The 72089-nt window shown below is 42.6% G+C and overlaps 1 protein-coding gene and 1 long non-coding RNA gene across 6 annotated transcripts; one reads left to right on the forward strand and one right to left on the reverse strand.

Moving 5' to 3' along the window:
- The first annotated feature begins 23262 nt into the window (after window positions 1-23262).
- Window positions 23263-49644, forward strand: H6PD (hexose-6-phosphate dehydrogenase/glucose 1-dehydrogenase). Of its 5 annotated transcripts, none has more exons than XM_089684330.1 (6): window positions 23263-23377; window positions 23769-23871; window positions 34110-34752; window positions 38195-38312; window positions 41022-41291; window positions 44369-49644. In XM_089684330.1, the coding sequence occupies exons 3-6, from the start codon at window positions 34126-34128 to the stop codon at window positions 45721-45723; spliced, it is 2370 nt and encodes a 789-aa protein (XP_089540456.1). In that variant the 5' UTR covers window positions 23263-23377; window positions 23769-23871; window positions 34110-34125; the 3' UTR covers window positions 45724-49644. The 5 variants fall into 5 exon arrangements, with proteins under 5 accessions (XP_089540456.1, XP_089540453.1, XP_089540452.1 ...); XM_089684326.1 differs by lacking the exon at window positions 23263-23377 and adding an exon at window positions 23405-23419; XM_089684325.1 differs by lacking the exon at window positions 23263-23377 and adding an exon at window positions 23439-23521.
- A 12568-nt stretch (window positions 49645-62212) lies between these two features.
- Window positions 62213-62955, reverse strand: LOC149456870 (uncharacterized). Its single transcript, XR_016313788.1, has 3 exons — window positions 62735-62955; window positions 62548-62643; window positions 62213-62442 (listed from the first exon to the last, which is right to left on the reverse strand). It is a non-coding gene; the product is annotated as an uncharacterized LOC149456870 (long non-coding RNA).
- Between the last annotated feature and the right edge of the window lie 9134 nt (window positions 62956-72089).

The following is a 72089-nucleotide window of genomic DNA, read 5'->3' on the forward strand; positions in this document are numbered from 1 at the left end:
CCCCTTCCTGCCCAGTGTCATTAGTACAATGTCAGTGCTTTTCATTAGCCCTGATCACTGTATTGGTGTCACTGGGGATGTCAGTGACAGTCAGTTCCCCCCCAGTGTCAGAATGCCCACCGCAGTCCCGCTATAAATCTCTGATCACCACCATTACTAGTATATATATATATAAAAAAAATAATTCTAGTATACAGTATATACTGCCATTTGTAGACGCTATAACTTTAATGTAAAACTATTTATTTGCACGTATTGGCATTTTTTTTTTAGCAAAGACATGTAGCAAAATACATTTTGGCCTAAATTTATGATTAAATTTGATTTTTTTGATTTTTTTATTGGACATATTTATTAGCAAAAATTCAGAAATATTGTTTTTTTCTCAAAATTGTTGAGCTTTTTTTGTTTATAGCACAAAAAATAAAAACTGTAGATACGATCAAATACCACTGAAATAAATCTCTATTTATGGGAAAAAAGGACATATGATTCACTTGGGTGCAGCGTTGCATGACCGCGCAATTGTCAGTTAAAATAACATAAAGCCATAACGTAAAAAATGGCCTGGTCAGGAAGGGGGGTAAATCCTCGGAGGGCAAGTGGTTAATAAACACGAAAACGACTGGAGCGCCTCTTTAAGTTTAAATATCCTTTAATTGCCAGTTTTTTCTTTTAAGGGGAATGACCCATGAATTGACTTATACATAAGAAGATAATACATGAACAGCCCTACACAGACCATGTCATCTGCCCACATCCATAGTATGTCCATTAAAAAATCTTTTTTTTCTGACATGCCTCAGGATCCAAATTATTGACATTTCTTAGAAGGTTGGTGATAGTGTTTCACAGAAGCAGACGTCAGCACCTTCACAGAGGACCGACTTAAATCAATTCACTGCGGTACTTTGAAAGGAACGGGTATGAATTCCACAGAACTTCCTGCACATTGAAAAAAGATTAGCTCATTTAAATAGCTTCACTTACATAGGGACAAGTGTGGAGGTGATCAGGGATACTAGGACTGGTGTGGCGGTGATCAGGAACATTGTAACTGGTGTGGTGGTGATCAGGGACATTGTAACTGGTATGGAGGTGATCAGGGACACTGTAACTGGTGTGGTGGTGATTATGGACAATATGACAAGTGTGGAGGTGATCAGGGACACTGTAACTGGTGTGGTGGTGATTATGGACAATATGACAAGTGTGGAGGTGATCAGGGACACTGTAACTGGTGTGGTGGTGATTATGAACAATATGAGTAGTGTGGAGGTGATTATGTAGGGACACACTGATTTAGAGTTCCTTATCCTGCCACACAGGCATCTCTTTATCTGATACTGTCCTAACTTATGTAAAACTTCACAAGTCCTTGCAACTACATATTCAACCCCAAAGACACGCGTCTCTACCCTGGTTCTTCATCTTCTAATTCTAGCTCTTAGAATCCAGCACTGTTAGTTTTGGTATTAAGAAGCAATAAAAGTATCTGTCCCAAAGTCCCTATCTATCTCTTAGTGTTAAGAATCTCTTAACACCTATCTACTCTGTTAGCCAGGCCCTGACTCACTGTCAGCAATGGTCATACTGGCCAAGGGCACCTCCCACCGTCCTCCTGCTACAGGAATGAGATGGGGTATCATACATCTGTAGTTTGGAGGAACTCTGCATTCTTGATTATTACTCACATGTTCCTGGCCTGATGCCCACCTCCGGAAAGAATGAATGTCCACACAATCAGCCTTGTTAATGATTTACTGTATCTGGAACAGATGTACAGTTCTTTTCCATAAATAAGCACACCTCCCCATTCTTTTACCAGTCAAACGTATAGCTGCACAGTCCTGATTCACAAAACCATGCTATCCAGTTCCTCCATATTCCTCTGTTGTGGGTCCTCTTATCTGGGTAGTCTTGAAGGAGAGTGCATACCAGGCCTACCTCAAAGGACACACTCCAGAGCTATAACCTACATAGTTGTGTCTTGTAGGCTTTTCCTTGCCATCAACCTCTGCCCTTAAGATTTTTGGCCCAGATTATAAAGGGCTTAACTAATCCCACCCATAGCGCATACCCAGGGGAAGGTGTGCACTGTGGGTGGAACTAGATTAACCCTTTATATATAAGGCTTAAGCTATTTTTATATAAGTTCTGTGCTACATGTTACAGCCCTGTTTAGGGTGTAACATGTAACATCAGTATGCACCCCCTCTCCAAGCTCCCTTTGACAGCCACTGGGGGAATGTCTTCCCGCACCTACTGCCTAAATATGAAAACACTAAGGCAGTGTGGGGCTTGTCCACATGGCTGCATCATTCATTCACAGTTTCCTGTGAATCAATAGACTACAAGTACCATCAGCCATTGCAGCTGACAACTTGTAGTTTGCAATGAACTACAAGGGCGCTGGTGAGCGCTCTCATAGTTCATTGATCTTCCTGCTCTCAAGTAACTGCCTGCCCATACGGGATGTAAGGGCAGACAGAAATCCTGAGAGTCTGCAGGAGTCTGACATTACACCCATGCTGTGCTGATTGCTGGTGCAATGCTCTGCAGGCTCCTTAGAAAAAAAAATGCACATACCTGCAAAAATGTGCATTTATTATTATTTTCAAAGGGTGAAATCAGCCTTTAACCACTTGCCCTCCAGAGTATTTACCCCCCCTTCCTGACCTGACCATTTTTTGCGTTATGGCTCTGCGTTACTTTAACTGACAGTTGAACGGTCATGCAACGCTGCACGCAAATGAAATTTAGGTCCTTTTTTTCCCCACAAATGGAGCTCTCTTTTAGTGGCATTTGATCACCTGTGTGAGTTTTAATTTTTTGCACTATATACGAAAAAAGATTTTGTATATCATTTTGAAAAAAAAACCTATATTTTTTACTTTTTGCAATAAAACATATCCAGTAAAATAATTTAAAAAATCAAATTTCATCATAAATTTAGGCCCAAATGTATTTTGCTACATTAATTGGTTTACGTGAAAGTTATAGCATCTACAAATGGCGGTATATATACTGGATTTTTTTTTTGTTAATACTAGTAATGGCAACGATCAGCAATTTATAGTGGGACTGCGGGACTGCAGCGGGCATTTTGACACTGAGGGTGGAACTGACTAACTGCCACTAACATCCCCAGTGACACTAATACAGTGATCAGTGCTAATAAAAAGAACTGACACTATACTAATGACACTGGGCAGAAAGGGGTTAACATCTGGGACAATCAAAGGGTCAACTGTATGTGTTTCACATTATGTGCTGTTTTACTGTGTAAGCATGCTGCTTTGTATTGCTCTGTTATGCAGAGCAATACAAAGCAGCATGCTGGTGCTGACAGGGGAGAGACTGTATTGTTTACAGACAGACCTCTCCCCTGTCAGTGTTCTTCGGTAATTGTTGGGTGCTGGCAGCGAATCTCCGGCTGGGACCTGGTGATTGACAGCTGTAGCTGCCAATGGCAGCACCGGTAGGGCGGCATGCGTGCTCCCTACCCGGAAGTACAAAATCACATATATACACATGATTTTGCACCGCCCTGTAGCAGTAGTTCTGCTATAGGGTGGTTTTGGGAAGTTGTTAAAGACCCAGTAAGTACAAGACAAAAATCCGATTTACCTGGCAGAAAAGTAATTAGCATTTTTGTGAACTGAGTGGTGTCAGCCATGCTCAGTGTTTTTTGCCAAACTACTTACACTCCCACTATCAGATCTCTACAATATTAAGGCTAATTGTTACAAGGGAGGAAACAGAACAGCTCTGAATTTCTGAGATGAACATTTTATTTCTTTGCACTTGTCAAACCAAGATAAGAAAACATTTCAGAAGATAGGTCAAACATACCAAAAAAGGGATGTTAATTGTTAAATGTTAATCCTTACCCGTTTTACCCTTAAATCTAATTTAACCTGCAATGAATCCCTAACAGTAAAGTAGCCAATGCATTCAACTAAAAAAAAAACGAATTCCTCCATCCACACACTTCAGAATACAATGCCTTCCCCAGAATGCAACTTCATAATAACATGGTTGGTTGTAGCCTATTTTGTAGTCCTCCAGCATGGGGCATCTACTGAAGCCAAGGGCCAATCGCCTCATTTGGGGAGAGGGGTTAAGGCAGAGACCCAGGCTAGAACCAAAATCCCTCACAAGTTATACCAGGGTCAATAACCTTCCCTAGGTACATGTAGCATCCTAGCCACTGGCAGGATATTATGCAGAACGATATTCTGAACGTGCAGTCATCACATATGACATATCTGGCTGTGCCGGTTAAGGAGATATCGCTTTCTGCTCTCGGGTAGACGTAATCTAGGGGTGTAAGGTATCAGGTGACTTGTATTAAAATGACCTCTCTGAATATATGTATTGTTACATGGTATGTATTACCTACGAGAAATTACGAAATTGTATGAAAAAGTGTTTTCACATGGGATGCAGGTTTTACTGCTATTTCGGAATGTGTCTGAAGTCCAGTGACTGACGGGTTTATAGCTTTATGATCAGCTTCAGAGCAAGAGTTTGCCAGACACACTGGAATCAGCTAATTGGGTTTACAACCATGAAGGATATCCAGCTGTGCCCTGTGCACTCCTGAACCCAGCACTCACGGACCACATGTCACTCAACAGAGAGGGAGGGCGGAGCTGATTTGGAATGAGAAATGATACAAGATGGAGGGTCTTTACCAAAATGGATGTTGTACATCCATATTGGTACGTACAATTGCTACACTGTGGTATGGGGGAATCAATCCATTCAGTTTACTCATAGTCCATTGCAGTGCATAATTGTAGATTAATCTAACCCATTGTTACACATATTGCATGTATACATTTTTGAAGTATTGTGATTTCATATTTACTATTTCTAGCCAGCAGGTGCAGCTCTTTGATCATTTTCATATGTGATGGGCTAATCTTAAAGTGTATCAAAATCAGAGTCGTACCTACACTACATGCTGCAGGGGGCCTGTGCAACCCCCCCCCCGCCAGAATTCCTGGATAGGAAGAAAAGTGGGGGCAGCTGCTCATCCTGAAGCTGCTGAATGCCTGTGGGAGGGAAAGAAGGGGAAGCAGGCATTCAGCATTTACCTGTCATTCCTCCTATCCAGCTTCTTTCTACTCCCCCTACATTGCTCTCCAGCTCATCTGTGTGCTCTTTCCCGCCCTCCCCCTTGTTCTCTCCGGCCCCTCGTGTGCTGTCAAGCCCCCCCCCGCCTCGTCCCCCACAACTTCCCCCTCCCCTCTCCTGCTGGCTGGTGCAGGGGGTCTGTCAATATGGAGAGCGGGGAAGGGGCCTGCAAATATATCATTTACTGGCCCCTTCTTTGTCTATATGGACAGTCAGTGATTGGTACCGATCACTGACTCTATCCATTCATAACTGAAACATAGTAAACTGTGTTTACTATGCTTCAGTTTATGAATGAATGGGAAGCTCTATGCAGAGCCTTTCCTGTCCATTCAATCATTGCAGGTGAGGCTGCAGAGAAGGAGATTGAGGTCTGTGTCCTCAATCTCCTTTCTCTGTCCCAAAGATGAAACATCAGAGGTCTGTTTAGACGCCTTATATCTCACCAAACCCAATGGGGCTCCTAAAAAATTGTAAAAAAAAAAATGGTAAAAAAAAAAACAAAAAAAAACAAACTACTGACACCAGTGGCGGAACTACCAGGGTCACAAAGGTCGCATTTGCCATGGTTTCCTGGGCCCTGAAGATTCTAGTTGTGCCACTGTCTGAAATGAAAACATTTAGACTTGTATAGAAAAAAAAAATGCTTTTTATTGGCTTCTGTCTCCCTTCTGAGGAGATCCACCCTATTTGTCCTAATAACCTTTTCCACCGGGGCAATTAATGATATATGGTTGTCACAGGAACAGGAGCTGAGGACAGATTTCCTCTTACTTTGGAAAGATTACCTCGCACTTCCTGTTGTGTTTCCTGGGACAGGAACTGAAGGGACATCTCTTCACTGGGACACGAACAATAAAATAAAAGATGACAGGGCTTTAACCATTCATTACCATATCAAGAAGCAAAAAGTTTAAAGCGGTTGTAAAAGTTAATTTTTCCTTTCTAAAGCATTTTATACTTTCCTGCTCTGTAGAATGATATTGCACAGAGCAGCCCTGAACCTCCTCTTCTAGGGTCTCTTGTTGGCAATCTCTGCTCTTCCCCTTCTCTGTGTGCCACCATAGCAAGCCGCTTGCTATGGTGCCACACCTGAGGGCTCGCTGCCGAGCTGGGCTGTGTGCATCCACAGACACACACAGAGTGGTTCAGCTCCGCCCCCACTAACTCCTCATGGGATTTGATTGACAGCAGCAGGAGTCAATGGCTTCCATGCTGCCATTGTGTCCTGTGCGGAGAGGAAAAGAGAGCACTGGAACGATATAGGACTCAGGTTAGTATTTATGGAGTTGGGGGGGGGGGGATATCCAAATACTGGGACATATTTTCCCTAAATGCAAAGAAAACAAACAGAGGGCGCACCGGCCTAGTGCATTACCTAAATAAATGTATTGATAAAAGTAACAGATGGTGATATACTCACAAATGACAATGGTAAAAAAGCTCATCGTGAAACACAACAATGTCCAGTCCGCCTGTTACGGTGATCCCCACAGGAACACTGGACCTCTAATAGGCTAACGCGTTTCTGGGACTTGCCCCTTCCTCAAAGCCTAAAGCAGGGAATGCAATAAGGTAAAACATTTTCTGCCTTTAGAACCACCTTTAGCTTTTAAGATGCTCATTTACAGTTGTGCTCAAAAGGTTGCATATCCTGGCAGAAATTGTGAAATTTTGGCATTGATATTGAAAATATGACTGATCATGCCAAAAAATGATCTTTTATTGAAGGATGATGATCATATGAAGCCATTTATTATCAAATAGTTGTTTGACTCCTTTTTAAATCATAATAACAGAAATCACCCAAATGGCCATGATCAAAAGTTTACATTCCCTGGAATGTTTGGCCTTGGTACAGACACACAAGGTGACACACACGGGTAAAAATGCCAATTAGAGGTTAATGTCCCACATCTGTGGCTTTTTAAATTGCAATTAGTGTCAGTGTATAAATAGTCAATGAGTTTGTTTAGCTCTTACCTGGAAGCACTGACTACGCTAGATACTGAGCCATGGGGATCAGAAAAGAACTGTCAAATGTCATGCATAAAAAGGGAAGGGAACTTTATAAAGATGGAAAAGGGCATAAAAAGATGTCTAAAGCCTTGAATATGCCAATCAGTAATGTTAAATCACATATTAAGACGTGGGAATTCGGGGATCTCTTGATACCAAGCCAAGATCAGGTAGACCAAGAAAGATTGCAGCCACAACTGCCAAAAGAATTGTTCAGGATACAAAGGGAAACCCATAGGTAACCACAAGAAAAATACAGGCTGCTCTGGAAAAAGACAGTGTAGTTGTTTTGAAGGAGCATAATATGATGACACTTGAACAAAAATGAGCTGCATGGTCGAGGTGCCAAAAAGAAGCCTTTACTGCATCAATGAAAGCAACAGCGGGAATAATTCGTACACCACTATCTGCTGCCTATGCTCATCCCTATCCACTGCTTTTGCAGTTTATGGGGAAGCAGTTGGGGGGCAGTAAAAATAGCTGCTCAAATGCATGTTTTTGCCACCCCAACCGCCAGTGGAAACAAGATCTAACAGCCTTGCAGAAATAGAAGCCTGTTGATTCCTGAGCTGGACGATCAAAGGGGTGACTCACCTTCCTCCCTTGTTTTCAGCTGTATAGCTCTGGGCAGGTTTTCAATTAGAGTGAAAGAATCTAAAAAAAGAACATCCACAAAAGAAAAAAAAAATTACTCAATTACTCAAAGTGATTCAGGAGTCCCTTCCTTTAAATAGTATGTAAACCCTAACAATGACCATCTCTTATCTGGTCTATTGGTCTGCATTTAAAAGCATGTGGTTATATCTGTTCAATAACTGCAAAAAATACCTATTGATCTTGCCAGACATGCTGGCAGCTGATAACTTCCTATGCTCTCTGAATATGCTGCAAGTTTATTGGTTACTTTTTTATATTTATCTTTTTATCAAGAAGACTTTCATACAGACATGTGAGGTATCAAGTATTAATAATATGCATGACAGATATCCATACAAAAATCATCATGAGATCTTTATCAATAAGAGGGGTGGTACAGACATCCATGTAATAAATATGTGCAAAAAGAGTTCAACATCTATCATTTTGGGAATGAAAAAAAAAACGGCGTAAAAGTTAGAGAAGACACATAAGATAATAGAGAACAAGGAAGTGATTGTGAGTAGTATCTCTTAAAAGTATCATCAAACTTATTTATTTTGAGGTATACAGAAGGATAAAAGAATTTATACAAGACCCATGAGCCTATGACTTTGATATATGAGTTTGGAATAGAATCAAGCTCTAGGCTGCATTCAGTTCTCTTAAAGTGTTACTAAACCCACAACAATAAAATCAGTCTGTATATGCAGTAAAGCATGCTTGTTATACTCGCTGTAGAACCTAAGGGGTTAATCCTCTGCATTGTGTAAAAATGCTGTTTGATCCTGACTTCTCTGATCCTCCCCTTCTTCCAGTGTCCCCCTCTTATCTCCTGATAAGACATATTGTGTGGAGTCCCTCTGCACATGCTCAGTTTGGTGTGTATGGCTAGAGAGGGTTTTTTTTTCCTTGGGAGGGTGCATGTGACCAGCACAGGGTCAATCAGCACTATCCAGACAGAAGTCAAGGGTCCTGCATCTTCCTAGAGCAGAATGAAAACTCCTCCTACAAGCTTTAACCAGTGCTCTGCTGGACACTGATAGAAGTCACAAGACTGCTCTAACTGCTGATAAGAAAAGGTATTTAGCAGTTTATAGTTACTAAAATAATTGCATTTCTATGCTGTGTACTGTGGGAGACCAGATATAGTGAATGCAGGGTCCTGGGTTTAGTAACACTTTAAGCCTAGTACAAATGATCAGAAAATTGTATGAAAAATGCTGCTTTCAAGGTGATCGTACGATAATCTGATCGTTAGTACACAGCTTTTGTCCAAAATTATTTGAAGGGAAATGAAAATTTTTCCAATATTCTCATTGCGTGTATCGGGCTTTAGACTGTTATCTCTAACAAGCAGAGCCCTCTGATTGCTCCTGTATTGAATTGTATTGGAACTGCACTGTCTGCCCTTATGTTGTAAAGAGCTGCACAAACTGTTGGTGCGTGCTGCATTTTACCACATTTGCAGTGCGATTTGGAATCACAGGCACATTCTGGCCGCAAATTTAAAATCACAAAGTGTGCATGCACGCATGATGGTAGAAAAACCTTCTATGTGCACCCCTGCCCCCCCCACTTCCCAATACTTACCTTGTTCCCCATTGCAATCCAGCAATGTGCACAAGAGCCTCGGCTCTCCATGGACTCTCCCTCCTCATTGGCTGAGACAGCAGCGGAAGCCATTAGAACCCGCTGCTGTCAATCACAGCCAGTGAACCCATAAGGAGAGAAAGGGGGCAGGGCTGAGCCACGGCTCTGTGTGAATGGACATGCAGAGCAGCGGCCCGGGAGAAAGCCTGCTTGGGTGCTCCCATAGCAAGCTGCTTTGTCTGGGGGTACTCTACAAGAGTGCGCCGGCGGGGGGAACTTGCGTTTAATAACACTTTAAATTCCAGTCAACAGGCCCATGTGCTAAAAATGTAAAATGAGTCATTTCCTCCATGAGTTGCAATTTATCTACCTTTAGCAGCCAGTCTTTTGTAGAAGGAACAATCCTGGATCTCCAATATATGGGGATTGAAGATTTAGCAGCATTAGGATGTATTTTCCACTTTTGTAGTCTAATTTGAGAAAACCGCACTGTTTTCATGTGTTTGTTATGTATTCCCTTCTTACTCCTAAAAATCCTTTTTAGAAAAAGGTTCAACATTTAAAAAAAAAATTATGAGATATCTCCCTTCAGACAGGATTAATTATGTTTTTTATGGACAGGATTCATTATGGGGAGCTTCTCAGCCCCCCCCCCTCAAAACAAAGAACTAAGAAGAATTTTTCCTTGTTAGAAGTTCCCGGAAAGAGCATCTAAAAAGGCAAGCTGCAATTTTATAATATTTTATATTTGGCTTTGCTAGCTATGTGAATAAGGGCATGTAACAATTAAAAGTATTACCCCAATTTGGCTATAAAAGTAGAAATACCCTTTAAGAAGAAAGGGGTTCAGGGTGTGTTTATAGATCTTGATTAAGGAGCATGTATTATGAAACAAGCAAGTCCAAAGATCTGCGGGGACTGAAGTACCATATAGCTTGGTAGAGATATCTATGACTGACCATCGTAAGAACCACAAATGGACAACGGTGCCTAATTCCCCACAGTCCCTGCATCAGTTGGGTAAAGCCTAGTTCACACTAGTGCAATTTCAGATGCCACTTGAGTTGCACAGAATCCCAGGGCAAGGGAAATCTCTTTGTTTTCAATGGTGTCAGTTCATTTCAATGAGACTCAGCACAGTGCGATTTTGGAAAAGGTTACTGTACTACTTTTGTGCGATTCCAGTGTGATTTTGGCCCAATAGAATATCCCTTCAACCTCTGAAAAATTTACCCCCTTCATGATCAGGCCATTTTTTGCTATATGGCGCTGTGCTACCTTAACTGAAAATTGAGCAGTCATGCAGCACTGTAGACAAATTAAATTTATATAATTTTTTTCACACAAATAGAGCTTTCTGTTGATGGTATTTGATCACCGCTGTTTTTATTTTTATTTTTTGCGCTATAAATGACAAAAGACTGAAATTTGTGAAAAAAATATTTTTTCCTTTTTGCTATAAAACATATCCCATAAAAATAAAATTTCTTCATAAATTTAGGCAAAATGTATTCTGCTACGTCTTTGGTAAAAAAAAAAATCCCAACATGTGTATATTAATTGGTTTGCGTGAAAATTATAGTGTCTACAAATGGCAGTATATATACTGGAATTTTTATTTTTTTTTAAACTAGTAATGGTGGTAAAAAAATCAACAAAACCTTATATACTACGAAATGAATATTGTGTGGCAATTATAACTTCTAACCGGACTAGGCCAACTGAATAAAATATAACCTTTATTAGTAATTAGCGTAAAATGGTATGTTTTTGACTGTAAATGTATTTATATATATATATATATATATATATATATATATATATATATATATATACATAGGGTTAGGAAAGCACACTTTATTGTGAGAGCAATAATGGCCCCCATTCAGCATATAATTGTGCTTTCCTTTTCCTTACCTTATGAGAATATATCTATCTATCTATCTATCTATCTATCTATCTATCTATCTATCTATATATACAGTATATATATACCCATAAGGTAAGGAAAGCACAAATATGTGCTGAATGGAGACCATTCATGTTCTTACAATAAAGTGTGCTTACTTTATGGGTATATATAGTAAAAAACATACCATTTTATGCTAATTCCTAATAAAGGTTATAATTTATTCAGTTGGCCTTTGGTGCATAGGAACAAGCAGCCTGGGTTGGATAGTAGTAATGGCGGCAATCAGCGACTTATAGCGGGACTATGATAGTATGGCCAGTATTCTGACACTGGCTAACACTGACATCACCCGTGACACTAATACAGTGATCAGTGCTAAAAAATGCACTGTCACTGCACTAATGACACTGGTTGGAAGGGGTTAACATCTGGGGCGATCAAAGGGTAAACTGTGTGCTTAGAGAGTGTAATGTAACTGCACTGTGTACTGTTTTACTAAGGGATGTGTCGGTTTTTGTCTCCCTGTCCCAACTGTCAGTAGAGAGATCTGTGCTGTTTACAACACAGATCTCTCTCCTATCACTCAGTCTGACGATTGGCTGGTCCCAGCCATGAATCATTGGCTGGGACTCGGTGACTGACATGTAACGGAGCCAATAAGACTGCAGCCGGGTGGATGGCGTACACGCATGCGCCCTCTATTCGGAAATGCAGAATCACATATATATATACTGTAGCAGTATATCTACAGTGCATGGTCAGCAAGCGGATATTCAAACCTTATCAAAATTGCATCCAAGTCGCACTGCATAATCACACAGACTAAAATTGTGTTGCAGCATTATGAACCAAGCCTTACAATGCCTTGAAAAAGTATTCATACCCCTTGAAATTTTTTTTTGAGAATCTGTGACAAGACTTGCAAATTTGTGTTCACAGACGCTCTCCATCCAATCTTGAGCTTGAGCTATTTTGCAAAGAAGAATGGACAAAAAAGTCACTCTCTAGATGTGCAAAGCTGGTAGAGACATCCCCAAAAAGACTTGCAGCTGTAATTGCAGCGAAAGGTGGTTGTACAAAGTATTGACTCCGGGGGGGCTCAATACAAATGTACACCACATTTTTCACATATTTATTCATAAAAAATTTCAAAAACCATGTATCATTTTCCTTCCACTTCAAAATTATGTGTCACTTTGTGTTGGTCTATCATATAAATTCCCAATAAAATACATTTACGTTTTTGGTTGTAACATGACAGAATGTGGAAAAAGGGTATATGAATACTTTTTCAAGGCACTATAGACATATGCAGCAGGTAATTGTACACCTTCTTCAGGAAACTGCAGTCTCAGTGAAATGTAAATGTTACAGTAATAATAATGGCGATGTACTCCCTCTGGTGGATAATCATTTCTGCAGTATCTGCATGTGATAGGTTAGCAGTTGATGCCTGCCAAAAAATCATAGCAAAAGTACTGATTAGGACAAGCAGATTTTTTTTTGTACTCAAATTTGTAAAACAATTCTGGTCCCACTACATATTCAGATTTTTGTTCAACATTAAATTAATTTGTGGTAGGTAAGGACAAGCTGCCTTATCTAATAAACAGTGCAAGATGCAAAGTGCTGAATGCACTAACTGATAGCAATTAATCACTATATTGAAGTTGTGCCAGTACAATATTGATTCTAAATGCTTGCTCGGCATACTGCAGCTTTCTCCTTGCACTATTTATGGAATAAGCTCAATTTACAATTGGGTCAACCCATAAAACACGCATATACACTGTTCTTAATAATACATGTGTGTTTGATGCACATTCCTATTGGAGTTAGAGTCCAGGTAGAGAGAAGAGGGGCAATGCACCTAATTAGTGATTCATTTTTTTTTTTGTAAATTTTTATTAAAGGCCAATGCCTATTTTTTCAGAACATAGTTAAAACAACAACACTTTGGGTGTAAACGTTGCAATGAAAGAAAAGCACCATCAGTATAAAAGAAAACAAAAACAGAAGAAATATGAACATAAATAGACAGCATGGTAATCTGCACAATACAAAGGCATAAATCGACATAGATCAGTGATTAATTTTCAACTGTAAATCAAGCAAGTCATAAAGAACAATATAGTCAGGGGGATAGCCACTGAACAGGCTGCGTAAAGCAGCAATGGGGGAAAGATAACCCTCACTTTCTGTCCGGGTGACCACATAGGAGTGAATAATCCCTACTTGCTCACAACAAGCAAAAAAAAACGCTTCTCCATTCTATTAAAAAAAAGAAGAGAAAACGTTTTGTTTCCACCACAAAGCATAAGTATGGATTATATTGCATAGGTACAGTCCAGCTAGGACCAATTTATGAATATATGTGCTATACCTGCCGAACCCCTTGGAAACTGGAAATCACTGTGGTAGCCACCGATACTACAGTGATCACCGCTAGTTTCAATGTCCTGTGCCAAGCAGCTGCCCTACTGCTTAGGGAAACGGGGGGCGCTTGCTCAACACAGTCACCATTCACAGAACACTTCATATGTTCTCAATAAATGCAAAGTGTTCTCCGATTACCTGCCCGAACCCTTTGGAAACTGGAAATCACTGTGGTAGCCACCAATACTACAGTGATCGCCGCTAGCTTCCAAGTCCTGTGCCAAGCAGCTGCCCTTCTGTAGGGGGGGCACTTGCTCAACACACTCACCATTCACAGAATACTATGCATGTTCTCAATAAATGCAAAGTGTTCTCCGATTGGATGAGGTGGAGCAGTGATGTCATTATCTCCACCTTATCCAATCAGAGAACACTTTGCATTTGATGGACAAAATGCAAAGTGTTCTCTGAATGGCACCCATGCAGAGCGAGTTACCCCCTATGTTCACTAAGCAGAAGGGCAGCCACTTGGCACTGGAAGCTAGTGGAGATCATTGTAGTAGCTGGAACAATATACCATGTGAAATAGTCCATACCTAAAATGCAGCTTTAAGTGAATAATCAGAAAGCATTGAAACTATAGGGACATTTTGATTTCTTAAGAAGTGACAGTATTGGGTAACTTATCATTCACAAAAGGATTAGTGTACAGACAATTGTGAATGGTCTTTGTAAAATAGGTCTGTGCTCTGTAAAGATACTGCGCAATGTGTAGTCTCTATACAAATACAGGAAATAAAATAAGGACACATTACTAAAAGGAAACAAAGGAAGATAAGATCTAAGGCAACTATTTACATAGGATCACTGTGTTATTTTAACCCTCACCTTAATCTCATAAACATTTCACAATACTGGCCTTAAAAACATGCAAAAAAACTTGGCTTGACTAATAAGAAAATAACTGTGAATAAAATAAGATGGGATTCTGTTGTAATAATTTTTACCTTTTTTTTATAACTAGTTGCAGGTGTGTCTGATCATCCATCCAACTGCTTTCAGACCTGCTATCTAAACCGAGGGCTGGACAGCTGCCCTTGGTGTAGCGGTTTACTGTATGGATGGGGGCACCATTAAACTCATTTTGATACACGGCATTTTGACAAGTGGATGGTGTCACGATCGCGGCGTCAGACCCCAGACCTTCTCACCAAACTCGTGACCAAAGGGCTAACCGATCTACAACCGCGATGTGACGTGCGTAACAATGCCACACCCAGCTGCACCCTGCACAACGATTTTCCAGCTAATGGATACCGATCGATGTGCCAGCAGCCTGAATCGATTGTTACTGGGTCAGGTTAATTACGCAAATAACCCTTCACACTGCCACCACCTCCTTTTTATTCAGAGAAAGAGGAAACTCGACGTTCAGCTATAACACTATAATGGTTCATATAATCGACTGCATAACCAGGTCATAATACAGGCCTTATACAGAGGGTTAAAACAAACAGTAGCGTCTCTTTAAAGGCGGGGATTCGTAAATTGCAATTAAGAGCTATAGAAACAGTTCAACACTTTCAGAAAGAGAGATTTATTACTAAAAGGGTCAAACAGGTGCAATAAAAATATTTACAGAGAAGATGTAACTAAGATATATATATATATATATATATATATATACTTATACAGAAAACAGCACAGCACAGAAAAGAGATAACAGGGAGAAGTTAAAAGGTTAAGTTACTTGCCATTAAGCCTTGGATGTAAGCAGATCACGTTTCAGAGCGAAAGGCACAGGTCTCCCCAGGTGGTATGTTGATGTTAAAATGGGAGATGTCTTCAACTACTACTGTTAGGCTTGACAGCCTGTTTTAAAGTTTCCCAGCAGGGGGTGGTTCTGAAGTAAAAGACCAATCCCCTGTTTAGAGAGGAATCGTCAGGCAAAGCCCTAAACTGGAGCCAACGTCTTTCATAACTCCTATTCTGGTCCATAACCTTCCATCTGCACCAGGGACCTCCCACCCGTGGGTAGATTATTATGCAGACAATTCTGAGGATTGACCAGATATGAATTATGAAGTTGTATGCTACACGGTTCGCGAGATCTATTTCTCTGCTTTCCCGTGCGCCTGAGATAAGGCAAGTGACCAAACTGTTCGCCTGCTCATCGTCCATCCGATGATATGTCCGGCTTTTATGTATGTCTCTCATATTCCAAGATATGAGACATAGGGGAAAAATGGATCTTTTAAAAATGTTATCTGGTGAGGGCTTCTTGGGAATGCCTTGAACTCCTGGGAAGGCTCAGTTATCTTTTTACGAGGTGTGAAATTACACAGGTTCTTTGGGCAGTGTGGCACCACCTGGCTCCCTGCTGGGATCTGGCCTGTGACACTTCTAACACACACATATACTGCCATAGGTCACTGTGCCTCTCACAGAGGGTGGGGGGGAGAATAAGGGAGAAATATATGTGTTAGGACAGTTAACCCCTTTGCCATGGTGGAGGTTGAAACCAAAATGGTTGAACCGCGTCCATCTCTGGGTATACGCTGTTACAGATGGCTGCTGGCGGCAGCTTTCCTGAAGCTCGCACATAATGAAGCAGGGGCGCAGTTTGGCTTCTTTGCCCTGGGTGCTGGATGACTTTGTTCCAGCACTGCCTAAACCTACACATGTGACAGAAGGGAGTGCTTGCCACAGGCCTGGAGCATGGTTTATTCATAGCTTCCAGCTTCAGGCAATGCTTGAAATTACTGGGCCATTCTTGTACTCCTAGCATAGTTATCTCAGACCTGTTTATAAAGTTGCTGGGAAATCTCCCTGCAAGCAGGCCCAATCTGGACAAATCCTTTTAAGCAGAGGAAGGGATCAAAGAGCCACATATGCTCCACTGTCATCATCAGGCAAGGATTATAGCATGACCTGGGACCCAGGTGACTAGTTTGAGGACAGACAGATATCTATCCAACCAATATTGTCACAGTGGTACATGACTCCCGACAGCGTTTTGAAATTCGCCCCAACTGCTTTCAGGGCTGTAGGGAACATGGCACTCTCATCCATATCTGGTGGTCATGCCTCAAAGTAATTTGATTCTAGACTTGGGCATACTCCATGACTGAGTTGGTTTTGAACATTTTACTAGCCCTCCACCCTTGGGAGGACGTGTTACTTAAACTGATCCCAACTCTCACTGCTAATCAGAAGAAGCTGGTGGGATTCATGTTTCTGGCAGCTTGTCAAATGCTGGCTAGAGCCTGGAGACAACTGTACCTCAATTTTGCTCAGGGTAATGTGGACCGTGATCCATGAGAAGCTTACTTCCATCCTCAAAGACTCCCATGCCGAATTATTAAAGGTTTGGGACCCCTGGATATCCTAGAATGCTCACCTGAATATAGCTGCTGGCCCACGTGGGCTCCATCCTTACACCATCCCTTTCCTCCCTCCTTTCTTTGCCCATCCCAGGCAAATGTCCCCACTCACTTTTTTACCCCTCTTCAGATCTTTATGCTCTTCCTCTTCTGCACCTCCCACCTCTCCTTGCTCCTCTCTCTTCCCCGAGCACTTTTTCATGAAGTGCTCGATGCCTTCTCCCTCTAATGCTGTAGAGGTGCCTACATTAGCTAACACAGAGCTCTCCTTGTCAGAACCATCAATTTTCTATTTCTTTTGAGCAAATCATGGAGTTTTGGCCTCCTTATAGTACATGATATCCAGTTCATGCATGTGTACTGTATACCTGTATTATGATGGAATCATTTTACAGACTGCACCTCTGTACTCCCTGACATGAAACAAATACCTGCCCAACCATAAACCATTCTGAATCTGTCCAACCATCAACCATTCTGAATCTGTACAACCATCAACCATTCTTTGGATCATATTTACCAGTCTATGACCAGCATTAGGGCCAGTTACACTTCTAAGTTTTAATTAATGCACTGAAATAAGCTGAAACGCATGTGTCCATGTTCCCTATAATAAAAAATGTTAGTGTTAGTTCCCATCTCTGCACTGCAATGTACTTTAAAAATGTTATATTTCAGATTTTTGTCTGTGTTTTAGTGCTTTGGGAGGCCAATAGAAGTCAATAGAAATGCATCACAATGCTTGTAATGTGTTTTCATACATTGGCAACAGGCATAAAACAGACTTGGTCAATGACTTTTAACCCACTTCAACAATGAATTGTAAGCACATATCAATAATGCATGGTAATGTACAAAAGAAAAGCACATTGCTGCACACCTGCCTAATGTTACAAAAAATTCACCAAAGCAGGCGCTACATGTTCCTCTTAGTGACATAATAGACATACTGTAAATGCTGATACTGTACTAAAATAGACATGGGGTACAGCATCCGTTCCTTATTATATTGCTATCTCCTTGACTTGAATTGCTCCCCCAGGAGAAGTCGGCTCCAGGAAGCTTCAAATACATGGGCATTTAAAGCATTTCTCCACTATGGCAACCAAATACTGTCATAGCTGTGTATGTAGCAATCTGAAACATATAAATATACTGTACTTTTCATACAGGTCTACACTCTGGAAGGAGACCAGTGCAGTTAGAATGTTGGTTGTAAAACTGATGCATTAGGATGGGGAGCAGGGATCGTGTAATTGTCATTTTCAGGATATGGTTTAATAAAAAAAGTTCCCGGTTTTGGCATTCAGAGAGATTAATTATGTGAATAATTGAATAAATGTGTTAAATAAATTAAGCACTTTTTACATTTTACAGACTTTTTATATTTTATGAATGGTGTTGAACTGCACATCCCTGACACATCTTCGTAATCCCACTTTCAAGTGCTGATCTGTGTCAGACTGCAAAGGTTGAGAACCAAAGAATAGTTACAGGAATCCTCGTCAACTTGTTGGGAGAGTGTTCGAGATGTCTCCCAGGAGTACTTTAAGCCATAATAACTCTCATATGAACCTTACTTCGGGTGACAATAACTCTTTCAGGCCAGAAACCATATTAAATTAATAGTAGCACACCCTTAGAGAAGGACTGTATCTTCTTCTTCTTTTTTACAGACTGCACTGGTTACATGGTGTGTCCCTACCTTTCCCGACATGACTCCAAAGGATTTTAGGAAAGCATTGTTGAGTATGTTTTTCTCACAATTTCAGTCTGCTACTTTGATCTACATTCCGCCCTTGGTCATATAGGGAAGCCACCATATTTAACTTCAGAAGGCCTTGCACACTGTGACCTCTAGACTTTTTTCTTTAGGCAGGTGCTGTACCCCAGCAGGCTCCACTATGGAGATCCTGCCACTAAGTGGAGAACCAGAAGTACTAACTGTTCCCTCAATACCAGGACCCTTGTCATCTGCCACCATCACCGCTTCCACCGCCAACTGGTTGCTTCTCCTTTAAGTACTCTTTACACACCCCTTTGTTCATAACCTCAAGGGTTAACTGGGCCACGTTTGATACTATGTATCCTAGTCATCTTTCTAACCCTGAGGACTGAATATAGTTTCACTGTCAGTTCACAGTTCTTTGTGATACACCATGACTACACATTATTAAACCACTGACCTTCTCTTCCACTGTAAATGATACTGACAACTTCTCATTTGAATGAAGAGTTCATTTACTGGAGAATGTAATTTACGTTTGACGTAGAACATTGCAGTGTAGTACATTGTTCTCGCATACATGGCTGTACAATACATTAAATTGGCTGTGCATAGATTTAGTTGTGCATGGTCTGGCTGTGCTGTCACTTTTTTAGCTGCCCAAACCTTTAGGTTAAAGAAGTCCATGTAACAAAGTCCATACATGTGGATGCCCTAAGAGATGAATCCCATTGGAGGTGAAAGCAGTCAGGAAAGCAGATCATATAATACACTTGTCCTTACAGCTCCCACTCCAGACTCCTCACCATGAGGTTGGTTCCCTTGCATATATGCCCTAATGATGGGAAGTGACACACATGCAGGGCAAGCCATGTCACAAATACATTAACCCCCTACATGTATCAGCAAACCAGAGGTCTCCAAATTGTGGCCCAAGGGCCGGATGTGGCCCTTTGCTAGCCTATATCTGGCCTTTGGGGCACTATACCTCTGTATGATACAAGACACTATTCCTCCCACTGACACCAATAATGGGGCATTATTCCTCACACTGATACCAATGATAGGGCACTATTCCGGCCACTGACACCAATAATGGGTCACTATTCATCCCACTAATACCAATGATGGGGCACAACTCATCCTCCTACTGACCACCAACCCTGAGATGATGTTTATTCTCACTGATGCTGGGCCCAGGACATTTTCTACGCTCACTGGCCACAATCCAGAACCCCTAAAGTCTGAAACGGGTGACAACTCATGGGGCCCCTGGGCAATAGGAGATCATGGGACCCCTGTGTCCTTGCCCAAACTCAAAAAAGCCTATGAAAAAGGTACCAGGGGCATCTCATAGGGCCCCCTACTGACCCCGGGCCCTCGAGCAGTGCCCGAGTTTCCAAATGGTCAGTCCGCCCCTGGTCTGAAGTACAGTAAACTGGTCCTTTGATTGAGAAGTTTGGAGATCCTTGAGCCAAACCTTAGAGCTACAGAACACCTTCACATAATAATAAATAGGCACCTGCATACAAATTTCTATCCATGAAATGTAAAAAGCCGTTCATTTATTCAACACATTTATACACATAAATAATCTCTCTGAATGCCATAATGTTTTCTTTTTATTAAACCATGTCCTGAAAATGACAATTACACTATCAGCGTTCCTTATGCTAATGCATCAGGTTTTACAGCCACATTGGTAATGCGTCAGGTTTTACAGCCACATTGGTAATGCGTCAGGTTTTACAGCCACATTGGTAATGCGTCAGGTTTTACAGCCACATTGGTAATGCGTCAGGTTTTACAGCCACATTGGTAGTGCGTCAGGTTTTACAGCCACATTGGTAGTGCGTCAGGTTTTACAGCCACATTGGTAATGCGTCAGGTTTTACAGCCACATTGGTAATGCGTCAGGTTTTACAGCCACATTGGTAGTGCGTCAGGTTTTACAGCCACATTGGTAATGCGTCAGGTTTTACAGCCACATTGGTAATGCGTCAGGTTTTACAGCCACATTGGTAATGCGTCAGGTTTTACAGCCACATTGGTAATGCGTCAGGTTTTACAGCCACATTGGTAATGCGTCAGGTTTTACAGCCACATTGGTAGTGCGTCAGGTTTTACAGCCACATTGGTAGTGCGTCAGGTTTTACAGCCACATTGACTGCACCGGCCTCCTTCCAGAGTCTAGAGTTGTATGAAAAGTACCACATTTTTATATATTTCAGATTGCTATATACACAGCTATGACAGTATTTGGCTGCCACAGTGGAGTAACCCTCTTCACACCTTAGAAGTGTTCAGAGACATTTTATATTTTTTCATAGGGGCTGTGCGGCTCTGAAATGTTGCATTTCCTTTGTGATGTGATCTTTTTGGAATAAAAGCCTTTTTGGACCATATCAAGATCCGCGGTGTGCTGGCGAATATGTATGTTTGCCTATGATGTTCCCAGTCCCAGCTTGTAGTTGCTACAGCACCCTCTATTGATGACTATACTTCCAGGAATGTGTGTGAAGAGAATATAGTGATAGTCTATATGTTATACTAGGGAGACATGCTGCTGTGTATTTCTCTGCTGTGCAGAGAAACACAAAGCAACATGTCCTTGCTAGCAGAAGAGAGACCTTTGTTGCTCACACACAGCTCTCTTCCCTGTCAGTTTTACACAGCGATCACCGGGTGCTGGTGGGAATCTCCGGCTGGGACTCGGTGATTGACATACCTAGCTCCCAATGACGGTGCAAGTAGGGCAACGTGTGCGTGCGCCCCCTACCCGTGAAAGCAAATCACATATATATGTGATTTTGCGCAGCCCTGCCGCCCTGTAGCAGTAGTTCTACTATAGGGCGGTGGGAAAGCAGTTAAAAAATTACATACAAATTACTTAGGACCCCAAAATGACACTTGGTTCTGTTTCCTATAATAGGGGCAGTACTGGGAGGAGGGTAGGGGGTAGAGCCAAGGGGTGATTCGGAAAGGGGGAGTTCCTGCACCTATTCCCTAGCACCCCTTGTGATAACAAAAAGGTAAAAAAATTGTAATAGAAATTATATAATATAAATAAAAATATTTTTTTAAAGCATCCTGTTACCCCCACACACCCCCCATATCAAAAGTGCAGTGCAGTTGTGCCACACATGTGAGGTATCGCTGGGAATGTGGGAGAACAGTAATTTTAGACCCATAATTTACAATTAAAGTGGACTTCCAGCCGTTTTTGTGTTTATTAAAAGTCAGCAGCTACAAAAACTGTCCAGCGATGTTCTCACCCACGCCGTCCCTTCTCTCCTCCACGGAGCAGGCACCTCAACTGTGGGCACCAGGCTGTGACAGCTTGCAGCTTCACAGCCTGGTGCCCACTGCACATGCTCGAGTTGCGCTGTACCTCCTGATTGGTCCAGCAGTCTCCTGGGACCTACGAAAGTTCCCAGGAGACTGCGGGAGGGAGGAGGGAGCCAAACTTCCAGCTCACTTCACTGCGGCGAACTGAGCCGGAAGTGGGAGCGGGTATCTGTCAAAACCAGGTATCCGCTCCCCCCCAAAAGGTGCCAAATATGGCGGTTGGGGAGGGAAGGAGGCAAATAAGCGCAGCTTCAATTTTGAGTAGAACTCCGCTTTAACACTAAACTGATGACCTGTAAAGGTTTTTAACCCCCGGCGCCTCCTGGCCCTTTAAGAGTGTCAGAAGCTGGGAGGCGGGGTTTTAGGGTCATGTGATCGCTGTAATTCGCTGTCACATGATTGGAAAAGGTCACGATCGCAAGGGAAGTTCGGGACCTTTCTGTGCGTCATGGACATATGCGCTGGGAGCATGCAGGGCGCACACTCTCACCACATATGTCTTTCCTAATAGCATGCTAATATGTGGCCGCTCGGCATCAAGGCCCAGACACCAGGCCGCATATTTGCACGCGCTCGGCGTCTAGGGGTTAAAGTGTCTCCTATGGCGTTTTGGGTAGTTGTATGCGACTCTACAGGCGCGCGCAATTTATGAACTTGACACGCTTGTATATATCTCACTCAACACAACCCCTTCTTTATATTTGAATAAAAGAATTGGGTAATACGTGGTGTTTGTACGCACTACTATTGATTTCGGTGTGGTTTTCCTGAAAATTTGCTTTTGATAACTGTAAATGTTTTGGGACATAAAAATTGCAACTACCGCCATTTTATTCTCCAAGGTCCTCCTTTCAGAAACTATATACCTTTTAGGGGTTTCTACTTCTAGCAAAGAAAGAATACACAGCCCCGGCAGCCAGGGGGTTAATGTGGGTGTACGGTTAGGCTTTCGGAGAAGGTGGGCTCTACAATGTAACGTGTTCATTCCTTCTCTCAGTTCCTGTGTTGTCACTGCTACAGAGCACTGAGCGCCGCCCTAACTTCCTCTAACACACAGATACCATTCATTGTGCATATAGGAGTCCTGCTATGAAGTGTACACGTGACCTTTACTCTGCCTCTATTTCCGGTCTCTCCCGGAAGACAACATCCGCCATATTACATGGGGCGGAAGAGGAGGACACAGCCCGCTCAGTGTACATGGCGTGATTGTGTCTGCAGGGGGCGCTGCTTGGCCAGGTTTGTATGACCCCTCGTGTCCCTTCACCTGCCCAGTTCGAGGTGACGCTGGGTGTGGGGGAGGGATGGCCATGCGACAGATGTAGTCAGTGTTACAGCATGTACACGTCATGTATGCAGAGAAGAGGGAGCTTAGTACATATGGTGGGCGTTATTCACCCAGGGGGGTAGATGCAGGAGGGCAGAGAGCTCCTATGTTGGTTCAGCTGTGCTGCAAATCCCTCCAATCAGAAGTCATTGAAAGCGTGGCGCCTCTGAGTGGTGTGGCGGTGTATCAGCATGTCTGAGGTCCCCTTCTGGAGAGGGTCACACTTGATCGCAGTGAGAATGTTTGGCCTCGTACACACACAGCGTTTATCTCATGTATTTTAAATGCCGGATTTTTTTTTAGCACACAGGAAACAAAGGTACAGCGTCCAATCCGAAACGGGAATACCACTTCAGGGATGTGAAAATCCTATCGCCCGGGACGTGCCATTCTGGACGCCGGACAGGTGTGGACTTTTGTTATATATAGCCCTGCTGTGATGCGATTTTCTCGTCAGTTTGCATTGCAATTGTTGAAAGTAGTTGTTCAGCTGCGATTAAAAATCGTCTTCTAGTCACTTCTATGCAAAACTGGCCATGAATCGCATTAACTCCTCCCACCAGCCGTACCGTATATGCGGCCTCATGGCAGGTGGGCCTTAATGTAGAGAGGCTGCATATATGTGTGCTTAGAGCATGCACCGTGCGTGCGTCCTGCACAGCTACCAGCGGCTAACGGAAACCTCCCGATCTCTATTTGCGATTAGGAGCTTTCCGATCATGTCACCGCCAAGTGTGGCGGTCACATGATCAGAAACCCGCCCCGCCTCTCGGCATCTGTAACCCCTTAAAATGCCAGGAGGTGCCGGTGCCAAGGGGTTAAGTGAACAGTTCTCTCAGAATGCCACAACACTGCGAGTTTGGAATGCATCGCTGCAAACTCGCACAGGACTCTTTTAATTGGATCAAAATTCGCACTTCTTAGATGTGAATGTCCTTCATAGCAAACAAAGTATTTTCAGATTTCATGCGAATCTATGCCTTTCGGATCTCATGCGATTCACATCAGTGTGAACTGGGACTAAGCCTCTGGTCACATCAAAGCCGACTTTGAAATCATGAGATTTGCAGTGAAATTGCACAATTTCAAAATTGGGTGACCTGCTGATTTCAGGTGCAATTTGCAGGGCATCTGACAAAGATGTCTAGGCCAGTGGTTCTCAACCTGTGGGTCGTGACCCCTTTGGGGGACGAATGACCCTTTCACAGGGGTCCCCTAAGACCATCAGAAAACACATATTTCCGATGTGTAAAGAGCAGCTGCTGTGTTGAAAGCAGCTACTCTGTTAAAAGCAGCTACTGTGTTGAAAGCAGCAGTATTGGAGGTAAAACGACACTCATGAATTATAATTACAGGGTAAATAATGTTATGGTTGGGGGTCACCACAACATGAGGAACTGTATTAAAGGGTCACGGCATTAGGAAGGTTGAGAACCACTGGTTTAGGCAAATCGCAACAAAAGTAGTGCATGTACTACTTTAGAAATCGGTGCAGCTCCAACCAAGTCAGAACCGCACCGATATGACCGCTCTAATAGCAGACCGTAGGGTGCGACTTGGCATACAATTTGCAAGTCGCATCACATGCCAAGTCGCACCCGATGTGACCGGGGTGTAAGGCTCCATTCACACCTGGGTATTTTGGGATCGCGGCAGAATTGCTGCAATTTTGTACACAATTGCAAAACGTACTACAATCGTAAACGCAGGTTCAGGTGCTGTTATTTTTAATGGCACTTAAAATGCAGTGTGGTGTTGACACGATTGCATCACTTAAAGCTTGTTGCCCAAGAAGGAGCAGAAGCTTCTTTTGGATGACAGGCTACACACAATGTGATTTGCCGCAACAATTGCAGCAAAACTGCACGGTATTTTAGGTGCCATTGGAAATGATGATATCTGACCCTGCGTATTGTGATTGTAGTGCATTTTCAGATTGTGGACAGAATCTCAGTGATTCTGCCGCAGATCCAAACGCCCAGGTGAGAATGGAACCCTCACAGAGCAGACACCGGCGCTTGATTTGGCTGCTCAGCTTGCGTTAGTTCTGAGCACCCAAGTGCTTCCGTGTGCGAGGGTAACCTCAAGGAAGGTTTATTGTTTTCTGTTCTCATTAGAACCGGTGCCTCATTTACTCGCTCAGCTGATCCGCTCCTTCTGAGCATTAAGAGAGCCTGACACTCCCCTTTCCTGATAGCACCCTAACCGTGCTTGTCATACTGCAAGGTCTCTCCCCTGCCTGCTAGTCCCTGGGTGCGGTCCTGGACACAGGCAGGGAGGTGAGTAGGAGATATACAGCGCAATGTTAAAAAAACCTTATTTAAATACAGTTTTATTTAAAATATATATATTTTTTTTTTATCAGGGCAAGTAGATTGGGTCCCCAATTCAGTCCCTTGGACAACTAGTTTTTTAAAAAATTTCCACACCCCAGCACTTGGTGCAGCGCCCAACCCTAAGCACGAGCACCTCTTGGTGCAGCGCCCAATCCTAAAGACGAGCACCTCTTGGTGCAGCGCCCAATCCTAAAGACGAGCACCTCTTGGTGCAGCGCCCAATCCTAAAGACGAGCACCTCTTGGTGCAGCGCCCAATCCTAAAGACGAGCACCTCTTGGTGCAGCGCCCAATCCTAAAGACGAGCACCTCTTGGTGCAGCGCCCAATCCTAAAGACGAGCACCACTTGGTGCAGCGCCCAGTCCTAAAGACGAGCACCACTTGGTGCAGCGCCCAGTCCTAAAGACGAGCACCACTTGGTGCAGCGCCCAATCCTAAAGACGAGCACCACTTGGTGCAGCGCCCAATCCTAAAGACGAGCACCACTTGGTGCAGCGCCCAATCCTAAAGACGAGCACCACTTGGTGCAGCGCCCAATCCTAAAGACGAGCACCACTTGGTGCAGCGCCCAATCCTAAAGACGAGCACCACTTGGTGCAGCGCCCAATCCTAAAGACGAGCACCACTTGGTGCAGCGCCCAATCCTAAAGACGAGCACCACTTGGTGCAGCGCCCAATCCTAAAGACGAGCACCACTTGGTGCAGCGCCCAATCCTAAAGACGAGCACCACTTGGTGCCGCGCCCAATCCTAAAGACGAGCACCACTTGGTGCCGCGCCCAATCCTAAAGACGAGCACCACTTGGTGCCGCGCCCAATCCTAAAGACGAGCACCTCTTGGTGCCGCGCCCAAGCCTAAAGACGAGCACCTCTTGGTGCCGCGCCCAAGCCTAAAGACGAGCACCTCTTGGTGCCGCGCCCAAGCCTAAAGACGAGCACCTCTTGGTGCCGCGCCCAAGCCTAAAGACGAGCACCTCTTGGTGCCGCGCCCAAGCCTAAAGACGAGCACCTCTTGGTGCCGCGCCCAAGCCTAAAGACGAGCACCTCTTGGTGCCGCGCCCAAGCCTAAAGACGAGCACCTCTTGGTGCCGCGCCCAAGCCTAAAGACGAGCACCACTTGGTGCAGCGCCCAATCCTAAAGAGGAGCACCACTTGGTGCAGCGCCCAATCCTAAACACGAGCACCACTTGGTGCAGTGTCCCATTCTAAACATGAAAAAAAAAAACACCAAACGAGATCCCTGTGCTCAAATCCCAATAGCTAGTACATGCATTTATCCATCACGTGCTAAAGGGGTGTAACCACATATTAACACTAGAAATTCTGAAGGGCCCTCTGCACACTGCTATATACCCTTTCCAGCAGACTCTGCAATAAAGAATAGGGATATTTGGTTCCCACATATTGCAATACATGCTTAAGCTGGGCAACTGCGTCAAAGTAATCCCTCTATGGCCAGTCCTACTTTGCTCTGCCTACGCAAATGCTACTGTGGACACAATGCCAACAGGAATAGTGCCCCATCATTGGTGTTAGTGGGAGGAATAGTGTCCCATCATTGGTGTTAGTGGGAGGAATAGTGCCCCATCGTTGGTGTTAGTGGGAGGAATAGTGCCCCATCATTGGTATCAGTGGGAGGAATAGTGCCCATCATTGGTGTCAGTGGGAGGAATAGTGTCCCATCGTTGTTGTTAATGGGAGGAATAGTGCCCATCATTGGTATTAGTGGGAGAAATAAGACCTCATTAGTGGTGTCAGTGGAAGGAATAGTGCCCCATCATTGGTGTTAGTGGGAGGAATAGTGCCCCATCATTGGTGTTAGTGGGAGGAATAGTGCCCCATCATTGGTATCAGTGGGAGGAATAGTGCCCATCATTGGTATCAGTGGGAGGAATAGTGCCCATCATTGGTATCAGTGGGAGGAATAGTGCCCATCATTGGTATTAGTGGGAGGAATAAGACCTCATCATTGGTGTCAGTGGGAGGAATCGTGTCTTGTATCATTCAGAAGTATAGTGTCCCAAGGGCCAGATAAGGGTTAGCAAAGGGCTGCATCTGGCCCTCATGCCACAGTTTGGAGACCTCTGCAACTGAGTGCTGCAGGGCCATTCATTCTTAGTGCTTCTTATTGCTGTGGTGTGAACTGTGCTCATTAGCGAACATTAATTTGGACTGTCCATGCATGTTGCACCCTCACTGCATTTGGTGTGAATGGTCCCTTAATGGCACCTCAAGGCACCTTCCCAACAGTTGTACATTTTAGTGCATGGTAAGGTACTACCATGTGTTGTGGCACATTGCCTTTAAAAAAAAACAAAAAAAAACCCTTTTTTTAAATTTTGGGCCCTTTTGAAGTAAAAGGGCTGCTCAATGCAACGCACATGAACGCGCTCTGAGGGAATGTCCCTTTTGACTCATCAATTTGAACAGTCCTGACACACAGATTTTTGAACCACGTTCTTCAGGTGTATGGCCAGATTTTGGTCTGGACCAGATAGCACCAAGAGCACAGTAAATGAGACTTTTTTCACTAGATGTTGGCCTGAGCTTTCCTGTGGTTGATAATGACGATTACCACTTGTGTCATATGGACACAACCCGATTTTCTGTTGGAAATTTAAATATATAATTCGGGATATTGTTTGAAAATAGGAACATGGAGTCAAATATAACAAAATAACACTTTTTTTTTCTCACTACATGCTGAGGTGTGTTCTTATATGCGGGATCTGGTATCACAACCTGCACATGTGATAGATCGTTATACAATGAAAGATATTCGGTAGCAGTACAAGTATGAGTAAAGCTGAACAGTTTAATACACAAAATACATTTAAATGAGCTGCTTTGAAAAGCCATCTGTAAAATCTCTGCAAGCCTTCCACTTTTTAGGTTTCATTCACACCGCTGTACAAATACGCATATAAACATCAGCTGCTTATAGATCCAAAACACAGAATCCAGAAATCTTCACCTAAGAACATTCTATTTGTGCTCTTGCACATGCATATGCATTTGTACACGCGTAAATCACATCTAAACAAAGAGAAAAATAAATTATCATAAAAATGTGTACTACTCATCTTTACACATTTAAGCGCATCTAGACGAAAGTGTTTTACTGATCATTACACAGAAACTTTTCTCCAGGAAAACATGTTTCATAACATTAGTAAAGTTTTTACAGCTGTGTGAATGAAGCCATATAATGCAATAGCAGCAATAAGGGCCAGTTCACACCACAACAGGTGTGTTCCCTGTACGTTTCCTGCATCGTGTTCAAAATGCATTGCCTTTGCGATCTGCTCTGGGTGCCAATACATTAACAGCTCCCCAAATGCAGATCAGACACCAGACTACATGGTACTTACATATCCAAAAATATATATATAAATATCCAAAATCTGATTTGTATCTTAGTGCAGACTTCAGGGAAAATCGGTGAGCCAATCACACAACCAGGAAATTACATATCTGGGGTGTGTACAGAACGCCTTCAGGTAGCCATATTGCATTTTTATAGAAACCTACAGAGCTGCAGAGTAAAAAGGAAAGGTAATTTTTAATAACATTCAGTTACAATATGATTTGTGTAGCAATTGTACACACTACATCATTTTTTATTTGCTATTTTTTTTCCCCTTGAAAGTGGGATTACCCTTTAACCACTTATACCGGGTACTTTCACCCCTTCCTGCCCAAGCCAATTTGCAGCTTTCAGCACTCTCACACTTTGAATGACAATTGTACGATCATGTAACACTACCCAAATTAAATTTTTAGCATTTTTTGAGACAGAGCTTTCTTTTGGTGATATTTAATCACCACTGGGTTTTTATTTTTTGCTAAACAAACCAAAACCCGAAAATTATAAAGAGAAAAACCCTTCTCTTAGTTTCTGTTATAAAATTTTGCAAATAAGTAATTTTTCTCCTTCACTGATATGCGCTGGTGAGGCTGCACTGATAGGCTGCAGTAATGCACACTAATCTGTGACACTGATGAGCACTGTTGGGGCTGCAATGATAATCAGGACACTGAGGATCAGTGCCCTGATTATCAGTGTAAATGTCCCCTGTCATGCTTACCGGTTACTGACTCTCCTCTTCACACTGTGACAGCGCAAGAGGAAAGGAATGCCGATAACCTGCAAGTGTGTTTACATGTGATCAGCTGTGATTGGACACAGCTGACCACATGGCAAAGGTCTGCTGTGATTGGCCCTTTACCCTGATTTGTGATCAGCTGTATCCAAAGACGACAGCAATCACAGGGCACAGCGGATGCGTGCTGCAGTGGGGGGCATGGTTCTAGGAGGACATCTCTGGACGGCCTCCCAGAACTGGACGACCACACTGTAGCCGACTTTCGGCTATAGTGCGGTCAAGAACTGGTTAATGTATTTGATAAGGTGGGCATGGTAGAAGGTCACATTTTATGCAAAATGGAATTTTTATTCTATAAAATAAAATGGCAAAAGAGCTGCCCTACTTAAAAAGCGAATGTGTAATTCTTAGTTGGACTGCTTTGTTTATTTCTTCTGGATTTGTGCGGTAACCCAATGTGAAAGTTTGTCTCCGTGTAGGAGCTTCCCCTGATAAAGACCGCTCACTGCTGCCCTTTGTCCTTGAGTAGGGTAGCTGGTCTTGTCTCCACCCTCCTCCCCTGTATTTTTCGGTAAGTAGCCTGTAGTAGATGGAGCCTCCCACAGCTCTACTCTCTGCACAGACTATGTACAGCACAATTTTGATGTCACTGCTACTTTTATATGGTAATTTCTTGGTTCGCAAAGGTGTTTGGGCCACACAAAGTGGCTATATATCCATTTTAGTTGACGTTTTTTTTTTTACCTTCATACATTCTATGCATGAAGGTAAAAAAACTTCTGTATCCAGCTCGCCCCAAACTCCCCCCCCCCCCCCCCCCTTACCAGAGCCTGATCTTCCTCTTAGATTGTAAGCTCCAAGGAGCAGGGCGCTCCTAACCCTTTTGTATTAAACTGTATTGTTGCTGTATTGTCTCCCGTTATGTTGTAAAGCGCTGAGCAAACTGTTGGCACTATATAAATCCTGTATAATAATAATCTCAAACCAGCAATGTGCACAAGAGCAGTTGCTCTCATCTTTCTCCCTCGTCACAAGGCAGATTGATAGCGGCAGGAGCTATTGCTGCTGTCAATCAAATCCTATGACAAAGGGAGCTGGGGGGGAGGTGAGTTTATAGACAAATACAGTGGGGTTCGGGAGCAAGCCTGCATAATTGCCCCCATAGGAAGAGGAGGAGTCCCAGTGGTGGACCCCAGAAGAGGAGGATTGGGGCTGCTCTGTGCAAAACCTTTGCACAGAGCAGGTAAATTTAACTTTTTTTTTTCTTTTTTTAACTTTATTTTCAAATTAAGAATCACTTTAAGGAATATATTTCTGTGACAGATTTTGTGCCCAGAGTTCATCTTCAACTTGCAATACTCATGCGTTGCCCAATGCTGTGTCCAATTGATGAGCAAATGTGTCTGTTGACAAGGACTAGCCTATGTAGAAGCTGTCAGAAGCTCTCGGTATAGCACACAGACATTTTTGAATTTGTGATGCAGATGATGACTGCCTACTCTCATAAAGAAAAAAGTAAAGCGATATTTTGGGGTTGATTTACTAAAACTGGAATTTGGTGCAGCTCTGCATGGATACCAAGCTGCGTCCAGGTTTTTTTTGTTAACGCTTACTTGAACAAGCTGAAGATGGATGCTGATTGGCTACCATGCACAGCTACACCAGATTTTGCACTCTCCAGTTTTAGTAAATCAACCCCTTAATGTACTTCACTTTTGTTTCTCAGGGTTTTTGCTTGCTATCCTTTCCCACCTGCGGCTAGCCTAACTGTTGGTTCCAGAAAGGTTTGCATTGTTCTTACTCCGCTTTCGTATCCATGGAATTGCTTTAATTGTGGTATTTTGTTTGGCCTTTTCCAGAATTCCAGTAAACACTACACTGATATCTGCTATCTCCTTTCTGATTGCAGAGCTTATCCATAAGGTTTCAGCAAGCTGAGATCTAGAGAATTGCTGGCAGATAGTGAGAGTGCTTGGAATATCTAAACTCTCACTGCCGGGAAAAGATTTTTTTCTGTGTAATCCTTGCTCAAGGATTTTCTTGTGTAATAATTAACATTTAACAGGGGAGGGATCATTGACCTACCAGTTTTGTACATTCACTATTGCCTGCTCACTGCACCATCCTTGTGCACAAACAGAGCTCTGCAGGGGGAACCTGATCAACCCTTTATAAAAAGGTAGGTGTGCATGCTGCTTTGTATTGCTGAGGATTTTAAGAACCCCATGCAGGTTAAATGATGAAGAACCTTATATGTGCCCTTAATTTACTGTCAGTATCACAATGCATGCTATTCTGTCAGGTCCAGCAGGTGTATACACAGTACACACAAATCGGGTACAGTTCAAACATATTTGGTGGCAGCAATAATATTCCTAGGAAAATAGTGTACACAGATGGGGATTGGCTAGGCAGCAAAACGTTAAATGGACCCGCTCTTTGGCCTTTCATATCAACACTTTGCTTTCGATGAGGAAAGGACCCATCAGCAGGTAAAAGAGAGAGGCCAATGCTGTCAAAAGAGATGGGGTTTCTATGGAGAGCAATAGCAAGAGTAGAGACTCTACATTTGTAATTGTTATTCAGAGTAGAGTAACAATATGTGAGGCCAAGAAGTGGGTTGAGGACTCGGGTGCTATGTGTCCAATCTGTGTGTCTGAGAAGATTGTCATTTTTCCAGGTCATGGTGTAGCTTGTAGTAGTTTGCCACACATTACTGGACTTGTTCTACAATGGTAAAGATGTTTTGTAACTTATCCAAGCCACCGCTTAGGTTCCAAAGACCTGAAAAAAGAACTAAAGAACCAAAGAAATGTCCTTGATAAGCTAGAAACCATCTTCAATATTCAAGAACAAGCCAAGTTGAATGGGACCAACTAGTACTAGGTAGACCAACCTGTGTGTGTGCTGTCTTAAGGAGTTGGTGAGTACCCCGTGTGGTTGGTGGCAATCATTGAACCTGGAGCGGGACTTTACTTTGATTTAATCTTTGGTTGGATGTTTGAGCTGCAGTTAATAGGTCTAAGAAATAATATAGAAATAATTCTGTAGAAAGCAGAAAGATTTACACAGTGGCTATTTAAAACTTTCCTTTTTATGACCTAAAGTATTTTTTAGTAGGGTGAACATTATAATAACAAACTGTTACTTGTGAGATTTGATCTTCTGTTGATCTAATCTTGGTAAACTCAATGTCTTTGACTGGCTGCCACTGCATTTTAAAGTAATTCTATAGGCTGAAGGTTTTCTACTTACATGAATTCTCAGGAAGGTTAAAAAACCTACAGTATGCAGCACCCCCCCCCCCCAACTTACCTGAGCCCGATATTGATCCAGTACTGTGCACAAAACCTCTGGCTCCTCCCCCTGCTGAGTGCTTCCATTGGCAATCCTCTTGCTATGGGGGCAGTCGAGCGGGCTTGCTCCCCAGCCACAATCCTGTGAATGTACTAATTGGTTTACTGGCTGTGATTGACAGTGGCAGGAGCTAATGGCTCCCGCAGCTGTGTGAGATAATGAGGAGAGATAGACCTGGGAGGGATCCAACTCTCATGCACATTGCTGGATCAGGATGGGGCTCAGGTAAGGGTGGACTGAGAGAGAGCTGCTGCTGTCTTACCCCCCACTACATTAATTAAGCACAGATTGGTATTTTTCTTGAATGTTACTCGAGAGGGCAATAATACATGGCTCTGTCTGTAATAATCACTCATTGATGCTCAGAGACTTTCCTGGGTGTTAGAAAATCTCTGTGACAAGGTCACAGGCAGAGGAAGTGGTGGGAGATCTGTCCAATGAGGATAGAGACCGCAACAGAAATCCTTTTTTAGTATGGTTGTAAAGGCCTTTTGTTGCTGTGTCCTCCAGTCCCTGGGGCACTTATTCACTTGATATTTTTGTCTTAGTGTCCACAGTTACAGACAGCAATTGGAACCTGACAGAGGTTTGAATACTTCCACAAAATATCAAAAATAAAAAAAGTTTTGCCTGAAGCGCGACCTAAACTGTGCACACGCTGGGCCAGTATATCAAGCAGTGTGTCTTCCGTAAGTCAGGAACATCTTCCTGCCTATAGCCAGTTTCAGTGAGAAGCTGAATGGTGCTTTATATTTCACAATGCCCAGGGTTTTTTTTTTTTTTAGCACAATATTTTTAATTCCTTTTTTAATGGCAAACTTTTTTAATACAATTTTCTTTTCATAGCCTGAAAGTTCCAGCCATGATGCAGTGGAGGACTCTGGGTTGCATACTCCTGGTTGGCGTGATTGCTGTCACCTGCAAAGGAAAAGGACACGTATCGGTTATTCTTCTTGGGGCTACTGGAGACTTGGCTAAAAAATACCTATGGCAGGGACTCTTCCAGCTCTATCTGAATGAAGTCTCAAGGGGTCACACCTTCAGTTTTCATGGAGCTGCACTGACCCCTCCAGAAAAAGCAGAGGCGATAATGTTCAATTCACTTAAGTCTCTGAGCTGTCCAGCTGATGTTGAGGCTGACAGATGTGCTCTTGTGAAGGACCAGTTTCTAAAGCTCACTCGTTACAGACAGTTGAAGACTGCTGAGAACTATACAGCATTGCAGCAGGACATCCTTACTTCACTAGCAGAAGAAGACCTTCATGAAGCTGGAAGACTTTTCTATTTGTCAGTCCCTCCATTTGCATATGCTGATATTGCTCGGAACATCAATGCCAGCTGCCGGCCACCCCCTGGAGCATGGCTACGTGTCGTGTTGGAGAAGCCCTTTGGGCATGACTATGGGTCTGCTATGCAGTTGGCCAGTGATATGCAAACCTTCTTTCGAGAAGAAGAGATCTATCGGGTAGATCATTATCTAGGCAAACAGGTAAGACTAACCATTTCATAACCAGCCTAGGTGCCCAAAACAAATGTAGCATGATTGGTATACGTCTGTTACAGCTGTCACTTTGACTCTTCTCTGTGCACTCACTGCTCAGGGGGAAGTGAGAGCTGCAAACAGCAGCTTTGTTTATGAACAAACTTCACATGATTACTGTGATTGGATTTCATGCCCATCACTTAGTTGGGAACTAGCATGCTAACTGGCTACCAATTGTGGGTTTGAGACCTGTGACTGTCAATGACAGTGCTGCCTTAGAAATAAATGTGCGCACAGCTGCATGCTGCTGGTTCTCGGATCATGTTCCTGCATTGGGAACCATGCCTGATAACTTTAATCCACAGATTGCAGGTATGCTCAGCTGAGTCACAGACATATAAAACCAGTCAGTTCTGAAAACAGTCCACTATCTGAATTTATTTATTTTTTTAATTTCCTTGAAAAGCTTGTTCACTTTTTGTTCCCCGAAAGCCTGTGTGTTTATACTTTGAAGATGTAGGAGCAGTGGTATTAGACTTGTCTCCAGAATAATTACTGTGTTCAATCAAAACAATGTAATCCAGCCAGTCAGCCTTTCCATTGAGAACAATTGGCCGAGGATATGCTGCCACCCATAGACTTAACAATTTTTGCCTGGTCTTACCAAAATTAGTCATCTACCTTACTGCCGACTTCTTCCCTCCTCTCCCACTTCTGGAAACTTTTTTTATTGGGGGGGGGGAAGGGGGTCAATCAACCTGGTTTGGATAGGTACCCACTCCCACGTCCACCCAGATTGCCTAGGCGATCCAAGCGGAAGTTCACCCTCCCTCTTTGTCCTTGTTTCCCTCAGTAAACATGCCAGCACTGGGAACCCGAAGACCAGTGAAGAACAGGCCAGGGTAAGGACAACTCTGGATCCCTGGAGAGTGTCATTTTACCAAAAGTTATCAGCTACAGTATTTGTAGCAGTTTATTTTGAATTTTTTGGGGGGAGACTGAAGGTCTTAAGGTTGTTGTACAGAGACCATTATGTCTCAGTTGAGGGACTGCTTTGTGTGTGGCTTATGACAACTGGGCCCTGTCAAGGTTCACTTCCAAAGAATGAGCAAGCGTGCCGACAAATATCTCCGATTTAGCACTTTTTGCAGAAAAGGAGATGAGATTTTGATTGCACAAGGCAAATTCACAATACCGCTCCCAAGTCAGTCCACACATCAGCCCACAAACAGCCACCTGGGGAACAAGGGATATGATCGATGACCACACATTGCTAATGCTGAAGTCTTTTCTTTTATTTCATACTGAAAGACTGCACAGAAAACAACCTGAACCATCTCATGTTTTACACCGCATACTCAAGGATTGAAAAATGTGTGCAGTACAAATCACAGTTCAAAATGGTATTAAACCCCAAACCGAAATTGTAAAATATTGCAGTTTACTAATCATTAGATTTGGTGGTTGCATTAGTTTTCTTTTTTTAGGCTGTTTACCTCTGTTTTTACCTGGTGATCTGGCCGGTAACACATCTGTATTAGAGTGCCACCACTCTGGATGAAGCAGCAACAGAGACACTTTCGGAAAGCAGCATTGTCAGTCTGGGGAGGGGAGTGTTAAATACGATAACAGATTTTGATACACTAACAAATTAAAGCCAGACTCCAGCCAACACTTTTTAAGCAGTTACAACAACAGTTTTTGGAATAAAGGTTTTACATTAATAAAAGCTGACCATTATAAGCAACCCTCTTCTTATGAAAATGGGTGATCTCAGCACCCTAACTGTTGCATCTGCAGGACAGCTTGCTCTGTCAATAATAGGTTCACCAAACCTATTAATAATTAAAAAATAATAGGTTCACCAAATCTAATGATTGGTAAGTTGCAATAAAAAAATAAACATTGACTTTTGGGTTTATACTGCTTTAAGCGTTTCTGTACATTTTTTCCAGTTTGACATAGGGAAAACTTTATCATGATCAATGTGTGAGATTCTGTCATATTCTTAAATCTTTAGTGTCTCTAAAGAACGTTTAAGGAGATGGGGATAAATGTCTCAGTGAGTCTACAAATAAGCATTGGCAGGTTTCTTACAGTCATTGTTTCATAGAAGTGATCTGCTTGTGTGTTAAGCATTACATTGTACATACACATGCAGATTTGTTACATGTCTGTCTATACCTAAGCCAGGTTATACATGACCAGCAAGTTGAATGACTGAAAGGAAATATATTCGATTCCCCCATCCACATGTCTAAGGTGGATGGGGGAATCCCTTCCACAGAGCTATTGTATTCTGACAGCTTGGAGAGTTTCCCACTGTCAGAATGAACTCATTGACACTGCCATCTATAGCCAGCGACACTGATTGAGCGAAAATTTTCCAACATGCTGGTTGTACAGAAGTCGATCGATTAGAATACAATGATCACAGTGATCATATGAAAAAACCCAACAGGCTGGGTTGTACTGAAGTTGATCGATCAATTTCAATACAACCAGCGTGCCCATAGATGGACTGATGTTCTGCCGGTTCCTGCTGAACCAGCTAAATTTCGATCTGTCTATGGCCAGCTTAAATGGCTGGCTGCATGCTGATTACCTGATTCATGGAAACTGCTGCAGACCGAACACAAGGACTCTGCGAGCCTGGCGAGGGGGGAGAAAAAATGGAGGACATGGCCTGCTCTTGTAAATGCTTCTTTGCCTGGGTGTTTACCTGTGCATATGCATCCAAGGTATTCTCCGAGCACAACAATTCTGCATTCAGAAATCACTTCAGACACACATGAATTGGTGAACACAGAAGCAAAGAAGCCTTGGATTCTCACAAGAGCACAACCTCATACAGCCTCATACAGCCATTCACTTGCAGGGCATGTGCGGATCCCTGGGTTCGGGAAAGCACTGGGAAATTACGTTTAGGTGTATAAAATGCCTGGTAAAGCCCAGTGTGCATGAACCCTAATAGAGTATGCTGGGGGTACAAACACTGCACACTGTATAACGTATGTAAGTTCATACTCTATTTAACCATGCTCCTTTAGTGCTGAGGCTGCCTACCCCTGGTTCACTGCTTCTCATTTCACTGTCCATTCAAACCCAGACCTGTAAATGCTATTGAACTTCAGCCAAGAAAAGTCAGGTCTCCTGCCTGCTGGACAGGGCTGCGCTGTGTGGAAGAGCTGTGTAAACCTTTAGGACTGAAGGGACAGGATTTCAAATCCTTTGGCAGCCAAAACACCTCTCAGAAATGTGTTTAATGTTTGTATTTATCTGTTTAGCTATAAATATCACAGGAAGTACAATAAATGATACACTGTTAACAAACTAAGGATATTGGGCGTTAAAGGTCCTAGCTGTCAGTTACTTTCATGACTGGTTACTTCTAAGAACTGGAGATAAGCAGCACTGGTCTAATATATTTGTGATTTATCTTTTCCAGGCAGTTGCACAGATTTTGCCTTTCAGACGGCGCAACCAAAAGAATCTGGACTCAATCTGGAACAGGCAGCATGTGGATAGAGTGGAAATTGTCATGAAGGAAACAGTTGATGCAAAAGGTATTTTAAAGACCTAAGTGAACGCTACAATTTACTATTTTAAATTTTTTTTTTAAGGGTAAGTACTCAGAAGTTAATGTCTTGAATGGCCTAAAGGCCAATTCTCCTTACAACTGATACTTATGTTGTTGGTAGGGGCTAAAATACTACTCCAGTGGTGAGATCTCTTCCAATAATAAATCATGTCTCTCATAGCCATTACAAAATAATCACTCTCTGGTGCTTGACGGCTCTATTTATTCAATATGGTTATGTGAGAGCACTAAGCCACAGCCTCTCATTTAGCACCAGCGTTGTCAGCCTGCCATGTGCACTCCTTCAGTTACCCACTGAGCTACCTATCAGATGGCCAATGCAACAGCCAACGGAAGGCGTGCATACAGCAGACTAATAATACTTAGTATTTATAAGCTTAGAAATGGGTGCCCGGGCAATAAGTGTCCCAGGAGAAGTCGCCTGCACGATATCCTGATACAAGATAAAAGATACTGTATACTTTAAGTGCTGCACTTTTAAGGGGATAGTGAAGGAATAGCGCAGCACTTAAAGTATGTAGTGGTTTAGCATTGTTAGCCTGCAACACGAAGCGCTCATCCTTTCATGATCTACAGGTAAGAAACTTTGCAACTGAGTTGCAAAGGTGATTTGAATTTTGAAACTGCATACAGCAAGGCATGATGCCAAACATATTGTAGATTCATTCTTTAAATATATTGAGCCCTGGTTCACACTGAAGCGATTTCAGATGCGAGTTGTATAGTACTGAATTTCATGACCAAGGAAATAACATTGGTTTCTACAGAGCCTGTTTGCATCAATGCAGCGCAGCTGTGATCCGACTGGGAAAGGGTGTGATGCAGTGCGATTCTTTGGTCCATAGGCTTCAATGGAATCACTTTCAAATTGCTTATCTGTCTTTTTGTTGTACGATTCCAGCAGGTTTTCTTCCCCAGCCAGAAATCACAGCTGTATCTAAATTGCATCAACTTGCACTGGAACTGCACCTGAAAATTGTGCTGAAAATCAGATCAAAATCTCACTGCATTAGTGTGAAGCTAGTCTTATGGGCATGTCAATACCAGATAGCATGCATTATGCACCATATAATATGTGCGTGCTGCTGTGCTTTATGAAGGGTTGTGCAATGTGTTCTTACAACTCTACTGAAATGTCACAAAATGACAGTTCATTCAACTGTACAGTGCATTGACATGCTGTAAAGTGCATTCTGCTGTGTAAAATGCATGCATGTTGTATTTTTATGACGTGCACACCACTCCACACATACGGTGCGAACAGGGCACATAAAAAACTATTGTTTTCTTTGTACTCTTACTCTGAGTCTGTGTTGATTTGTGGATTAAAAGGTTCACATGCATGTAATGTGTATTGTGGAAGTGATATCCAGTTAAAAGTGGGTGGGCTTTTGCCACAAAGCACATGTTATGCATACTTGCACATTGTGACACACTTATCTGCCAGAGCGACCCTCCAGTGCCGCAGTGGCCGCAATCTCCCTTGAGGCTCCATTGTCACAACTGACATCTTTGCCCCATCTTTTTTCTGGTTTCACATCTTCTGCGATCTTACTTGAGTTAATGCATTCCAGCACCTAGACATGCAAGATTGCACACTGAGCTGTGCAGAGCACAATGTGAAGAAAATTGCTGACAGGCAAAAAGCTTTTTATTGCAGAAAAGAGATATGAGCAATAGAAAGCATACCTGTCAGTAACTTTTTGTTTCTCTCAAGTATTTAATTGTGGTGTAAAGCTGAACGTCAATATAAACAAATGTTTAAGCGTAAAAGGTACACGTATTCCTAATTGAATATTGGTGTGTATTTTTCATATCTGTGCAGTATTCCAGCATTAACCTTTTGCCTACATGCAGGAGCTCCCTAAAGACCAGTCTCTGCTGCTTTCTCTCCTCGTGCACAGTGACTGTTCTTGTCTCCGTCCTCTCCTGTACTTTTCTGCAGACAGCCTGTATTGGGAGGGCCTGCTGGGTCCCTCCCAAAATGTTTGTCTGGAGTTCTGCTTTTAAGGTAAACCTGTTACAAAACTTGGCAATTCAAACCCAGCATATGAAAAATGGGATCATAGGTGAATGTTATCACTGAAAACCACATGTCAAAATGATCCAGAGATCCAGTACACCCAGAGATCTATCCAGCTGAATTTTTTTGCCAATTTCGTTTTTTTTTTGTAAATGCATAGCCCCACACCTTCTCCACTCCTAAGCCCATGTAATCCATTCTTGTGAAAGTTTAGAGGGCAATCAATAAGGTAAATAATTCACCATATTCAGCATTCAGCCCTAGTAGTGCAGAGTGGGGGCAACTGTAAGGGTTAAATGCTTTCTTTGTCTAGGGGGTGATGAATAGGGGAAATTACTTGTGTTATTACTCACCCCCCTGGCAGGCAGCGCTTTTCTCTGCTTTCCAAAGCTTCCAGGGTGTAGGTGGCTTCTCGACGTCATCATGTACAATGCAGGACAGCTAGTCCTGCATTGTCCATTATGACATCAGAGAGCTGTGACAGGTTGGGCAGTGCAGAGGAGTAGCGTCTTCGGTCCTGTTCTATGAAGAGGAGGAAGTCTGCAGGAGCAAGAAATAAAGAAATTATTTCACCTTATTCCTAAATCTCTAGATAACTCAAGCATTTAATACTTTACACTTTATTGAAGTTTTTTTTTTTTTTTTTTTAAGGCCGCGCCAGTTTTTATGAAGAATATGGTGTCATACGTGATGTCATCCAGAATCACCTGACAGAAATTTTGACCTCTGTTGCCATGGAAGTGCCAAATAATCTTACCAGCTCAAGTGATGTCCTGAGAGCCAAGCTGGAGTTATTGGATTCTCTGCACCCCCTGGAAGGCAGCCGTGCTATCATTGGTCAGTACCAAAACTATGTGCAACAGGTCAGAGAGGAGTTGGAAAAACCTCCACATTTTTTCACCAAAACACAGACATTTGCAAGTAAGTTGCTTCTTCTAAATATATTCCTATTTGTGTAAAAAGGTGTGACTGCTTGACCAGCTAATCTGGTTGAGATCGCAGGACCTCATGCATTTTAAAGTTTGCACAACACAGTTGGACAGCCTCAGACACAATAGTATAGGGTCATTTTATGCATGACAAAGCACCCTGAGTGTGGGAACTGCTGGTGTTCCTGGTTTTTGCTCCTGGCTATGCTGACTTCTGGTTTTCTGACCCCGACTCGTCTGAGCACCCACACTGGCATCCAAACCCTGGCTTTTGTTTTTGACTATGTTCCTGAACTGTTATTTTTACTATTTCATTAAAGGTGTGATTTTTAACTGCACTTTCTGTCTCTGCCTGGTTTATGGTTCCTGACAGTTTCCTTTTTACATCTGAATCTACAGCGTTTCCACTTCCCATCTGAATCTGCAGAGTTTCCACTTCCCATCTGAATCTGCAGAGTTTCCACTTCCCATCTGAATCTGCAGAGTTTCCACTTCCCATCTGAATCTGCAGAGTTTCCACTTCCCATCTGAATCTGCAGAGTTTCCACTTCCCATCTGAATCTGCAGAGTTTCCACTTCCCATCTGAATCTGCAGAGTTTCCACTTCCCATCTGAATCTGCAGAGTTGGTTTTATGCCTGGAAGGGGACCGATATCAATATAAGACACCTTTTCCTGAATTTATCTCTTCCGCATGATAACATAGGCTTCAGGGTAATTGCCGCCTCAGACGCCGAGGAGGCGTTTGACTCAGAGTGAGTCTATTTTTGGGAAGTCCTGAGACGCTTTGGATTTGGGCCCCTATGGTGCACGTTTGTACTAATAACTGGGTGCCTGATCCATTTGCACTGCATCATGGTACCTACCATGGCTGCCCCTAATCTTCAAGTTTATTTGCCTTGGCCCTGGAACACCTGGCTATTTTACTCTGGCAATTGTGGGGCTTCCTGGTAGGTACACTGGAAGAAAAATTATCCCTATTTGTGGATGATGGCCTATTGTATCTTAATGATGCGGGTCCCTCGCTCCTGAAGGCTTTGGAGCCTTTTGATGAGTATGGCTCCTTCTCGGGTGTCCGTATTAATTGGTCTACGTCTCGCTTCTTTTTGCCCTGGATGTCTGTGCTCGCATGGAGGCACGTCCCTCGCCACTAAAGTTTGTTGGCAATTTCCGTTATCTGGGAGTTCACATCACTAGGGACATCCCATTTCCAGGAGCATAATCTTCTTTCCCTTCTGTCATTATTACAGGAGCGGTGTCGAGCTTGGTCAAGTGTTCCCCTAAATTTGTTAGGCTGCACCGTTTTTTAGGGACACAGATCACCTGGTAGGTTTTCTTTATCTGGAATGGTGCTCTTCCTCCGTCTCTCGATATAAAGTCCACTTTACATCTTCCTCATTTGGGAGGCTTGGCACTCCCAAACTTTCAAATTTATTACTGGGTGGCAATAAATAGCAGGTGGAGAGGAGAGCGGACGAACATCTGCTCCCCTCCCATTCTTTGTGTGACCTGGAAGATGACGTCACTTACGGGTCACGGCTGTCACTTTCTCGGCTAGAATAGCCAGGGAAAGAAGTATTGCAATGTGGTTTGCATTGCAATACATCTAATGGATCACAGAGGAGACTTTCAGGATCTTTTAGGCCCTGCAAGTCTCAATAAAGAGAACCTGTCACAAGAAAATCATCACATAGGGAGAAAAAAAGTTAAGTAAAGAAAATTTTTTTTTTTGTAAAGAAATTGGTTACACCCGAGCCCCCCATTCCCCCACGTATATGCATATACAAACCTAAACGCACACATCGAGGCGCCTACGTGTGAAAACCTCGATGGCGATACACGTTACATATTGCCGCACACGTTGGAGTGAGAGCAATAATTCTAGCACCAGACCTCCTTTGTAACACTAAACTGATGACCTATAGGGGCTTTTGAAGTGTTTTCTATAGAAAATATAGGGTAATGAAGTCTGTCACCATTTCATAGGCACACGCAAATTTAAGGTTTGGCCTGTTGGGTATCTATTTACTCGGCACAGTCTTGTCTTTTATATTTTACCAAAAATTTGGGTAATTTATTGCATTTGTTTAAAGTTCACAGTTAAAATTCACTTTAGTGTGATTTTTATTTTTAATGAAATTTTGCCTTTCCTAGATCTTTGAAATAATATTTTGTGTGACATAAAAAATTGGAACTACCACTATTATATTCTTTATGGTGTCCGCTTTCAGCAAATGTATAATGTTTGGGGGTTTTGTGTAATCTTCAGGCCTAAAATGATTTTTAAACATTTGTGCAAAAAATGCAAAAACGGCTCTGGCAGCGAAAGGGATAAAGGCAAAGGGTGGTCACCCCAAATATTGAATTGATTTGGATTTCTCTTCTGTTCATTTCATCTGCTTCTAAATCAACATTTCTGTTGTGCCCTGACAAGACTGTACAAAGCACCTAAGACCCATGCATGGTGGGAAAATCCCATGATGTAAGATGGTAAAGGCCATATATATTGTTATAAAACCAGGAAAAGACATGAATACAACGGAAACAACCTCCTTCCAGAAAGCTCTATCGCCAGGTGCCATTCTGCTCACCTGCTTACTGCCACTGTACCCTCCCCCATATTTTCTGGAAAATAAGACCCATTGTTGGTGTCAGTGAGAGAAAAATAAGTCCCACCATTGCTGTCATTGGGAATAAAATGAGTTTCTGCCAGTGGGACTTAAATAATCTCTAGAGCAGTCCAGCGATGCAGGTTGGAGAAGAAGGTCCCTCCAGAGAGCGAGTTGGAAAGCTTTGCTCTATATGCTGCTGGTGTAGCCCTTATAAAAATGACAGGGTCACTCAAAATTGCTCATTATGAGCAGTAAACACACGGTTTCCTTTTTTTACATTTTAGTAAAAGAGGCCCAGTTTCTTTTAAAACTACAGCCTAATGTTCTTTTTAATATAAAATGTTAGTGAAATATAAGCAGAGGAGATGAAAAGTAATATGTAAAATGTCATGACATTCAGAAAATGGCACAAATGTACAGGGAAACCTGGTCTAAACTATTTTTCACTCTTTTAATAGGTGTCCTTATCTATATTGACAACATGCGGTGGGAAGGAGTGCCCTTTCTCTTGGTATCAGGCAAAGATTTGGATGAGAGGACTTCATATGTCAGAGTTGTGTTTAAAGACAATGCCTTCTGCCTGCAAAAAGATTTGGCCCGGGACCCAGTTAAAAATCCATGTAAACCCAGGCAGATTGTATTCCACATTGGACATGGAGAGCTGGGTTTTCCAGCTGTGCTAGTAAGTCGGAATCTATTCAAACCAAGCCTTGTACCCAGCCAATGGCAAGAAGTGTCTGAACTCCCAAATGTCTTTTTGTTTGGTCAACCTCTGTCTGATTATCATGTATATCATCCAATTCAAGAAAGAGAGGCTTACTCCATACTAATCTCAAATATTTATCGTGGAAAGAAGGAGTCCTTCATCACAACAAAAAATCTGCTGGCTTCTTGGAAGTTCTGGACTCCCCTCCTAGAGGAGCTGGAGAGCACTTCACCAAGAGTCTACCCAGGAGGGTCAGAGAGCGGTCATTTGCTAGACTTTGTAATAGAACATAGTGGGTTACGTTTTCTAACGGATGAACACTTACAGATAATGGGCATGGAGCAAAAGACAAATGCATTTGCTTCAACACAATCCAAATTCCTCAAGAACACCATGGTGTCTAACTGGGCTGAAGAGCTGATAGAGAAACTAGCACAGGACATACAGAGTGCAGCGGATGAAGCTGTGAAGAGGTCAGGCAGTTTCCATCTGGCTCTCTCTGGGGGCTCCAGCCCTATTGCTTTATTTCAGAGGTTGTCCAGGCACCATCATGGCTTTCCATGGAAACACACGCATTTGTGGATGGTGGATGAACGCTGTGTGCCATTTACAGATATTGACTCCAACTTCCGTAGCCTTGAAAGACACCTGTTGCAGCATGTCAGAGTCCCTTATGTAAATATTCACCCCATGCCTGTACATAGGAACCAAAGGCTCTGTGCTGAAGAGGATCTGGGTACCCAGACCTATGCTCAGGATATCTCTGCCTTGGTCAGCAATTCAAGCTTTGACCTTGTACTATTAGGACTGGGGAATGATGGCCATACTGCTTCCATCTTCCCTGGCTCTCAGAATGGGATCACAGGAGATGAATTGGTGGTATTTTCAAGAAGTCCAATAAAGCCCCATGACAGGATGAGCTTTAGCCTCCCACTTATTAATAAAGCCCGGAAAATTGCTGTCCTAGTCCTAGGTAAAGGGAAGCATGATATTGTAACTCTTATTAGCAGAGCAGAAAACAATCCCAATAAATGGCCAATCTTTGGGATCAAACCAGAATCTGGGCAGTTGGTATGGTACATTGATTATGAAACTTTGTTTAAGTAACAAAAAAAAACTTTATGTTCACCAGTGAAAGTGCCTTTTTTACTTGACACCACTAAAACAAGCTTATAATTGTTTGGCAGATGCCAGAGGATCCAATGGTGCTATTTCTACCTAATTTCCAAGTCTACTCATTTGCCACAACCATGTCTGATTATCCGTCCTATGCCAGTTGCAGGATTGCTAAAGCTGGCCATTCATGTACAGATTTCTTTCATTCATCCTGAGGCTGAACAAATAAAATCTAACAGATTCCTGTTAGCAGTGTAAATGTATAAATTTCCCCTGATGGATTACTGTATTTTGCCTGCTGGTACACCGTCAGAATACCCAAACAGTGCTGCATCTGATTGGATGGAGGTGCTGTTGGGCCAACAATTTTTCTGACAGGGTATTTTGACAAGCCAATTGAACAATTGACTTTTGTTGAAGTGTCTGCAGAGCCGTACACTGATTCAATTTTGTCCAAGCCAGCAGAAATCGTCCAAAATTTGATCCGTGTGTGGCCAGCTTAAAAGCGCAAGAACTCTTTTCCACTTCTACTGCATCACTGTCTGGTTAACAACTCAAGGACCTGTTATTGGGGGAGATTACCTGAAATATGCACTCCGAATCTGGCGCAGGTGTGCATGGTAGCCAATCATCTTGCTCAGTGAAGCTTTGACAATAAAACATGGAAGCTGATTGGTTTCTGTGCAGAGCTGCACTAGATTTTGCATGCTTCAGTTATAGTAAATCCCACCCACTATGTTGCTGCTTCAGTGCTAGAGGGCAAGGCTTTGCAAGATCCTGTTGCTGCCTGTGACAGCATTGTGAGTGTGGCAGGCCTATACAAAAAGGTGTTTGATTCATTTAATTTAGCTTACAAACTAACAAAATGTTTTGTGCTGCAGCAGGAGTGTGGCACAGGAGTGTGGCACTGCAGTGTGGGGATCAGGGCTGAGAATTCCCATAGTTGAGCCAGTTCTGGAAGACTCCAAAAGATATAAAAATGTGGATCATTAAGCCAACCAGTGTGAAGCAAAATATCAGTTTTAATGCAGCTGATCCATTTTCTAAACCAATATGTACAATTTTGTGTTTGTACATAGAAAAAAAAACAATCCAAAGAGTTTGCAGTTTTAGATCTGTGGTATATAACATCTGATGATGATGCTGTTGGTAATATTGGTACTAATGTCCTAAGGCTGGCTAAAGATGGGTCCTTTTTTTTTCTTTCAATCAGCGAACAGATTATCCCATCCATACAAGCGATGTGGATGGAGGAATCCTCACCGCTGTGCCATTGTATTCTTACAGCACTGTCCTTCGGTGTCAGAATATACTGATCAGTGGCTGCAACTGGCTGATCCACAAGTTTTCCAAAATTCCTGTTTGACAAAAGTTGATTGTTGGATCTACTTCTGTCACGTTTGTAAGGTAATCACTTGTGTCTAGAAACTGCCTAATATATCTCTAAGCGCAAACTCAGACATTGTAAAGTGACAGACGCTCTACTGCATTGTCTGGAGGTGCGCTAAAATGCAGACATACTGCATTTTATCACAGAACACTGTACAGTAGCGCAGCACATTGCGCTGCTGTACAGCACCATGAATTAAGTGTACGTTTTTTGTATACTTCAAATAAGGTTTGTCAAAAAAAGATGACGTGTGATGAATCGCGCAGTCTGGAGTGGACAGCTGCCAGACAGGTATAGCGCTCCACCAGCTGTCCCCTATAGTGTGAACCCAGCTTAACATGGGAAGCTTTTTTTTTTTCTTCAGTCCAGCGGGCTGAGCGAAAAACAAGTGAGAGATCGCCATACTAACTAAGCAATACTGGTGTGGCCATCTCCTCCACTGAGCTATTGTGTTCTGACCAAGGGGACTGCCCCGCCACCAGAACACACTGATCAGCACTTACAGCCATTGGCTGCAAGCACTGACTGGATGCTGGTTTTCCTGTTCAATAAAAGCTTTTGTCAGGTTGCTGTACACATAGGCTGAATGTTGGCCGGTTTCTATTGAACTGGCTGGTACAGGTCAATAATTGGCTCCTGTGTACCAGACTTAATACATGCAGCCATCCTTTGATTTACAGCCAAAATATAACAATTCCATGATCCCTCTACCAGATTTTTTTCTATAGTCTTCATTATCCTTTCTCTATCTTTCCCCTGTATGTCTTCAGTGTTTTTGTCATCTTTCAGTGCCTGCCACCATTCTCTGTCAGTGTTTTTCCCTTGTTCTCCTTTGTGTCATTCTTCCCTGTCCCTCCATCCCAAGTCTGTCCTAGGACCTTTTTATCTTTTTTGTAAAACCATTGTAACATTTTGATTCCAAGTCTTTAGGTTTGTCTATCTGTATCTTGGTTATTATTTTTTACCATTTACAAGATTCTGTATATCTTGGATCACAATAACCATAATAATTTACCTGGTAACCAGAAGAAACAAATGTGTATGATTAAAACATATTTACAGCGCTCAGCGTAAATGAGTACACCCCTCTTGAAAATACGATTTTAATCAATATTTCAATGAACACAAGAACAATTTCCAAAATTTTGACAAAACTGAGTTTTATAGATTTGTTTAGCTCATTACATGAAAGTAAGGTTAACAATATAACTTAGATTACGACATCTTCAGGTTTCCTCAAATTATTTGATGCAAAAATAATTACACCCCACAACATCAAACTACTACATCTAGTATTTTGTATGACGTCCATGATTTGTAAGGATAGCATCAAGTCTTCTAGGCATGGAATGAACAAGTTGGTGACATATTGCAACATCTATCTTTTTCCATTATTCAAGAACGACCTCTTTTAGAGCCTGTATGCTGAATGAAGAGTGATGTTCAACTTGTCTCTTCAGAATTCCCCATAGGTGTTCAATTGGGTTCAGATCAGGAGACATACTTGGCCACTGAATCATTTTCACCCTGTTCTTCAGAAATATAACAGTGGCCTTAGATGTGGAAAAGTGTGTGATGACCAAGGGCACAGAGTGATGATAGTAGCATCTTCTCTTTCAATATAGAGCAGTGTATCTGTGAATTCATGATACCATCAATGACCGCAGGGATACCAGAAGACTACGGGGAGGGAGGGGGGAGGACAACTTCTGCTTCCGATCACCTTGGGCGATCGCAGTGGAAGTGGGTACCTGTCAAATCCAGGTAGCTGCTCCTCAAAGGTGCCAATCCTTAATGAGGAGCAGGGGACAATGCATTAAAGCGGAACTTCCCCTTTTGGGTGGAGCTCCGATTTAAGCTAGAAAACATAACATAGAGATTTCAGTTCAATGCACAGGATTTTACAAAGACACTGAATTTCTGGCAGGATCAACCAGTATTTTTCTGCACAAACATAAAATGAACTTGAAAACGAATGAAGCTACTATGGCACATCTATGGACCGGTCAGCGACAATATATTGCTTTTTTTTTTTTTCTTGTCTTTAGGTATTCTGGCAGTTCTCTCCACATTCGATGGATAGCCCCTGTAACTTATATGTTAAGTGTATGCAAAGCACAAAACATAGTTTGTGACTTCTTCTCTCCCACTATAAAAACCTAGCATGAGATTAAACCCCATCCCACTACATCTAAAACACTGAAAAAAATGGTTGGAATTGCCCTTTAAAAGTACACCTGGATAATGGATGATGCGTCTTTTAAAGATGTCTCTAAGCTGTTCAGTTGCTGTTATTACTGAAGTGGACCACTAAATGTGAATGACTACTGAATGTGTCACATTTTTATTTTACTGAAAGAACATAGATGTGAAATATGCAACTAAGTTATAGAATTGCAGATATTATTGTGAACATTTCAGAACTAGATTTATCAGATGTTTATAATGTTTTTTTCCATCCAGATTTTATATTGTTTGTGACTATACATGCTTTCATTAGAATAAAAACATTCACCAGCTGACGACCGGTAATACATATTATTTCTTTCACAAATACACTGCTATTTCAGCTTCACATTGACCCTACAGGTAGAAATACCCCAGTCTGTACAGTATGTAAAGCTGAACTCTGAGTACAAAAGCTTTAATATAGTAGTATTCTTCAATAGTCACAAAGGATAAAAAATTTAATTTGTGGGCATCAAATCCCATTGCAAACTCAGATATTGCTTCGTAAAAGTAGCATGACATCATCACTGTAGTGCACGTACTGTATGCAGAGAGCAGAGATGTGGGAGGGGCTCAGCAGGCTCCACCCACTACAGGCTTCCTATAGAAAACTACATGAGGGAGCGGATGCAAGACAAGAGGAGCAGTGACCGGTCTTTATTACAGGAAATGTCTGCACACATCTGGAAACACAAAGTACACCAGATTCAGTTGAGAATACATGTGCTGCTCGTATTTAGACAATATATCCTGAGGTTCACAAGTAAGCTTTCTCCAGAACAGAATCCACAGAAATACATACATGGGACCTGGCAAAGGATTGTATTTTCACCCAGTCTCAAGATGTATACAACCCTGCCAGGCAGCATAGCCAGGCCAGTGACCAGACCTTTCCCTACTGCAAATGAGCAACACAGCTTGGTCACCTCACTCCCCCCAGCCTATGATTGGATAAGTCATGGAACAGTAACAAACTGATTAGTTCAAATGTCTGTGCTTTCCTTCTGATGGTATGTTCTTTGTAAATGCAGAACACCTGATTACAAGTGGTGCCCCTCTCTCTACTGGTCTAAGTGCTGCTGTATAGATGAGTGTAAAAGGCTAGAATTAGGTCCAATTCTGCCATTAAAGTGTTACTAAACCTCGGACCCTGCATTCACTATATCTAGTCTCCCACAGTACACAGAACATGAAAATGCAAATATTTTAGTAAATATAAACTGCTAAATACCATTTCTCAACAGCAGTTAGAACAGTCTTGTGACTTCTATCAGTGTCCAGCTGAGCACTGGTTAAAACTTGTAGGAGGAGTTTTCATTTTCCTCTGACTGTCCTATGAGGCTGCATGACCTTTTAACCTCTGTCTGAACAGTGCTGATTGGTCCAATGCTGATCACATGCACTCTCCCCCCCCAAAAAAAAAAATCTCTAGCAATACATACCAAACTGAGCATGTGCAGAGTGTCTCCTAGGGCTCTGTACTATCAACAAATGGATAAGGGACAGTAAAAGAAGAGGAGGATCAGAGAAGACAGGATCAAACAACCTTTTTACACAATATGGAGGATTAACTCCTTAGTTGCACAGTGAGTATAACAAGCATGTTTTGCTGCATATACAGACTGATTTTACTGTTGTGGTTTTGTAACACTTTAAGTTACATTTAAATTACATGTAATGATTTTTAATGAATACAACCCCAATTAAAATATCAGCCCTAATGTGGAATAAAAAAGCCAGGGTGCTTCAAACCCTATGTTGGCTAACCCTTCATATTTATTTTCTTAAAGTGATTGTAAAAAAAAAAAAAGCAAACCAACATGTTATGCTTAGCACAGTTTTGCGATGGCCCCTGAACCTCCTCTTGTTGGGTTCCCTGCTGGTGCTCTGGGCTCCTGTTCTCTGCGTGCCACCATAGCAAGCCACTTCCAATGGTGGCACACGTGCAGACTCTATCCCAAGCAACGTGTGTGTCTATTGACATACACAGTGTGGCTCGGCCCTGCTTTCTCTTCACTGGATTTGATTGACAGCAGCAGGAGCCATTTGGCTTTGAGTCCAGTAGGGGAGGGTGAGAGAGAGCAGGTTCAGGTAGGTATAAGGTGGGGGCTGGGGGGGGGATCTGCACATACAAGGCTTTTTTATCCTAATGCAGAGTTTGTATTAAGGTAAAAAACTGGATACTTTCACAACCACATGGGCTGTAATGATTGTACAGTACTGGGCAGGCTCTGGTACAGTGGCCCTGTCATTTGAAGTCTGTGATTACCACTGGTTATACAGTCATGGCCGAAATTGTTGGCACCCTTGATATTTCTCCAGGAAATCATGTATTTCTCACGAAACGTATTGCATTAACACATGTTTTGCTATACACATGTTTATTCCCTTTGTGTGTATTGGGACAAAACAAAAAAAGGGAGGAAAGAAAGCAAATTCGACATAATGTCACACAAACCTCCAAAAATGGGCTGGACAAAAGTATTGGCACCCTTTCACAACTGCGGATAAATAAGAATGTTACAAGCATGTGATGCTCCTGTAAACTCACCTGGGGCAAGTAACAGGTGTGGGCAATATAGAAATCACACCTGAAAGCAGATAAAAAGGAGAGACGTTCACTTAACCTTTGCATTGTGTGTCTGTCTGTGCCACACTAAGCATGGACAACAGAAAGAGGAGACGAGAACTGTCTGAGGACCTGAGAACCAAAATTGTGGCAAAATATCAACAATCTCAAGGTTACAAGTCCATCTCCAGAGAACTAGATTTGCCTTTGTCCACAGTGCGCAACATTATCAAGAAGTTTGCAACCCATGGCACTGTAGCTAATCTCCCTGGTCGTGGACGGATGAGGAAAATTGATGAAAGATTGCAACGCAGAATAGTCCGGATGGTGGATAAGCAGCCCCAAACATGTTCCAAAGACATTCAAGCTGTCCTGCAGGCTCAGGGAGCATCAGTGTCAGCGCGAACTATCCGTCGACATTTAAATGAAATGAAACGCTATGGCAGGAGACCCAGGAGGACCCCACTGCTGACACAGAGACATAAAAAAGCAAGACTACAGTTTGCCAAAATGTACTTGAGTAAGCCAAAAGCCTTCTGGGAAAACGTCTTGTGGACAGATGAGACCAAGATAGAGCTTTTCGGTAAAGCACATCATTCTACTGTTTACCGAAAACGGAATGAGGCCTACAAAGAACAAAACACAGTACCTACGGTAAAATATGGTGGAGGTTCAATGATGTTTTGGGGTTGTTTTGCTGCCTCTGGCACTGGGTGCCTTGACTGTGTGCAAGGCATCATGAAATCTGAGGATTACCAAAGGATTTTGGGTCGCACTGTAGGGCCCAGTGTCAGAAAGCTGGGTTTGCGTCCAAGATCCTGGGTCTTCCAGCAGGACAATGACCCCAAACATACGTCAAAAAGCACTCAGAAATGGATGGCAAAGAAGCGCTGGAGAGTTCTGAAGTGGCCAGCAATGAGCCCAGATCTAAATCCCATTGAACACCTGTGGAGAGATCTTAAAATTGCTGTTGGGAAAAGGTGTCCTTCCAATAAGAGAGACCTGGAGCTGTTTGCAAAGGAAGAGTGGTCCAAAATTCCGGGTGAGAGGTGTCAGAAGCTTATTGATGGTTATAGGAAGCGACTGATTTCAGTTATGTTTTCCAAAGGGTGTGCAACCAAATATTAAGTTAAGGGTGCCAATACTTTTGTCCAGCCCATTTTTGGGGTTTTGTGTGACATTATGTCATATTTGCTTTTCTGCCTCTGTTTTATATTTGTTCCAATACATACAAAGGGAATAAACATGTGTATAGCAAAACATGTGTTAATGCAATACCTTTTTTGTGTGAAATACTTGATTTTCAGGAAAAATATCAAGGGTGCCAACAATTTCGGCCATGACTGTATATAAACCTTGTCTTTGTGAAGAGTGACCCACCTGCGACCAATTAATTGCTTCTGTGTCTCTGAAAAGCGATCTGTGGTCAATAGGTTGCCTCTTTGCTGCCTGTAAATTGTGCCTCGCCATTGCATGCGTCTGAAGCACAGACCCATTCACTTAAAGCGGTCATGTTCAGTGGCTGGTAGTGCCCCTCGAAGGCAACAACCGGTGTACAACCCTGTCCCCTGCTTTTGCAACTTAAACGGGAATGGTTTAAAGTGGTTGTAAACCTCAGACATAAAATGAACAAAGCATTTCCCTCTATAGTGTGTACTTAATTAAGAACACGAAGTGTCATTTCTGTCTGCTGCCTTGTTCCTTTTGCTATCAGCATGAGTCACTTCTGAAAAGTTTTCCTGACACCAAGTTTGGCCTTATGTAGTTCAGTTTTGGGCACTAATTCACAAAAAGAACATTGGGGAACTGGAGAAAGTACAGAGAAGGCAACCAAACTGATAAGAGGCATGGAGGAGCTCAGCTATGAGGAAAGATTAGAGGAACTGAATTCTCTCTTGAGGAGATTAAGGGGGGATATGATCAACATGTATAATACATCAGTGGTTCATATAGTGAACTCGGTGTAGAGCTATTTACCCTGAGGTCATCACAGAGGACAAGGGGGCACTCTTTACGTCTGGAGGAAAAGAAATGTAATCTCCAAATACGGAAAGGTTTCTTCACAGTGAGAGCTGTGAAAATGTGGAATAGACTCCCTCAAGAGTTGGTTCTGGCCAGCTCAGTGGATTGCTTAAAAAAAGTCCTGGATTATTTATGGATACACAGAATATAACTGGATACTAACATTTATAGGTAAAGTTGATCCAGGGAATATCCGATTGCCTCTCGCGGGATCAAGAATGAATTGTTTTCCCCTGCAGGAGCAAACTGGATCATGCTTTGCTGGCTTTTTTGTCTTCCTCTGGATCAACTGTGGGTACAGGAATAAAACTTTTTTTTTTTATGGTTAAACTGGATGGACTTTTGTCTTTTTTCAGCCAGACTAACTATGTAACAAGAGAAAAAAGGGAACAGGGAAAGGAGCTCAGTTGATTGACAACCCCAGCTCTGTTCCTGTGAGCTGTGTGGAGAGGAGTGTGTCTCTTCTCTCCAATCAGCTCTCAGAGCTCTCCTCACTGAGCTCTGCAGAGTGTAACTTCAGCTTTTTTCTGAACTCTCAGATAAGCTTTATAAATTCTGGACTTTGGTTACAGAGAAGTAAAGACTGCAGATAAACAGGTACAACATTTGTAGGAGGATTTGTTTCATCTCTGTGTATCACCTGAGGCCAATCACTTCACTAGTTATATGTAAGGGTTTACAACCACTTTAAGGAGGATAGAAACCGGTATTTTAAATGTAAGGGTCAGTGCCACAACTGCCTTGCACCTGCATGCAATGCATGTGCTCAGGGCAGCTGTTAGAATCTACAGGGCCCAATACAGCCAATCTGACAGCCCCCCCACACACAGTTTTCTATGCTTCAGTTATGAATTAACACAGTGAGTGATCGGTACCAATCACTCATTGTGCTCATTGAGGATAGGAAGGGGCTGGTACGTGTGACATATTTACCAGACCCTTCCCCCACTCTCCATCCTGTAGGATCCTATTGTGTGCTTGTAGCTGCTAATGGTAAGGACAGGAGGGAAGCTGGCAGCACTACGGGGGTGGGGGCACTCAGGGGGCCCTGGGCAGCAGGGGAAACGTATAGTGCACAGGGAGGGTGATGGGTGCAGCGGGGAAGGGGGCAATTACTGGAACCGATCCCCTGTATAGTTCTCTGCAGCAGGAGGGAGAGGAGAAGAAGCCAACTTTCAGCTGCTGCAGAGAGCCATACAGGGGATCGGTTCCAGTAATTTCCCCCACCATGCCCATCGCCCTCCCTGCCCACATTGGATTCACCCAGCTGCCTGGGCCCCGTACCGAGGACTGGTGGTTCCCCCTTATCCACAGCTCTGCATGTGTTAGTGGCACAATGGTTTGGCCTTTTTAGGGTGAAGACGGCTAGTGTGGAGGTGATATATCCCCTTTTCATCGCCTGTGAAATGTTACCGGAGATGCTGGATGTCAGAATGAGCCCTTCTGTATCTAGGAAAGTTCTGTAGACATTGAAGTTGAACTCCAGTCTTCCCTTCAGTCTTGCACAGTTGTAAAGGTTCCTCTCCTGTACTGAAATTGTACTCTGTACTCTGATTTCACTGCACACTGTGAGCCTCTCACAATGTTCATTTAGAAGATGCAGCAAATCCCATAGGGCTTCCCTCATTTCCTGGCTGGAGGAGGTCCAGCATCATCTAGCTCTGTCCTTCTCAGCCTCACTGTCTAAAACCTACCCCTTTCAGTCATTAGATTTGAGTTATTTCAATCAGTGAACCTCAGCATCCAATAAATGTGTTACCACAGCCTCCTGTTTTAGGAAGCTATGTACAGCACCCTTCTGGCCTCTCATACCAGCCGTGATCTACCTGCATTGCATAAGAAGCACAGAGACCGAGTAATGATATCACTGGGCCTACATTAAGGCATTAAATGAATGGCAATAGCATGTTGATGGGGAGATGGGGACCTGGGAGGGCAAAATACAAGTAGATTGAACTTAACACAAAGCAGTTCCATCAAGCAGGGGCAACTTCCCAATGCAACAAGGACATTAGTAGAAGTGTACAGTTGCAAGAAAAAGTATGTGAACCCCTTGGGATTACGTGGAGTTTTGCATGAATTGGGCATAAAATGTGCTCTGAACGTCATCTAAGTAACAACAATAGAAGAACACAGTCTGCTAAACATAATACTACACAAACATTAGATGTTGCCATGGTTTAATTGCACATAACATGTAAACATTCACAGTGTAGGGAGGAAAAAGTATGTGAGGCCCTAGCTTAATGACTTCTCCCAGAGCTAATTGGAGCCAGGAGTGAGCCAACCTTGACTCCAATCAGTGTGATGATATTGGATGTGTTGCTGACAGCTGTCCTGCCCTTAAAAAACACACACCTGTTTTGGGTTTACTGGTTTCAAGAAGCACTGTCTGATGTAAACCATGCCTCGCAGAAAAGAGCTCTCAGAAGACCTACGATCAAGAATTGTTGACTTGCATGAAGCTGGAAAGGGTTACAAAAGTATCTCCAAAAGCCTTGATGTTCATGTGTCCACGGTAAGACAGACTGTATACAAATGGAGAAAGTTTAGCACTGTTGCTACTCTCCCTAGGCGTGGTTGTCCTGTAAGAATGACTGCAAGAGCACAGCGCAGAATGCTGCATGAGGTAAAGAAGAATCCCAGAGTGTCAGCTAAAGACCTACAGAAATCTCTGGCACATGCTAACATTTTTGTTGATACATCTACAATAAGGAAAACATTAAACAAGAATGGAGTACATGGGAGGACACCACGGAGGAAGCCATTGCTGTCCAAAAAGAATATTGCAGCACGTTTGAAGTTTGAAAAAGAGCACCTGGATGTTCCACAGCACTAATGGCAAAATATACTGTGGACAGATGAAACCAAGATTGAGTTGTTTGGGAAGAACACACAACACTATGTGTGGAGAAAAAAAGGCACAGCACACCAACATCAAAACCTCATCCCCACTGTAAAACATGGCGGAGGGAGCATCATGGTTTGGGGCTGCTTTGCTGCCTCAGGGCCTGGACGGATTGTTGTCATTGATGGGAAAATGAATTCCAGAGTTTATCAAGACATTTTGCAGGAAAACGTACGACCATCTTTCCGTCAACTGAAGCTCCGCAGAGGATGGGTGATGCAACAGGACAATGACCCAAAGCATACAAGTAATTCAACAAAACAATGGCTGCAACAGCACAGAATACGCCTTCTGGAGTGGCCCAGTCAGAGAACTGACCTCAACTCGTTTGAAATGCTGTGGCATGACCTTAAGAGAGCGATTCACACCAGACATTATTGCTACACTGAAACAGTTTTGTGAAGAGGAGTGGTCCAAAATTACTCCAGATTGTTGTGCAGGTCTGATCTGCAACTACAGGAAACGTTTGGTTGAGATTATTGCTGCCAAAGGAGGGTCAACCAGTTATTAAGTCCAAAGGTTCACATACTTTTTCCTCCCTGCACTGTGAATGTTTACATGTTATGTGCAATTAAACCATGGCAACATCTAATGTTTGTGTAGTATTATGTTCAGCAGACTGTGTTCTTCCATTGTTGTGACTTAGATGACGTTCAGAGCACATTTTATGCCCAATTCATGCAAAACTCCACGTAATCCTAAAGGGTTCACATACTTTTTCTTGCAACTGTAGATTTTGGAAACTGATTATCTACAGTGGGGCAAAAAAAGTATTTAGTCAGCCACCAATTGTGCAAGTTCTCCCACTTAAAAAGATGAGAGAGGCCTGTAATTGGCATCATAGGTAGACCTCAACTATGAGAGACAAAATGAGAAAAACAATCCAGACAATCACATTGGCTGATTTGGAAAGAATTTATTTGCAAATTATGGTGGAAAATAAGTATTTGGTCACCTACAAACAAGCAAGATTTCTGGCTCTCACAGACCTGTACCTTCTTCTTTAAGAGGCTCCTCTGTCCTGCACTCATTACCTGTATCAATGGCACCTGTTTGAACTTGTTATCAGTATTAAAAGACACCTGTCCACAACCTCAAACAGTCACACTCCAAACTCCACTATGGTGAAGATCAAAGAGCTGTCAAAGGACACCAGAAACAAAATTGTAGACCTGCACCAGGCTGGGAAGACTGAATCTGCAATAAGCAAGCAGCTTGGTGTGAACAAATCAACTCTGGGAGCAATAATTAGAAAATGGAAGACATACAAGACCACGGATAATCTCCCTCGATCTGGGGCTCCACGCAAGATCTCACCCCGTGGGGTCAAAATGATCACAAGAACGGTGAGCAAAAATCCCAGGACCACACGGGGGGGACCTAGTGAATGACCTGCAGAGATCTGGGACCAACGTAACAAAGGCTACCATCAGTAACACACTACGCCTCCAGGGACTCAGATCCTGCAGTGCCAGACGTGTCCCCCTGCTTAAGCCAGTACATGTCCGGGCCCATATGAAGTTTGCTAGAGAGCATTTGGATGATCCAGAAGAGGATTGGGAGAATGTCATATGGTCAGATGAAACCAAAATAGAACTGTTTGGTAGAAACACAACTCGACGTGTTTGGAGGAGAGAGAATGCTGAGTTGCATCCAAAGAACACCATACCTACTGTGAAGCATGGGGGTGGCAACATCATGCTTTGGGGCTGTTTCTCAGGACAGAATGAATGGGGCCATGTATCATGAGATTTTGAGTGCAAACCTCCTTCCATCAGCAAGGGCATTGAAGATGAAACGTGGCTGGGTCTTCCAACATGACAATGATCCCAAACATACCGCCCGGGCAACGAAGGAGTGGCTTTGTAAGAAGCATTTCAAGGTCCTGGAGTGGCCTAGCCAGTCTTCAGATCTCAACCCCATAGAAAACCTTTGGAGGGAGTTGAAAGTCTGTGTTGCCCAGCGACAGCCCCAAAACATCACTGCTCTAGAGGAGATCTGCATGGAGGAATGGGCCAACATATCAGCAACAGTGTGTGCCAACCTTGTGAAGACTTACAGGAAACGTTTGACCTCTGTCATTGCCAACAAAGGATATATAACAAAGTATTGAGATGAACTTTTGATATTGACCAAATACTTATTTTCCACCATAATTTGCAAATAAATTCTTTCCAAATCAGCCAATGTGATTGTCTGGATTTTTTCTTCTCATTTTGTCTCTCATAGTTGAGGTCTACCTATGATGCCAATTACAGGCCTCTCTCATCTTTTTAAGTGGGAGAACTTGCACAATTGGTGGCTGACTAAATACTTTTTTGCCCCACTGTATCAATGCTGGCTCAGAATAAAAAGTAGGCGTTATTTGATCTAATTTTACTGGTAATTGCTGTCCTGGTGAAGAACATTTATATTCTGGAGTCACTAGGTGGTGCCCAATTACCAGTCTGTAAAGAAGAGCATCTGAGTTCAGTATTATTACTATTATACAGTATTTATATAGCACCAATAGTTCTCTCAGTGCTGTACATTACAATGGGAGACAATACATGAGACAGTACAATGACAATACAGTGTGATACAGGAGGGGTTCGAGGGCCCTGCTCCTTGGAGCTTACAATCTAGGAATTCCTTCCTAAAGAGACCCTGTCCCAGATCAATCATTTCATCAAAATGGAAATAATACGTACAATAAATGCATAAAGGCTTCCCTTGTGTAGCCTTCCAAGGGATCTGAGACTTGTGCTGACAATGTGATCTTGGATGTGATGTCAGAAGACTCAGGACTATTCCTCAACTAACATTCTGTAGCAGCCATTTTCAATTTTTTTGAACCCCTTTATGCCAATGCCTCCTGGCCCTATAAGGGGTTATTGATGACGGGAGGTGGGGTTTCTGATCATGTGACCACCATGATTGGCTGTCACAGTGGTCACATGATCAGAAAGCTCCTGAACGCAAATAGCGATTGCGGGCTTACAATTAGGCACTGGTAACTGTGTTGGGAGCGCACACAGAGCGTGCTCTTGGCACAGCTTGTTTACATTTTGTATGCAAATATGTGGCCTCCCAGCATCAAGGCCCAGTCACCAAGGAGTTAACATGGAGGAACCTTTGAAATACATTTCTGGTTTCAAGAAACCCCTGCTAATAATTACTATTGGGTCAATTCACCCAGGGCTGTGGATAAGGGGGTACCACCATTTCTCCTGTACGGGTCCAGGCCAGCAGGGGGCCCCAGGCAGCTGGGTAATGGGCATGTGGGCAGAGAGGGTGATTGGCATGGCAGGGTGGGGGGCTATTACTGGAACCGATCTCCTGTATGGCTGTCTCTGCAGAAACTGAAATCTGGCTTCTTTTCTCCCTCCCGCCTGCTTTTAGCTGCTGCAGGGGGAGCCATACAGGGGACTGGTTCCAGTAATTGGCCCCTGGTGCACCTATCACCCTCCCTGTGCATCATACATTTCCCCCATGAGCCCCTGTGTGCCAGCTTTTCTCTTCTCCTTCCCACAAGCAGCTGCAAGCGCACAATAGGAACCTTCAGGATGGAGAGTGGGGGAAGGGTACTCTAAATATGTCACATTTAACATTCCTTTACTGAATGAACACAATGAGGTATTGGTACAGATCACTCACTGTGTTCCTTCATTACTGAAGCATAGTAAACTGTGGTTTGTTTGTTTTTTTGAGGGGGGGGGGACCTGTTAGGTTGGCTGTCTGGGGCCCCATGGTATCTAACAGGAGTCCTGTAAATACCACATTAATTTCTGAGTTAAAATAACAGTATTTATTTCAAAAGTAGTCGATTCACTAACAAACATGCGTTCTTTACCGAATGTGTTAAATATTTATGTTTTGCGATATTTAGCACATACATTTTGCATTATTTTTGGTGTTTTTTCACAATTTATTTGTCAATGCTGTGAAACTATGAAAACATCGTAGTGTGCTTTCATTCACAAAATGATCTCCCTCTGATGAAATGTTACAATGTATTTTCATTCCTGACTTCAAAGGAGAACATTTTCACATTGATACATTGTATACTTTTCACTGTCTGGCCAGAGCAGAGTTCCTCTATTTGTTACTTTGTATATTTCTAAAATACCGCCAGCAAACACCAGGAGCTAAATAACCAATGTGTGTGTTTTTTAATGAATTGACTTTAATGATTTATCTTTTTTTTTGCGGTATTTATCTTGCGGTTTTAACAAATGTGTGGTATGTACCACACATTCGATATTTTACTTTGATGAATTGACTCTTTTATTATCTCATGTGATAATTTATGCAAATGAATCACGTGACCGTGTTATCGCATGCAGTAACCTTTAGTGCATTGACCCTATATCTGCAACTCATGATACATTACTGTGATGGTTAATGGGAAGAATGATCCTTACATCTGTGGTCAGTAGGAAGAATCTCCCCTTACAGATAGCTAATAGGATCAGTGGTTACATATCAGAAGCATAAGTTGCTCCTGGCACCCCTAGCAACCTCTGGAAGACCCCTAGTTGCGAAAGGCTGCTCTACAGCAGTGTTTCTCAACCTTCTTTTCGGTCAAGGCACACTTTAAAATTAAGGACAGTCCCAAGGCACACTTTAAAATTAAGGACAGTCCCAAGGCACCCTTTAAAATCATGGACAGTCTTGAGGCACCCCCATTCTAAACTTGGGTGCCTCTAGACCAGGGGTAGGCAACCTGTGGCTCTCTAGCTGTTGTGGAACTACATTTCCCATGAGGCATTGCAAAGATTACAAAACTGACAGTTACAGCTATGACTTGCAGAGGCATGATGGAACTTGTAGTCCTGAGGCTCTCAGGTTGCCTACCCCTGCTCTAGACTGTCCATAATTTTAAAAGGGCACCCCATTCTAAAATGTAAAAAACATATTCTAATAGTTTTATATAACGCAGCAACATCCACACACATGTAGGACACACAACATTAGAGGTGAGTTATTCTTCCAAAGCAAATACACTTTTGCACACTGGTACTGACTAGTATTCCAATATTTCTCTTCTCCCTCAGTTTTTCTCCATCACTGAGCTAATGTGACCCCAGCACTGATGGAGAGGGGCAGGGGAGGGACAAACTAGGATGCTGTGCAGGCAGCTGACATCCACCTTATCAACTGATGATGTAATTGGATGTAAAGATGCTGGTGGCTAGAAAGGCATAATGGTGCACAACGAAAACCTGTGGCTTTGTGTAACTAAAAGGCAGACTAAACAATATGATAGTGTGACAAGAACACACCTATCTAAAAAAGGAGGTTTCTAAGTAATCCACGCGGAGTAGTGTGAATTCAAATGAATTTAACAATACTTAATTTGATCACATAGATCATAGGGAGGTTAAACATGAGCACGGTGTACATATGAAAAAAATAAAATCATGTTAAAAAACACTTAGCGTCTTCAATTTAGGGTCATCTTAGCCAACAGAGCACCATATAAGGCAGAGTGGTGTAATGATGAAATAATTATCCTGGATTTCCGTAGGTTTCCTGCTTAATATTTGTGTGAGCCGTGTATTCAGTGGGTGTGTTCCCAGTGTATATCAGGGACCTCCTGGAATGTACAAGCTGGAACACAAAAATACATGGTATGTATCTAGCAATATGGAGACCAAATCACATCCAAAATTAACCAGACCTCCCTCCACAGTAGTCAATGGATACTGCTGTTACCTTCTCAAAGGTGAAACTATCATACCCGCCTCTCAAGTGTAGGGACTTCCTGGATAGCCACCCCAAATGGAACAAGGTCCACAGTACCAAATGATTCTGAGGATATATATAGAAAAAGTTAAATGTGTAGATCTTAGGCATCAGGTACCCCGAAAACAAAACATATATAAAAATGTGGATATATTACCATCAATGAGGATCAAGAAGACTCTTGTCGACTTGAACTAAGATCAGGTCCTTGATGCTTTTTCACAGATGCATATGGGGGTGAGGGACCAGGTATACACGATGCGTGGATTTCAAGCACATATAATGTGTATATAGCATATAGCAGGCCGTAGATACCTGAGTTTAATATACCCAATAAAGGGTTTCCAAAAATTGCTCAATTTGAGAAGGTTATTTGCGGTTTTATAAGGATGTGGCTATGTCACAGCAAAAAATACCTGAGTAGGATAGCGTATATATATATATATGTAGATTCTCGTCCTGAGAGGAATTCCAAAAAATTCCCCGAGTATACAGGGTAAATTAGGCCCATGAATCATGCCCTATTAACGCCATGTAGGCTCTGTAAATCTCAACAGCCGTAAGCTTTTAAATAACTTGCCACCGGTGGAAGATATGTTTCCCTGAGGGATTGCCGTTTGCGAACCGCTGTGATAGTAGCCCACTGGTAGTTCTCAGAGGGTCTTGGGCCTACCTAACAGGGAGCTGTGACACCGCCGTTCCATCCCGCCTCATGGGCGCCGCACCCTGTGAAGACGCCGAGCGTAGTGACGTCAATACGTTGACGCGTTTCGTCCGCCAATCACCGCAGACTTCGTCTGACGAAGTCTGCGGTGATTGGCGGACGAAACGCGTCAACGTATTGACGTCACTACGCTCGGCGTCTTCACAGGGTGCGGCGCCCATGAGGCGGGATGGAACGGCGGTGTCACAGCTCCCTGTTAGGTAGGCCCAAGACCCTCTGAGAACTACCAGTGGGCTACTATCACAGCGGTTCGCAAACGGCAATCCCTCAGGGAAACATATCTTCCACCGGTGGCAAGTTATTTAAAAGCTTACGGCTGTTGAGATTTACAGAGCCTACATGGCGTTAATAGGGCATGATTCATGGGCCTAATTTACCCTGTATACTCGGGGAATTTTTTGGAATTCCTCTCAGGACGAGAATCTACATATATATATATATATACGCTATCCTACTCAGGTATTTTTTGCTGTGACATAGCCACATCCTTATAAAACCGCAAATAACCTTCTCAAATTGAGCAATTTTTGGAAACCCTTTATTGGGTATATTAAACTCAGGTATCTACGGCCTGCTATATGCTATATACACATTATATGTGCTTGAAATCCACGCATCGTGTATACCTGGTCCCTCACCCCCATATGCATCTGTGAAAAAGCATCAAGGACCTGATCTTAGTTCAAGTCGACAAGAGTCTTCTTGATCCTCATTGATGGTAATATATCCACATTTTTATATATGTTTTGTTTTCGGGGTACCTGATGCCTAAGATCTACACATTTAACTTTTTCTATATATATCCTCAGAATCATTTGGTACTGTGGACCTTGTTCCATTTGGGGTGGCTATCCAGGAAGTCCCTACACTTGAGAGGCGGGTATGATAGTTTCACCTTTGAGAAGGTAACAGCAGTATCCATTGACTACTGTGGAGGGAGGTCTGGTTAATTTTGGATGTGATTTGGTCTCCATATTGCTAGATACATACCATGTATTTTTGTGTTCCAGCTTGTACATTCAAGGAGGTCCCTGATATACACTGGGAACACACCCACTGAATACACGGCTCACACAAATATTAAGCAGGAAACCTACGGAAATCCAGGATAATTATTTCATCATTACACCACTCTGCCTTATATGGTGCTCTGTTGGCTAAGATGACCCTAAATTGAAGACGCTAAGTGTTTTTTAACATGATTTTATTTTTTTCATATGTACACCGTGCTCATGTTTAACCTCCCTATGATCTATGTGATCAAATTAAGTATTGTTAAATTCATTTGAATTCACACTACTCCGCGTGGATTACTTAGAAACCTCCTTTTTTAGATAGGTGTGTTCTTGTCACACTATCATATTGTTTAGTATGCTGTTCCCTCGGTTTATGTATCCACACTTATATAAGTGAGTCGGAGATGTGTCTTTGACATTAACAATTAGTGTTATTTCTGGTGGCTTGCTCCTGCTTTGTTGTTGTAACTAAAAGGCAGGCTTGTTCCACCCGCTGGCTTGTATACAAGTTTTGGGCAATTTTTAGACATTTTGCCAAGGCACCCCTGAAGAAACCTCAAGGCACCCCGGGGTGCCTGGACACCCTGGTTGAGAGGCTGCTCTATAGTATTCACCTTTGCTTTTCCCCCAACAGCTACTTAAAGGGTTATGTAGGGAGGAGCAGAAGAGCTAGGCCAGCACAGAGAGTAATTGGACACTTTTACTGGTTTAGAGTAATTTTTTTTTTTTTCTTGGGCTGGATTTTGCCTTTAAACAATCTGATGTACTGGAATACTGTATGTACTAAAAGGTAATAAATATCAGATGTCATTCTCCCTGCATTTGTGTTCCTTTGCTTGTGTTGACCAGCAGAGGGTACTGTCCTACTAGTTTCTTCCTTCACGAATATACTGGGAAAGATTTAAAAAAAAAAAAGTGGAACCAGAACTGGGACTATATCGGCTCATTTTCTATGGGGAGTCACTTCCACATTTTGGATCTCTTTCCAGAAATCTGTCTCTTTGTATTAAAGAGGGGATTTCTGTCTGCACAGTCACTTCAGATACTATTAATCTTTAAAACTGCATATGGTAAAATTATAGCATCCTTGGTAGAAACCCTTTATTCTTCAAACCCCAAAACCTGGTAAGGAAATTAAAAGAAAAATGTGAAATCAATATTGTTCCTTGTTTCATCCATAGTCCATTGGGGAAGGGGGGAGGGGGGTTACAAAGACTTATTGTGCTGTTTCTTTGCTTTTATCCAAAGATTTAACAAACCACATATTTTTTTTAAATGCTCTACTAATACCCCCACTCAGTCTCCATCCAGTGGATACCTGTCAGTTTTCATGATAATTTACCCAGTTTTACATCTCATTATACCAGGCAAGGGCTTATGCTGGCTCCAAGGGTTATGTGTTTTTCTTTAATCAGTCAAATGGCTTTTGGACAGTCCTTGCCCATATAGCCAACAAAGGTAGTGTCATGCCTTAAGATAATCTCAAGATCAGCTAATAAAGCAAGGTTCCAACTGTGCCATTTTTATTTATTTGATGTTTGTAAGTGATGTGTCTGATTCCAGCATTGCTTGTGATGACTGTTTGATTTATGTACCTAGCTTCTCTGATAATAGATATGGTACTACATGGAGCATAGGCAGATCTTATATGCACTACATCCCAAAGCAGCATCAGGAAACTTCTGTCAGGACACTTCCTATTGTAAAAACTCATTGTGCCTCTTCTGTATTTAAACCTAAAAAAAGTGTGTATGTGTATACATACACTATATTGCCAAAAGTATTGGGACTCCTGCCTTCACACGCACATGAACTTTAATGGCATCCCAGTCTTAGTCTGTAGGGTTCAATATTAAGTTGGCCCACCCTTTGCAGCTATAACAGCTTCAACTCTTCTGGGAAGGCTGTTCACAAGGTTTAGGAGTGTGTCTATGGGAATGTTTGACCATTCTTCCAGAAGCTCATTTGTGAGGTCAGGCACTGATGTCGGAGAAGAAGGCCTGGCTCGCAGTTTCTGCTCTAATTCATCCCAAAGGTGTTCTTTCTAAGTTAAGGTGCAGGCCAGTCAAGTTTCTTCACCCCAAACTCTCTCATCCATGTCTTTATGGACCTTCCTTGCTTTGTGCACTGGTGTGCAGTCATGTTGGAACAGGAAGGGGCCATCCCCAAACTGTTCCCACAAAGTTGGAAGCATGAAATTGTCCAAAATGTCTTGGTATGCGGATGCCTTAAGATTTCCATTCACTGGAACTAAGGAGCCAAGCCCAACCCCTGAAAAACAACCCCACACCATAATCCCCCCTCCACCAAACTTTACACTTGGCACAATGCAGTCAGGAAAGTACTGCTCTCCTGGCAACCGCCAAACCCAGATATGTCCATCGGATTGCCAGACAGAGAAGCATGATTCTTCGCTCAAACTTTTGGCAATATAGTGTGTGTGTGTATATGTGTGTATACAGTTTACAGTCCTTAAATTTGGTGGTTGCATTAGTTTCATTTATTCAGGCTAGGGACATTTTCAACAAGTGCAGAAAATACCTTTTGGGCTTGCGAGAAATACAGAGACTGCAAAAACATCTCTTTTTTTTTTAGGCTACTAGTCTCATCAATCCATCATGTTATGGGAATGAACAAAGACAGAGATGTTTGAAGTCAAGCCTGTATGACTGACAACCATGGCTGTCTCCACAGATACAGTGGAGAAATGAATGTAGACACAGAGGGGTTTATTTACTAAACCTGGAGAGTGCAAAGTCAGGCTCACTTTTGCATAGAAACCAATCCGCTTCTAACCTCAGCTTGTTCAATTAAGCTTTGGCAATGAAACCTGGAAGCTGATTGGTTTCTATGCAGAAGTGAGCCTGACTTTGCACTCTCCAGGTTTAGAAAATAAACCCCAGAGGGTCAGGAAATCTGTTATTCTTCTGATTACCAGGTGTAAATAATAGAAAACTTTCTGAAAACCTTGCAAATGAAATACAAACACCATATCTAAGAAACATAGAAGCAAAGCCAGCACCCCACAAGAGTTTAAAATGTATATGAAGCTTTATTGGTATTCAGGGTAAAACAGCAAGGTAGCCCATGCTTCTGCTTAATCTGCTATCATTAAGGCCATGTGGGCTGAAACGTGTGAGCATGGGCTACCTTGCTGCATACCATCAAAGCTTCATATACATTTTAAGATCCTATCAGGTGATGGCTTTGCTACTATTTTTATTTTCCCCAAGTTTACAGGAACCGCAGCCTGAGCACCTGAGCAGTGTGATTAGAAGGGAAGGATAGAGCTTGGCGAGTTCTATATTGCATTATCTATGAAATGGTAAGCTGAAATATATCATTTATTTTTGGGTTTAGATCCAATTTATATGAGGAAACTGCTTAGAAGGAGCAATATTGTATATAGTGGCAAAATTACCTGAAGACTGAATAACTGCTTAATCTCAAGCCTCGTACACACGATGATAATATCGGACGGATGATCATTCATATTTCTTGCATGCTAGTCTCATAGCAAACATGAAGAGGTTATAAAAATTCTCGTAGGACAGAATACAACTTCGGAAGTGATGTATTGTATTGTAATGTTCTATTTCTGGGAATGCACGGTCACTCAATTTTTTTCAGACAAATGCTCTGCTGATTAAATGAAAATTGTTAATTCTTGTATAGTACAAAACATTTTTGCGCTTTTCCCTTCAGATAATTTTGTGTGAACTGTCACGATCTGCTCTCGAAAGTTGTGTACTAATGATCTGATTGGATGATTGCTCCAAAAGTGGTATTTTTCATCTGATTTTCTCCTTGTGCTTACTAGGCTTTAGGGTGTATGCACACTGGGCACACAAATGTACTGCTTTTACAGATGTTTTGCTTTTTTTTCTTCAGCCTGTAGAAGCAACTCTATGTCAGCCTATCTATCTATGCACATTAGGGAGTTTACAGGCATGTTTTCAGAGGAGCATTCAGGCAGAAAAACCTTCAGAATTGCATTTTTGAGAGGAGCTTTCAGGCAGAAAAAAATGCTTAACACACATAAACACAGTGTTTAGGAGCTTTTTTTTTTTTTGTGTACACTGAAAAATGAGCAAAAAGCAAGTGCCTCTAAACTCTCAAACTCTTGTGCATTGCGAGCCACTATAAGCATTTTTATGCTGCTTTTGTCTACTAGAGGTTCTGTCATTTTTTTCTGCTTCTAGCAGCAGCGGACTGACCATTTGGAAACTCGGGCACTGCCCGAGGGCCCGGGGTCAGTAGGGGGCCCCATGAGATGCCCCTGATACCTTTTTCATAGGCTTTTTTGAGTTTGGGCAAGGACACAGGGGCCCCATGATCCCCTATTGCCCGGGGGCCCCATGAGTTGTCAGTCCGCCCCTGGCTTCTAGTGTGCATTGACCCTTAGACCCCTAGTGTGTGACTTGTCAAGCAATTTAAAATTGTCCAATTACATGACAAGTCGCACCGGTGTGAACCAGCGCTTAAACTAGTATTAAACCCTAAATTATTATTTCAACTGTGTCCCATGACTGCACACCTGAGAGAGTCTTCTACATCTCTGCACACCACCATGGTGGAGGCAGTAAACGTGATAATCCTCAAAGATGTTCTCAGATTAGTTCCTCTCGTGCAGCAATGCAGTGGTCTCCAAACCAAACTGAACTTTCAGGTCTATTATCAGGCAGAAGCCTCTCCATTGATTCTTGAAGTAAAAGAGATTCAAGATAGAAATAGTAAATGCGGCTTCTAAACCCTAAACTAAATGTTTTCCTCTAGAACCATTTTATGAGCCACACTTTCGAGTTTTTTTCATATTTTGCTCCCAGACATATTTGTCACTTGACTGTCTCTGTATCACTTTCTGCAACCCAAAATATTCCTACATTTTTAGTCCGTGCGCGTGCACTGTGTACTTTACACATGTAGGAGCCAGGTACAGCAAAATCAGCTGTCATTCTACAAGCTGGTGGGTGGGCCAGTGCTGAAGTTTATAAAAGAGTCTGTCTGTGTTGCCTCTGTAGTCTTGGGAGCACACAGGTAGGTAAAAATGGCACCAGGGAGACCTTGCAAGGCAAAGGATCCACCCTATAGGTGTAGCTGTTGTTAAGAACATCTTCTATTTATCCTTTTTTGGGAGAGAGAACAATAAGGATAAAACGAAACTGACATTTATCGTCGTATTGTACTCCAAAAAAACCACACCATCTTTTTCCAGAGCAGCCTGTATTTCTCCTGAGGTTACCTGTGGGTTTTTCTTTGTATTCTGAACTATTTTTCTGGCAGTTGTGGCTGCAATTATTCTTGACCTACCTGACCTTGGCTTGGTATCAAGAGATCCCCGAATTTTTCACTTCTTGTTAAATGATTGAACAGTACTGATTTGGCATATTTAAGGCTTTGGACATCTTTTTATATCCTTTTCCATCTTTATATATAAGTTCCACTACCTTCTTAAGCAGGTGATTTGGCAGTTCTTTTCTGCTCCCCATGGCTCAGTGCTTCCACATTAGAGCTAACAAACTCATTGACTATTTATACACTATGTGTGTCTGCACCAAGGCCAAACATTCCAGGGTATGTAAACTTTTGATCAGGGCCATTTGGGTGATTTTTGTTTTCATTACGATTTAAATGGAGTCAAACAACTGTGTGATAATAAATGGCTTCATATGATCACTATCCTTAAATAAAAGACAGGTTTTTTTTAGCATGATCAGTAATTTTTTCAATATCAATGTCAATTTAATGATTTCTGGTGGGAGATGTAAACTTTAGAGCAGAACTGTATCTCAGCACAGATCTGCTTTGTGTGTCTATAACCTGTATTCTATATGAGGTTCTCCTGCTTATACACTCACCTGCCACTTTATTAGGTACACCTTGGTAGTGCCAAGAAAATATCCCCCACACCAAAACACCACCAGCCTGAACCGTTGAGACAAGGCAGGATGGATCCATGCTTTCATGTTGTTTACGCCAAATTCTGACCCTACCATCTGAATGTCGCAGCAACCAGTCTGCCTATTCTCCTCTGACATCAATGAGGCATTTTTGTCCACACACCTTCTGCTCAATGGATATTTTCTCTTTTTTGGACCATTCTCTGTAAACCATAGAGATGGTTGTGTGTGAAAATCCCAGTAGATCAGCAGTTTTTGAAATACTCAGACCACCCCATCTGGCACCAACAACCACGCCACATTCAAAGTCACTTAAATCCTCTTTCTTCCTCATTCTGATGCTCAGTTTGAATTTCAGCAAGTTGTCTTCACCACATCTACATGCCTATTGAGTTGCTGCCATGTGATTGGCTGATCAGCAATTTGTGTTATCAAGTAGTTGAACAGGTGAACCTAATAAAGTGGCTGGAGAGTGTAGGTCTCAAAGCCTTGACCATGAAAACCTTACACCTCCCAACCTGGTGCCTGTGGAAAAACAGTGTGTGTTTATCTAGATAACATTTTGTTATGGAACACAGATGGGTATCCTGATGGGTACGTGGATGAGGGGGACCAGGCAATGTGCAAGGTATGGATATCCATCATGGACCTTGGAAATCATCCAGCACGCTGGCCTTTTGTCATGTGAACCCCAACCTTGGACTAGTTAGCAGCTGAAAGACAACACAACATGCAAAAAGAGATGAAACTTTCACAAAAAGTATCTCCCCTGCTCCTGGGGTTGGGATACAGACAATGGACCTTATCCACCACATACAGGGGAGCCCTCAGTTATGATCCACATTTGATTTCTTATCTCTATTGCTAAACCTTGGCAATCAAAGTGGTATTCAGACTATCCAGTGGATAGAAGGGGCTAGCTGTTGCATATTATCTAATTAGCCCAAGTAGAATTTTTGGTAGTGACAATCTTCAAATCAACCCTACCTGCTTCCAGTTATGAGTTATGGATCCAGCTGTTGTCCTGCTATTTGTAGAGTCAAAACTCTGTTACTCTACACAGAGTCGGTAGCACCAGACAAAGACCAAAACAATAATAATTATCCCAAATTTTATCTAAAACTAGCATGTTTGATGCCTAAGAATATCTTTTTGGACCACCAGGTTTTTACAGATGGTTTTATGATTGATTGTGCGCTGCAAAGGAATGGAGTAATGAGTTATTACCTTTCATTACCTTATCATAATACAATAAAACATATATCATAATTAGAGATGAGCGAATCAAACTTGGCGAAGTGGAATTCGTTTCGAATATTAGGAAATATTCGATTCGCGCCGAATCCGAAAATTAGCAGACTTCGGATGCGCGAATCGAAATTTTTCCTAAAATGGCGGCGACATGTGTGGCGACGGAGCGGGGATCTCTGGGAAGGCGCGCAGACAAGGCGCGCTGACCCATAATGCATTCATTCATTACATGTGATCGCATTAGCCAATCAGCAGCCAGCCAGCCAGCACTGTGTAATGGTGGAGCTATAAATTGCAGCCATCTTACAATTCTTCATTTGCCTCCGGTCATTCAAGAGAGACAGACCTCTCTGTATTAGGGACAGAGTTAGGGCCACAGATACTTTAGGGACACAGAATCGTTACTTAGGGACACAGAATTGTTACTCAGGGACACAGAACTGTTACTCAGGGACACAGAACTGTTACTCAGGGACAGACACAGAATTGTTACTCAGGGACACAGAACTGTTACTCAGGGACACAGAACTGTTACTCAGGGACACAGAATTGTTACTCAGGGACACAGAACTGTTACTCAGGGACACAGAACTGTTACTCAGGGACACAGAATTGTTACTC

Source organism: Staurois parvus, unplaced genomic scaffold (genome assembly GCF_062004578.1).
Source record: "Staurois parvus isolate SC_StPar_1 unplaced genomic scaffold, SC_StPar_1.0 ptg000346l, whole genome shotgun sequence".
In the NCBI taxonomy this organism is placed as follows: Eukaryota; Metazoa; Chordata; class Amphibia; order Anura; family Ranidae; genus Staurois; species Staurois parvus.

What these genes read in the sequence shown, in the direction of transcription:
- H6PD (XM_089684325.1), top strand. Translation starts at nt 23,488, where the DNA reads ATGTATGCAGAGAAGAGGGAGCTTAGTACATATG. An exon ending in ATCATTATCTAGGCAAACAG is followed by an intron (nt 34,753 to 38,194) that starts GTAAGACTAACC and finishes TATCTTTTCCAG; the next exon opens with GCAGTTGCACAGATTTTGCC. An exon ending in GGAAACAGTTGATGCAAAAG is followed by an intron (nt 38,313 to 41,021) that starts GTATTTTAAAGA and finishes TTTTTTTTTAAG; the next exon opens with GCCGCGCCAGTTTTTATGAA.